The 72,089-nt window shown below is 38.9% G+C and overlaps 4 protein-coding genes, 2 long non-coding RNA genes and 3 other non-coding genes across 9 annotated transcripts in view; 3 read left to right on the top strand and 6 right to left on the bottom strand.

Moving 5' to 3' along the window:
* LOC141631149 (uncharacterized) overlaps positions 1-1,084 on the bottom strand; it is a 2,556-nt gene extending 1,472 nt beyond the window's left edge. The window contains exons 1-2 of the long non-coding RNA XR_012537597.1: positions 812-1,084; positions 627-699 (exon numbers count right to left, since the gene is read on the bottom strand). This is a non-coding gene — a long non-coding RNA (uncharacterized LOC141631149). The remainder of the gene's footprint in view (positions 1-626; positions 700-811) is intronic.
* Positions 1,085-4,437: 3,353 nt separating this feature from the next.
* Positions 4,438-7,193, bottom strand: LOC141631145 (uncharacterized). The gene is made up of 3 exons (XR_012537596.1): positions 6,964-7,193; positions 6,779-6,851; positions 4,438-4,918 (listed from the first exon to the last, which is right to left on the bottom strand). It is a non-coding gene; the product is annotated as an uncharacterized LOC141631145 (long non-coding RNA).
* Positions 7,194-23,496: 16,303 nt separating this feature from the next.
* On the bottom strand, positions 23,497-23,603 carry LOC141644623 (small nucleolar RNA R71). The gene has a single exon (XR_012544235.1). It is a non-coding gene; the product is annotated as a small nucleolar RNA R71 (small nucleolar RNA).
* A 7,233-nt stretch (positions 23,604-30,836) lies between these two features.
* LOC141641627 (uncharacterized) lies at positions 30,837-31,748 on the bottom strand. Its single transcript, XM_074450282.1, has 2 exons — positions 31,739-31,748; positions 30,837-31,267 (listed from the first exon to the last, which is right to left on the bottom strand). Exons 1-2 carry the CDS (start codon positions 31,746-31,748, stop codon positions 30,837-30,839), a joined length of 441 nt encoding a protein of 146 aa, XP_074306383.1.
* Positions 31,749-39,724: 7,976 nt separating this feature from the next.
* TRNAE-CUC (transfer RNA glutamic acid (anticodon CUC)) lies at positions 39,725-39,797 on the bottom strand. Its single transcript has one exon. It is a non-coding gene; the product is annotated as a tRNA-Glu (tRNA).
* Positions 39,798-47,678: 7,881 nt separating this feature from the next.
* Positions 47,679-49,719, top strand: LOC141643366 (uncharacterized). The gene has a single exon (XM_074452502.1). It carries the CDS (start codon positions 47,838-47,840, stop codon positions 49,620-49,622), a length of 1,785 nt encoding a protein of 594 aa, XP_074308603.1. The 5' UTR covers positions 47,679-47,837; the 3' UTR covers positions 49,623-49,719.
* A 438-nt stretch (positions 49,720-50,157) lies between these two features.
* TRNAE-CUC (transfer RNA glutamic acid (anticodon CUC)) lies at positions 50,158-50,230 on the bottom strand. Its single transcript has one exon. It is a non-coding gene; the product is annotated as a tRNA-Glu (tRNA).
* Positions 50,231-54,610: 4,380 nt separating this feature from the next.
* On the top strand, positions 54,611-58,432 carry LOC141643365 (uncharacterized). Its single transcript, XM_074452501.1, has one exon. The coding sequence runs from the start codon at positions 54,853-54,855 to the stop codon at positions 58,258-58,260; it is 3,408 nt and encodes a 1,135-aa protein (XP_074308602.1). The 5' UTR covers positions 54,611-54,852; the 3' UTR covers positions 58,261-58,432.
* A 4,483-nt stretch (positions 58,433-62,915) lies between these two features.
* Positions 62,916-63,539, top strand: LOC141641626 (uncharacterized). The gene has a single exon (XM_074450280.1). The coding sequence runs from the start codon at positions 62,916-62,918 to the stop codon at positions 63,537-63,539; it is 624 nt and encodes a 207-aa protein (XP_074306381.1).
* Positions 63,540-72,089: the final 8,550 nt, after the last annotated feature.

Here is a 72,089-nt window from a genome sequence, read left to right as displayed (position 1 = left end):
AACTTGAGTTCTATACATGATAATGAGGTGAAACCAGTTGGAGGTGATAGCTTATCCTCTTACGGTTCTAACGGTAGGTCATAAGCCTCAAACAAACAAGTAACGAAGAAGTTATGGCCATTTTAAGAAAACTGGTCCAGGCTGAGTGCGCAGCCTGCGCCGAGGTGCGCAGCCTGCGCCTAGATGCGGATTTGCACGACACAACAACTTCACCTTCATCCCCAAATCATTTTTTTATCATGCCAATACAATCCTAATTCCACCATATATTACCCAAGCAACTTTATACAAGTATTAAGGGTGAAATCAAAGCATAAAAGAGGGATTAAAACACAAGGTTCGATTCAAATTCAAACAATTCCAAACTAACAAATTCGTGACATAATTTAACACAATTATTAAGCATGAATAAGACGGTTTCTTTACTAATTCATCCATATAAAAATTCATGTAACCCAAAGGATTGGAAATTCCTTCAACTAACCATGAGATGGTTTCTCATACAAACTCATTCAACAACAAACATGTGAAACAAGAAAAGATTCAAACTTTAACATACATATGAACAAACTACAACATATAAACACACAAATTTGACATAATGTCGAGTAACCCATCACCGTTACCTTTTTGCACTTAAATCCACAATATACTCATCTACCTTTCAAGAATCCACTTCCGGGTTAACTAATCTTTCTCCTAGACATGAGAAAACACAAATTAAGACTAAGAATCGAAACTAGAAAAAGGGTACCATGTGTAATATGGGTCGACAGCCCTAAATAAGGAGGAAAGTCGGATCTTTTCTTACCTAGAAAGATGGAGGGCGATGAGAGGAAGAGATAGACGCGAAAATCACTTGAATCGGATAAGAATTGAGCAAGTTATGGTGTTTTGAAGATTTGTAAGGGAAAAAAAAATGTGTAACAATGGTGGTGTTTGGTGAAAGTGGTGCTGAAATTGTGAGGAAGGAGGAGGGGTTAGGGTTTCCTTCATGATTTATATGAGGAGGAAGGAATAATATGTGAGCCCAATAGTCATACTAGGCCCAACATGCAAAATTGAGTCGATATACACTAGAAATTACGTCTCAAGCCCACTACAACTCAAGACGAGAAATATTATTATTATTATCATTATTATCCGACCAAAATATTTATTTTGTATAACTTAAGCTTTAAAAATATAATATTTATAAAAATCATGTTTAATAATGAAATTAAATAATTTAAAATATAAATAAGACAATAGAATGGTTAATTAAATTATAAATGTCAAAATGGAAAATTCGCGGGTGTTACAATCACCCCATCTTTTAAAAAGTTTCGTCCTCGAAACTTGAAGGTAGAAAAGAAAGGTTATAAAAAGTAAAACTGAACTTTTAAAATTGGTAACCAAAACAATAAAAGGTTACTTATCGTAAGAATCAAAATCCTTTCAGAAGTCTCAAATAAAATTTTCCAACAGAACCAGGTTCTCATCAAAGGAACGAAAATGCTCTCGTTGCGCATTCAAGAACATCACATTCCAAATCGAAGATATGGTCAAAAGCAAATCATTTGTATAAATCGAAAATTAAAATACTTTCAAAACATTAATGAAGAGTTTTCAAAGGTATAAGTCTCATTCATGGAACGAAATTGCTCTTGTCGTGCACACAAGAACGCTAACTTTCCAAGTCAAAGACAAATTTAAAACAGAAATCACTCGCCGACAAGCGTAGAACAAGTTATTAAACGTTTCAAATAACGAGTTCTAACATCCGATCAACGTCAAAATCGAAAGAAAAAGGTAATTCACTCAAATTTTCTTTTGCCAAAGTCAAATTAGAGATAAAGGTTTCACTTTTAAACTCAAAAGGAAGTCAAATTTCCGAAAATATAGTATTAAACTCTGACAAAGGAATCATAAGTAGGTCAAAGTTAGTTAGAAATTGAGCAAGATTAAAAGTAACTCGGGTTTAGCAACTAAAATCAATAAAAAAGAAGTTGTACTCATAGAACAAAAGGAGAACTAAATCAAATTCCCATTTTCAAACCTTTAAAATAGGTAGGGTTTTATAAAAGTAACATAAACTTTTAACAATGGATCAAAAGTGGTAGCTTGAAATGTTTAGAAATAGCACGAAATGAAGAGAACTTAGATATCATGAACACAAGGTACGCTAAGAGGGTTCAAACTTTACCAACAAAAGAGCTATGATGAACTTCCTAGGAGAAGTGTTGAAATCGAGTCTACGAGGATATCAAAGATTGAATTTCACAAGTTACGAGTATCAAATTTAAAGGAGGAGCATGATGAAGCGAAGAAGAGAGGTATGAACGGAAATGCTTATGCTTAAGGAAGGAAGGAATTTAAACAACAAGGAAACGCCAGAAAGACAAATCTCAAACAACAAAGTCATCCTGAACGGTAACTCATAACCACATAACTCCCAAGAATTTCCTCAAAATACCTGCACACTTTACTCCTATGCTATCCCGTGGGTCAAGTCACTCCACCACAATTGTGATTCCATAACCCTCAAATATAAGTCATCTATAAACGATTTCCACGAAAGATCAAAACTACTAACAGAGTTACACACATAACCAACTATCGACTACTAGGAGTTCTCACTATGGTAAAATCCTTAATCAAAGGTCAAAATCTCAAGGTCTTCATACTTTCTAACACTCCAAACCAAAATCTTATTCACACCCGAATTCACAAGCATAGATGATCACATCCCCCAAATCATAAAGACCACCAACCAAAAGTAAATAGGTTTGTCATACAATTTTTCCTACCCAACTCAACTCGAGTTCCACTAATCCAATTTTGACGAAATCAAGGTTCACAAAGAATCCTCAAAGAGCATCTCACTCACTCTACAACGTAGCCAACAATGCCATCACTCCACTAAAGAAACAAGAGCAATAACTAGGTCAAGAAAAGATAGGAAATTTCAATGGGATACATAAACATGACGAGGTGTGTGATTAAAGGAGTCAATAGTAAAGGTAACTAGTTAACACCAAAGAAGAGACATTAGAATTAGAGAGGTATTCAAGGCAAGGAAATGACAAGTAAACTTTTATACATAAGGAATAAATCTAATCAAGGTATGAACGAAGGGAAGGAAGATGATTAAAGGTACGAAGGGGGATTTTAAGGCTTAAACCATACGCTTTCTAAGACTTAAGGTTCTCTCTAACAAGGCCACGCCTATTAGGATATCGTACCGTCATAACAAAACGACCAAATTTCAAAACGAGGGTCAAGGCAATTCATCTCATTCCTTATATGCAAGTCTCTCTTAAAGGATTACACCTCTATGACCGATCAAGGTAAAAATAAACGCTCGCTTAAGGGTTGATAAATTGGTTAGATTCGTTGTTCACCTATCCTATCACATATTAGGATTTCTCTAAAGCAAATCTACCACTCAAGTATAAAAGCACCCATTTACCTCAAGTACTTGACACAACCTCAATGTTCCTAAAACCATAGGGTTAACAAAGACTTCTCAATACTAAGTCTCTCTCAACTCAAGAACCCTCAAGGGTCAGCTAATATCAAATCACATCACCAATCCATTATGGTCATCAACATACCATTATCCTTTCTAGTTACTAAAACAAATGCTAAAACTTTCCAATGATGTACCTTAGTCTCACTCTCATACCATACCTCAGGTGGTAATCAATATCACTCACTAAAACCAACTAATAATCCCACAATTAGCATTTCTCTTATGGTCACATGTACATTATCAAACTCTCATATCTAAAGTGATTACAAAAGCCATTCACAAACTCGACTTACTTAATAAATCCTACATCCTCAAATCCACCATTCAGTTTCATCCATTTTAAGTCAAGTACTAAGCATTAGTATCCCAAGGCACGTCTCACTACACTTCCCAAGGTTTTCAAATCTCAACCATAAACAACAAGCCAAGTTCTATAACCTTAGTAACAAATGCAACTCACACTTGACAACTTAAATAATGCCACCAATCAAGAATACTCACTTTACCAAGGATTTAGGTCTAGGAATCATTAAGTATGTCTCATCTCACCACCTAAGTCTTTCCAACATCAAATCCTCTCCAAACCAGGATTAAGAGTCAACCACAAACAATCTCCTCAAAGGTCAAATTTCCAACCAAGGTCAACATTCCTCAAAAGAAAGAGTATTATCAAAAGGCGTTAAGGGAGGATAAGCAAGGAACAAGGAACAAGTTATGGGGTATAGGAGTAGCTTCCAAGCAAAACAAAAGAGAGTTTAGAAGAAGGATAAGCACCAAGAGATAAAGAATAACGCAAGATACACAAAGAAATGAGAAACATCTTTGAGGAAGTAGAAGCATTCTTCAAATGTTGAACAAATCTTCAATCCTCAGCAATAGGCACCAAATCTTGATCACCACACTGGTAAGTTTACGGTTATTGATCCAAGGGCACACAAATTATTAAAGGACAATCAACAAACATGTTAGAACCTAACAAAGAGCAAACACACTACAGACTACCACCTTAGGTCCTTAAGTCTACCCATCTCTCATTCATTATTCAAGGTCAAGTTCACATTTAAATTTGGGGTACACGTGTGTGCGTCGGGAGCAACATATGCTCTGATACCAACTGTGACACCCCTCGATGAGGCATCAAAAGAACTATTAAATCTAAGCGGAAAATAAGGGATTTTTAAAACCTTTAAAGTTTAAAGTGTGAAATCCACCATAAGTGATCAAACGAAAATGAAAAGTAAGATGAATAAGTTTTACAATTAAAAACGAAGTGCATTGGGGAAAAGATATCCCACGAATAAACACAAGTCTAACGATAGGTGAGTCTAAGCAAACTATAACTAAGGTCCAAGGTTCAACGTTCTCGCTAGCTCACACGTCTTCCCCATAATCTGCATCACAAACCTGTCATTCATGTAAACATGAACGCCACAGTCGATGGGGTGTAACTCGTGGTTCTCCCAGCCACAATATGTCAAAATGCACATAAGCAAGAACTTAATTAAACATATTGATCATGCATCATACTTGAATAATATGAACAAGGGAATATAAACGATAATCATAATGAGATAGGCACATTGCATTCTTAATGAGATAGGCACATTGCATTATAAATGAGATAGGCATGGTACATTATATTAAACATGCATTCAAGGTAACCAAAACATGGATATGAGATTAGACATCGAATCATATGAAGAAGGTAAACAACGGATCAATTGAATAGAAAATACATGGATGGAAACCAATAGCCATTACTTGAAAACCTCTTAACAACCATAGCACGGGACGTGGCTACTAATGTCACATTCATACTTATGGCTTGCATCTCACCATAAGAACGGATGGGAACATCAATCCCGGCGATCATATCGCAACTAGGGGCTTGCATCTCACCACTAGTATCCGATAGGACTAAGACTCTCACAAACAATCATAGAAGACGTGCACTCTCGTATATAAGAACACGCCAATGACCGTAATCAGCAAGACATTTACAAAGGCTTTGACTCAAACAAGACAGACCCCTAGACTCCAACCTCTTGGTAGGACGACGATCATAATACGATCCTAGTCTAAACCTGGATCCAGACTCTCGGGATGGGCGACACCCGATTCGACAAACGATACCAAATCGTATCCAAGACTCGAAACATGGCACGCACTCGTATCCAAAGGTCGAGTAACCTCTAATCGGAAACATGGCACGCACTCGTATCCAAAGGTCCGAAGAAAGGCGGAAGGATATCCTAATTCGGAAACATGGCACGCACTCGTACCAAAGGTCCAAAGAAGGAAGGATAACCCAATCCGGAAACATGGCTCACACTCGTGACCAAAGGTCCGAAAGGGGTAAATAGGGAAAGTCAAGTCGTCACACAATGTAAGTCATCACACTTGGGTCACAAATACGAGTGGAAAAGATTGCACAAACATAACGTAAACAATTCATGTGAAGCATGCATAAGTATAAAGGTATAAGAAACGTCAAGTACTCCCATGATAAAAGAGTCTCAACACATCATACACAAGCATTAGAACCAAAGTTAAGATGCATACCCAACAAGAAACTCAAAACCCAATCTATAACAAGTTTAGTACTCGACTACAACAAGGGTCAACTTCAAACGGTCATAACTTGAGTTCTATACATGATAATGAGGTGAAACCAGTTGGAGGTGATAGCTTATCCTCTTACGGTTCTAACGGTAGGTCATAAGTCCCAAACAAACAAGTAACGAAGAAGTTATGGCCATTTTAAGAAAACTGGTCCAGGCTGAGTGCGCAGCCTGCGCCGAGGTGCGCAGCCTGCGCCTAGATGCGGATTTGCACGACACAACAACTTCACCTTCATCTCCAAATCATTTTTTTATCATGCCAATACAATCCTAATTCCACCATATATTACCCAAGCAACTTTATACAAGTATTAAGGGTGAAATCAAAGCATAAAAGAGGGATTAAAACACAAGGTTCGATTCAAATTCAAACAATTCCAAACTAACAAATTCGTGACATAATTTAACACAATTATTAAGCATGAATAAGACGGTTTCTTTACTAATTCATCCATATAAAAATTCATGTAACCCAAAGGATTGGAAATTCCTTCAACTAACCATGAGATGGTTTCTCATACAAACTCATTCAACAACAAACATGTGAAACAAGAAAAGATTCAAACTTTAACATACATATGAACAAACTACAACATATAAACACACAAATTTGACATAATGTCGAGTAACCCATCACCGTTACCTTTTTGCACTTAAATCCACAATATACTCATCTACCTTTCAAGAATCCACTTCCGGGTTAACTAATCTTTCTCCTAGACATGAGAAAACACAAATTAAGACTAAGAATCGAAACTAGAAAAAGGGTACCATGTGTAATATGGGTCGACAGCCCTAAATAAGGAGGAAAGTCGGATCTTTTCTTACCTAGAAAGATGGAGGGCGATGAGAGGAAGAGATAGACGCGAAAATCACTTGAATCGGATAAGAATTGAGCAAGTTATGGTGTTTTGAAGATTTGTAAGGGAAAAAAAATGTGTAACAATGGTGGTGTTTGGTGAAAGTGGTGCTGAAATTGTGAGGAAGGAGGAGGGGTTAGGGTTTCCTTCATGATTTATATGAGGAGGAAGGAATAATATGTGAGCCCAATAGTCATACTAGGCCCAACATGCAAAATTGAGTCTATATACACTAGAAATTACGTCTCAAGCCCACTACAACTCAAGACGAGAAATATTATTATTATTATCATTATTATCCGACCAAAATATTTATTTTGTATAACTTAAGCTTTAAAAATATAATATTTATAAAAATCATGTTTAATAATGAAATTAAATAATTTAAAATATAAATAAGACAATAGAATGGTTAATTAAATTATAAATGTCAAAATGGAAAATTCGCGGGTGTTACACATGTCTGAAAGAGGAATATATTGCTACAACGTCATCCCATTCGGACTAAAGAACGCAGGCTCCACTTTTCAAAGGCTGGTTAACCACATGTTCAAAAAGCAGATAGGAAGAACTATGGAGGTATATATTGATGACATGGTGGTAAAATCATAAAAAGCCAAAGATCACATGCGGCACCGCGAAAATATTCAAAGACACCCGAGGGAATACAAAATGAAGCTAAATCCATCTAAATGTACCTTCGGGTATCCTCCGGCAAATTCTTAGGCTACATTGTAACTCAAAGAGGGATAGAAGCTAGCATCGAAGCGGATCAAGGCCGTCTTACAACTAGAGTCACCCGAAAAGCCTAATGATGTTCAAAGACTAGTCGGAAAGGTAGCGACCTTAAGCGAGTTCATCTCAAGATCCTCAGATAAGTGCAGGCTGTTTTACGACATACTGAGAAAGAGTCAGAAGTTTGAGTGGACCGCGGATCACAAGCAAGCTTTCAGAGAGTTGAAGCACTACCTCAGCAGCCCACCACTACTGTCGAAGCCGGAACCAGAAGAACCACTATTCCTATACCTGATCGTCACAGAGGTGGCAAGAGCGCTGTTCGTCGGAGAGCGAAAAGGAGCGGCCGATGTATTCTACGTAAGCAAGTCCCTGCTGCCAGCAGAGACCAGGTACACATCTCTTGAAAAATTAGTACTAGCACTGGTAGTAGCATCTCGCAAGCTGCGCCCCTATTTTGAGTCCCACACCATACATGTTGTGACCAACTACCCGCTGAAATCTATCATGAGGAAGCCTGAACTGTCAGGCAGAATGTCGAAGTGGTATGTACACCTCAGTGGGTACGATATCCAGTATGACCCCAGAACAACAATTAAATCGCAAGAATTGGCCAACTTTGTGTCAGACTTCAGCCCAGCCATCCAAAATCTGGCAGATGAGGAAATCCCCACCCTAGGGGGGAACAAGGAGGCAGAGGTCTGGCAGATGCATATTGACGGAGCCTCCAACCAAAGGGGGGCATGAGTAGGGTTAATCCTGCGGTCACCACAGAGAGACCTGATAGCACAAGCGGTAAGATGTGAATTCAAGGCAACCAACAATGAAACAGAGTACGAGGCCTTGATACTAGGAATGAAGCTAGCTCTGGAGTTTGGAGTCAGGCATATGCGCATATCCAGTGACTCTCTACTGATAGTTAACCACGTAAATGATGAGTTTATATCCAGAGATTTGAAGATGATTGCATACTTAAAAATAGCGAAGGAGTTAAAACAGAAATTCGGAACTTGCAAGCTTAAGTAGATCCCCAGAGATCAGAACGTGGAAGGAGATGCCTTAACAACTCTGGTGGGAACATTCAAACCGACAGAACTATCCAGCATCCCCATAGCACACATGCTAGAACCTTCTATCCAGAAGGCAGATGAAATAGATAAAGGAGAACTGGAGGATCCACAGAACGGAGAAGGAGTCCAGGAAGCTACAGAGGTAGGTGAAGACTCTCAGCCAGCTGACCGACCAAACGACCAAACAAGCAGATGACTGGGATTGGCGCACACCCTACCTAAACTGGCTGCGTCATAGCAAGCTACCGGATGACAAGAAGGAAGTAAGGGCTTTCAAAGTGAAGGCCTCCAGGATCATACTTATTAACGATATACTATTCAGGAAATCACTGGCAGACCCCTACTTATGGTGCCTGGACAAGGAAGAGGCGCAGACTGTGTTACATGCTCTCCACAGTGGCGAATGTGGATACCATGCATGGGGCAGGAGTCTGGCAAATAAAGCTCTCAGGCAGGGATACTTCTGGCCCACGATGAAGGCAGATGCAGCAGAATATGCACGCAAATGTGACGTCTGCCAGCGCTCAGTACCAATGATCCATCAGCCAGCAGAACCCTTGCACCCTATCATTTCTCCTTGGCCATTCATGGCATGGGGCATGGATATAGTATGACCTCTACCAAGAGCCACAGGAAACAGGACATGGATGCTGGCGATGACAGATTACTTCTCCAAGTGGATAGAGGCAGAAGCATTCACAGAAGTAAAGGACAAACAAGTCATTTTGTTTATAAAACGAAACATCATTTGCAGGTTTGGTATCCCATCAGAAATCATATGTGAAAATGGCTCACAATTCATCTCCAACGATACTGAGGGATACTGTGCCAGGTGGAACATCACCCTAAAAAAGTCAGCACCCAGGACTCCAAAGTCCAACGGGCAAGCTGAGTCCAGCAAAAAATGTAGGTTAATATCCGTATACTACCCTTTAAATGCAGGACTATAACGTAAATTTAACATGCAATTTATAGTCATAAAACGATAAAAACAATATGGAAACGATAAGGAATTAGAATCAACCTCGGGTCCTTATAGTGCGGCGTAAAGAACAGAAATCAAATGAGATTCCCTCCTAATTGTTGCACCCAAGACCTTGTCCGAGATGTGCCCTTGTGCTAGAACAGTGTTCTCCGATTGCCTTGCAATATAGGGAGAACTGATGTGAGTTTTGCTTGAGATGTGAGATCTCGGTTTCTACAGAGAAGAATGCTCTTCGAAACCCTAATTATCTTTCACTAATGATGATTCGGTTAGACAAGAGGAGAAGCTCTCCTTATGTCCTTGGATGGCTCGGCCAAACCGTGAGGAGGGAGCCTCATGGGCTTTTTAATTTCCTCTTCACTTAAGCTTGCGGTCCGGTCCAAAACTCGCTAAGTGTATATGACGCGGTCTGATTATAAACTGTTATCGGTTATCGGAAATTAAGGCATCAGCTAATAATACGGGTTAGCTGAATTATTAATTCGTGTCCGACAAAACAGTATTGTATAATTACATTCAATATACATTTAATTAAATATAAATCACGTATATTTAATTTTACGAATTAACTGGTTAATTCGCCTTAGCCCATGATATTTAATCCGTATTAAATATAATATCTCAACATCACATATTTGACTAATTACTAGTCAAATAACTTGACTAACTCAAGGTTAGTCAATTTTGGCATCTACATGACAAGTATTTTCATCACTTGTCACATCTCTCGAACGTATCCTATAGGTGTGACTTTTAGGGACCAGTTGATCACCGCCATCTGTATGACAATAACGTCAAACTTATCTAGCAAGCCAACCGTTATTGATAAACGTGGATCAACTGATAAAAATACCAAAGTATGCCCTTTGATCCTTTTAGAGGTTTATAAGTCCTTGCACTAATCAAGTAAGGACACCAGCCCCAACAAGCTCCCACTTGTCCGTACAAGTGTATGTGCAATGACGTTATCCGCACTAACCGGAGGACACAAGCTCCAACAAACTCCCACTTGTCCGAACAAGTGTAGGTGCGATAACCGATTCTCATATTCATTTAAAATTTCTCCCACTCAATGTAAAACAATTTGCGGATCTGGATCCACAAAGGTCGTATTTTACAATCGATCCGTATCTAGAGTGGTTTCCCCGACTAGAGAGTAACTTAACCGATAAAACGAATCCGTATCCGAGCATGGCCATGCATTTCGATTCTGACTCCTCGAGTGGCCCTGAGAAATATCGAGTACCCGATAAAGGCTGAATATTTCCTTCAACTCGACTCCTTCCGATCTAAGCACAGCATGAAATGACCCAGAAAAAAATCTACTTGGCCCCCTGTTACGGATGACCGTGAGAAAGAAACCAAAGTCACCCAAAATCTGCCGTAGTCTCAAGAGACAATCGATAGTCAAAAGAATCGACTCTTAGGATCACCATGGAAGTCCTATCCACGACCGGGTAACGAATGTTATAAAACATTTAGGACTCCACGTCGATGTCACAATTGTGTCCTACGAAATATCCGTATAAATCGCCTCGTGATTGGTTGGTCAACCAACCTGTTGACTTATGGCTCGTTGAACCCACCATCAACCAACGTCACGAATAATTGCCGAGTTATCACCTCATGTGGGCAATTAAGGACTAACAAGATATGATGTTTGTTCAATTCACTTTGTGGTGTTCAAAATTGTCGTACAATTCCACATTAAAAACAAAATATATATATAAAATATCAAAACGATGATGTCGTATAGAGTACAAAGGAGAATGAATCTGATCCATAAAAGAGTACTACAACTCAGGAACACGTTTGATTCCCATGGAATTTACGTGCCCTTCATGCTTATCTTGTCGTAATGCTTTAGTGAGAGGATCTGCTATGTTATCATCAGTAGCAATCTTTTCTATCACTACTGTCTTTTGCTCCACGTAATCCCGGATTAGATGAGCTTTCCGTTGTACATGTCTAGACTTGTTGCTAGACTTTGGCTCCTTAGCTTGGAAGATGGCACCACTATTGTCGCAATAGATGGTGATCGGGTCATTCGAACTAGGCACTACAGAGAGCCCATGTAAGAATTGACGCATCCATATCGCTTCCTTTGTTGCTTCGACGCGCGCATAGTACTCGGACTCGATCGTAGAATCTGCTTTAATGTTTGTTTCGAACTCTTCCACCGATCTGCAGCGCCATTAAGAGTAAAAACGAATCCTGACCGAGATTTCGAGTCATCACGATCCGTTTGGAAGCTAGCATCTGCAGAACGGGTTGCGCATAGCTTTTGTTCGCCTCCATAAGTCAAAGCCCAATCTTTAGTCCTCCGTAGGTACTTAAGAATGTTCTTGACACCAACCAATGTGGTTCACCTGGTTCTTTGTTGGAATCGACTTGTCATACTCAATGCATATGCCACGTCCGGACGTGTGCATATCATGGCATACATGATTGATCCTATAGCCGAAGCATAAGGAATCCGTGTCATGCGCTCTTTCTCTTCCGGTGTCTCTGGTGCACGAGACTTGCTCAAATGCACCCCAGGGACATGGGAAGGAACCCCTTCTTGGAGTTAGTCATACTTGAATCTCTCAAGGACTTTGTCTATGTAAGACTCTGATCGAGAGATAACATCCGTCGTGATCTATCTCGATAGATACGGATGCCAAGAATTCTTTGTGCCTCTCCCCGGATCTTTCATCCGGAAATGGTTTTTCAACCATACTTTCACCGAAGTTAAGAGAGGTATGTCATTCCCAATCAGGAGTATGTCGTCAACATACAATATTAGGAAGACAATCTTGCTCCCACTCGACTTGATATATAGAAATGGTTCCTCGACCGATCGAGTAAATCCATTTTCTTTTATCACTTGGTCGAAGCGATGATTCCAACTCCTTGATGCTTGCTTAAGTCCATAAATGGAACGCTTAAGCTTGCACACTTTCTTAGGATGTTCAGGATCGATGAAACCTTCGGGTTGTACCATGTACAACTCTTCCTCCAAAAAACCGTTTAAGAAGGCGGTTTTCACATCCATTTGCCAAATTTCATAGTCATGAAAAGCGGCGATCGCTAAGATAATCCGAATGGAACGCAGCATAACTACGGGTGCAAAAATCTCATCGTAGTGCAAACCTGGCACTTGGGTGAAACCTTTAGCAACTAGTCGTGCTTTGTAGATATCTTGTTGACCTTCCACAGAATGCTTTATCTTGTAAAGCCATTTGCATTGAAGGGGACGAACCTTAGCAGGTAAGTCAACAAGATCCCACACGTTGTTCTCATACATGGAGTCCATCTCGGATTGCATGGCCTCAAGCCATAGCTTTGAGTCAGAACTGGTCATGGCACCTTTATAGGTTGCGGGTTCACTACTCGTTAAGAGTAGAACGTCATCTATGTCATGTTCCTCGACCATACCGATGTATCTGTCCGGAGGAATAGAGACTCTACCCGACCTCCTAGGTTCCTCAGGAATATTCACCGCAGCCGGGATTGAAGGAATTTGTTCCTCCAATGGTTGCTCGGTGTTTGGTTCTGGAATCTCCGACAGGTCGAAGGTTCTATCACTCTTTGCATTCTCGAGAAATTTCTTCTCTAAGAATGTCGCACTAGCCGCAACAAAAACGCGTTGTTCGGTTGGCGAATAGAAGTAATGACCACGTGATCCTTTAGGATAACCTATAAAGTATGTCTTGACCGATCGCGGGCCGAGCTTATCTTCAGGTCTCCACTTGACATAAGCCTCGCAGCCCCAAACCCGTATAAAGGACAAGTTAGGGACCGTTCCCTTCCATAGTTCATATGGAGTCTTGTCAACAGCTTTAGACGGACTTCGGTTAAGTATTAGAGCGGCTGACAAAAGAGCATAACCCCATAATGAATCAGGTAAAACCGTGTGACTCATCATGGATCGAACCATATCAAGTAGTGTTCGATTTCTCCGTTCGGACACACCATTCAACCGAGGTGTTCCAGTGGAGTTAATCGTAGGGCAATCCCACGGTCCTTCGGTGTTGATCAAACTCGTGAGAAAGATACTCGCCACCACGATCCGAACGCAGTGTTATTATCTTTCTACCCAACAGGTTCTGTACCCTATTTTGGTATTCCTTGAATTTCTCAAAGGATTCACTTTTGTGCTTCATTAAGTAGACATAGCCATATCTACTCAAATCGTCCGTGAAAGTGATGAAATACCTATAGCCTTCTCGTGCGGTGATTGACATAGGACCACATACATCCGTGTGTATGAGTCCTAATAGGTCAGCAGCGCGCATTCCAACACCTTTGAAGGAAATCCGAGTCATCTTACCGATGAGACATGATTCACACGTGCCAAATGATTGAAAATCAAAGGCCGAGATAGCTCCATGTTTGATGAGCCGTTTTTTTACGCGTTTCTCATTAATGTGTCCCATGCGGCGATGCCATAGATATGTTTGATCTTTGTCACCAACCTTTAACCTTTTATTCATTACGTGTAATATTTCCGAGTCGATCTAAAACATAAATTCCGTTCATGGAAACTGCCTTGCCATAAATCATATTGTGTAATGAGAAAATGCAAGAATTATTCTCTATTACAAATGAAAAACCAAGTTTATCAAGCGCAAAAACAGAAATAATGTTTTTAGAAAGACTGGGTACATAATAGCAATCATATAATGATAACTCAAATCCGCTAGGAAGCTGGATCACATATGTCCCCTTGGAGATGGCGGCTACTCTTGCTCCATTCCCGACACGCAGTCCACCTCACCCTTTACGAGGGGTTCGATGTTTCGGAGCCCCCGCACATGATTACACAGATGAGAACCACAACCCGTATCAAGTACCCAAGTTCCGTAACTTGCGTGGTTAATCTCAATCATATGAATAAAAGTAGAAGAGAGAGAAGACATACCAACCGGTTTAACACGACCTGCCTTTAAGTCCTCATGATAAACAGGACATGTGCGTCTCCAATGCCCAGTCTTGTGGCAATGATGGCATTCCATGTTCTCACTCTTGCTCTTTGTCATGCCGATGAGTTACTCGCCTCACCAGGACCACTCTTCCCCGAACCCGACTTCTTGAACTTCGCCTTACCTCTTTGTTAGGTTTGCCGGAGCTTTGCCCTTACCTTTCCCTTTGTTTGACACAACGAGAATATCCTGTTTGAGCTCTCACCGCACTTCATGTCCTTCTCGGTGCGTACGAGGAGGGAGTGCCATTCATGGGGAGTTTTCTTCAAATCATTCATATAGTAATTCGCTCTGAATTGCGAATAACCATCGTGGAGTGAGTGAAGAATACGGTCGATAACAATATTCTCGCGATGTTACGATTAAAGGTCTCCGGTTTCTCGACATTCTCAATCATGCTGAGAATGTGTGGGCTAACCGGTTGGCCCTTCTCGAGTCTCGCATCAAAGAAGCGAGTGGTATGCTCATAGGTCACGATTCTCGGTGCTTTCGAGAATTCCTTAGTGAGCGTGGTGAAAATCTTGTTTGCACCTTGGGCTATGAAGCGTTTATGCAAATTGGGTTCCATTGCAAAAATAAGTACGTTCTTTACCGCACTTTTGACTTCTAAAGCGAAATCGTTATACTTGTTGATTTCGTTAATTCCACCGTGGGACCTGGGTTTAACGGCATGGGCTCAAGCGATATCCGAGCTTTCCGTCGGCGGCGGCGCATTCCGTAATCTTTGCCTCCCGATCCGCGAAGTTGGATCCGTCATTCTTGATCCGAGTGGACTGATTCATCTGACTCATGAAGATCCTAAGCCAGGACTCACGGTCCAATGTGGCACTTGGCATTGGGTTATCACTTGAACCACCATTTGATGTTTAGCGATTTAAAACGTGATCTACACCGAAAAAGAAAGAAAAACAAAACGAAATAAGCAACTCATCGAGGTGATTTAAGTCTATTTTAAAATTCATTTTAAACATGTAGACTCTCGCACTTGCATAATTGATCTCCCTCAAGAAAGATACAAGTGATCCCAAGACTCAATTTCGATGAACGATAAGCCAACTTTTAGCTAATTCTTCCGGAAGAACTCTTGGTCGATAGATTTACGTAAATCCTATCTATAGTCCACCATGATCACGGGATCGTACGAGTGACCATAGTGTTGAGATAAAATAGGTCAATCGGTTCCAACTTACCCGACGTAGAAGGGGTCATAGTATGCCTACCGACGAAGAAGGGACTCATTGGAGTTTGACCTATAAAGACCGTTCTCAATTTTGGTTTATACGAGGAAGATCCCATCAACAAAATTATAATTCATTTTAAGTGAACGAATAACTAGCGTCTGTCGTGAATGAATTTATTTGGATGATGGCTTAAAACGTGTGACATGAGAATGTCAATGAAAACTAACTCGTGACCTCTATATGTGTCAGTTTTCATGCAATAATTAGGTGGTTTGGTTTTTAGGCGGAATATGATGCAAATTATCGTTGCGAAAAATAAATAAAGGAATGCAAAAACGTAAATAAAATTTTCCTAGTGTGGCCTATCCTAGTATAAGAACATAATACAACTTTGGAATCCACCGTTGGACCCGAAAAGCTTGTCTTGATGTTCCATCTTGATCCAAGTAGCGGGAGTGAGCATCCGGTCTCCATCTTTGGTCTTCTCAAAAATTACAATTTAAAATTACAAATATAAACCTATTTACATTCTAATTAAAACTGTAATTACAAGTGAGAAATCCAAAACGGAGATACAAGATCTCAAAATACAACCAAGACCGTGTTCCATCATTACGGTAACACGTTCTACTAAGGCCACACTAAGTTACAATCGCTTGTAAAATTAAATACGTAATTAAAAGGCATTCACGGCATTCATAAATTAACGATTAAATAAAAATGCATCAACTAAAAACAAAACAAATTTATTCATGACATAATTCCGTAATTATGTTAAATTTATCCAAACCACCTTTTAATGATTAAAATTCGTGTGATAAAACCGCTTCTATCATTTAATTTTAATCTATTATAATCCGTTACTTTAAATATAATTTAAAATAACTTAATGGTACGTGTGTGAACCGTTTCACAATCATAGCGAGTGTACTATATCCGGATAAAGTACATATTGAAGCCAAAAGAAAATTTAAATCAAAAGAAACAAATTTTCAAAGTCATTAAAGATTTAAATCCCTCGATCCAGGGACACGAGTGCTCGATCGAGGGACAGAGGGCTCGATCGACCGAACGCAAGTCGATCGAGAGGTATACTAATCGGAGGTGCTCGATCGACTAAACGGAGGTCGATCGAGTACCTATATCGGCAAAACTACTTTCGATCGAGTACGAGGACAACTCGATCGAGCAGAGGGGTTTTGAAAGCAGGTCGATCGAGTACAGCAAGGACTCGATCGAGAAAAAGGTTTTTGAGACAGGGTCGATCGAGTACAACAGGGACTCGATCGATCAAAAACAAGACAGAAACAGCACTCGATCGAGTAGAAATACGCTCGATCGAATGCTAAAAAATGTGGAAACTACAAAACCCTCGTGAAAACATATTTCGAGACAAAATCAATTGCAAATATGATCAAAAACGCATTAAAACAAATTTGACAATTGACAAAAACTTGACATGTTGCTATAATCTCAGTATAAAATAACAACATGTAAAAACAACATGAAATTTGTAGCAAAACAGCCGTGTATAACATGGCACGGTTTGGTTTTCGAGACAAAACAACAACAAGAGCAACCGTGTAAACAAGACACGGTTCCCAAAGCAACCAAAAACGCAGCAAATTAAAAAAAAATTCTGCCGAGTAAAAAAAAATTGGCTGCCGAGACAAAAATTTAACCAAAATCATCGTTTCAACAACGTTTTATGAAAAACACATGAAAAATTCACGTGGCCTCGCTCTGATACCACTTGTAGGTTAATATCCGTATACTACCCTTTAAATGCAGGACTATAACGTAAATTTAACATGCAATTTATAGTCATAAAACGATAAAAACAATATGGAAACGATAAGGAATTAGAATCAACCTCGGGTCCTTATAGTGCGGCGTAAAGAACAGAAATCAAATGAGATTCCCTCCTAATTGTTGCACCCAAGACCTTGTCCGAGATGTGCCCTTGTGCTAGAACAGTGTTCTCCGATTGCCTTGCAATATAGGGAGAACTGATGTGAGTTTTGCTTGAGATGTGAGATCTCGGTTTCTACAGAGAAGAATGCTCTTCGAAACCCTAATTATCTTTCACTAATGATGATTCGGTTAGACAAGAGGAGAAGCTCTCCTTATGTCCTTGGATGGCTCGGCCAAACCGTGAGGAGGGAGCCTCATGGGCTTTTTAATTTCCTCTTCACTTAAGCTTGCGGTCCGGTCCAAAACTCGCTAAGTGTATATGACGCGGTCTGATTATAAACTGTTATCGGTTATCGGAAATTAAGGCATCAGCTAATAATACGGGTTAGCTGAATTATTAATTCGTGTCCGACAAAACAGTATTGTATAATTACATTCAATATACATTTAATTAAATATAAATCACGTATATTTAATTTTACGAATTAACTGGTTAATTCGCCTTAGCCCATGATATTTAATCCGTATTAAATATAATATCTCAACATCACATATTTGACTAATTACTAGTCAAATAACTTGGACTAACTGGTTAGTCAATTTTGGCATCTACATGACAGTATTTTCATACTGTCACATCTCTCGAACGTATCCTATAGGTGTGACTTTTAGGGACCAGTTGATCACCGCCATCTGTATGACAATAACGTCAAACTTATCTAGCAAGCCAACCGTTATTGATAAACGTGGATCAACTGATAAAAATACCAAAGTATGCCCTTTGATCCTTTTAGAGGTTTATAAGTCCTTGCACTAACTGTTAAGGACACCAACCCCAACAAAAAAATCATCATGGACAATCTGAGAAGGAGGTTACAGGAGTTAGGAAGAAAGTGGGCAGATGAATTGCCACTGGTATTATGGTCAGATAGAACGACACCAAAGATAGCAACAGGTCAAACATCCTTCAGCCTGGTGTTTGGCGCGGAAGCTGTCATTACATCAGAAGTTCTAGTTCCCACCCACAGGTATGTATGTATGACAGGGGAACTTAACAATGCAGAGATGGTCAGAAGCCTGGACACAGTTGACGAGCTGCGAGCAAGCGCAAAAATACGTCTGGCTGCCTAAAAGCAGTCAGTGGCCAGGATTTACAACAAGAATGTGAAAGTCAGGTTCCTGGAGGTAGGAGACCTTGTTCTCTGAGAGGTGTTTCAAAACACTAATAATCGAAAGGCAGGCAAATTCGCCTACAAATGGGAAGGACCATACCAGGTAGAAGGAGTTGTTGGCCATGGTGCATACAGATTGATGACTATGGACGGTCAAATCATACAACGCCCATGGAACATACTTCACCTGAAGAGATATTACTTTTAATAATAAGTAGATTTTAGCCTTCAGGATGATGTACTATGAAAAGCCAAATCATTTTGAAATTAAAATAAAAATCCGGTAGTAGGCATACTGCCAGTTTCACTCCTATTTCTGGTTTCTCTAACTATTTCAAGATTTTAAACTGCTATTAGATGGTATGGTCTGGCAGCGTCCTGGGACCACAATTGCTCTGGTACCCCATGAGATGGCGTCAGGTACTTCACATCATTTTAATATATTTTCCTATTTTCAGGCTTCTCTAGGTACATCACTCTGAATCCTAGTGTCTATGGTACGTTAAAAGGGATTTAGCAGAACTGCCAACTGCCAACGTGGGGTGACAAGGCACATGACACTCCAACATGCCTAACCTATTTTCTCCACAAGGAGTACCCTTACCAGGCGGACTGTGGAACATACGAAAAGGAGCCTGGTTGACAGCTAAACACGCTTATCCAGCTACCCCTGATACCACCCCTGGTCGTAACTCACACTAATCGCAATTAATTAGGGCCCTAGCATGCATGCACATACATGAAACGTAGGAATCTCTGCGCTACTAGAATCCTGCAGCGTCCCATTGGTCCTAGAATGACGATAAACTTGCCTAAATTACGCCCCGGTTGGCTTTAAACGTGATGAACACACCTTGCGTCATGAATAAGGTTAAGTAGTCCAAAACTGCGGCATACGCCTAAATCAGCCATCAGGCTGACACGGCAGCTAGCTTAGTCTGGATCATCCTCTTCAGGCTGACAAGACTGGTCTAAATCAGCCTCTTGGGTGGACAGGGCCACTCCTCCTTACATTGCGGCATATGCCTAAATCAGCCATCAGGCTGAAACAGCAGCTAGCTGAGTCAAAAAGTCAGCCTCTTCAGGATGACAGGACTCGCCTAAATCAGCCAGCAGGCTGACACGGCAACTTCCTAAACTAAGGAGACCTAAGAAATAAGCACAAAGGATATAAACTAAAACCTTGCCAAACTACGGCAAGGAATATTCCCAAAATATGGCCAAAGTACGGCCCCTGAGTTTAACCGCTACCTTGGCGGAGCAACCAAAAAGAATTTTAAAACTTACAAGTCTGCCACCTCTGGGCCAGACTACCAAAAAAGTTCATTAACATAAAAAAAAATACTTAATTATCGATCACATTAATGAGCTCCACCTCCGGCACTTCCTCTCCGACCCTCTGTTTCAGGTACTGCACCAGTTTGCACATCCTCAGCTTCCTGAGCTCCGTCAGCAGCATCCTGGGACATTCCAGCATCTCCACCAGCAGCTTCAGCAAGTGCAGGAGAATTCACCTCCCCAACTTCAGGCATCAGCGCACTCAGATCAAGTTGGGTGGGGTAGAGCATCTCCAGCTGTCTCTCCTCCTCCTCTATAGCTTGCTGGGTGGGAGCCTCCTCAAGAGCAGTACGCATCCCGCTGATTTTTCCCTGCCAGGTAGCATAGGCGACAACATTGGTGGCCAGGGAGATCAGTTCACTGATCCACTCATCAGAATGCTTGAGGGAGTCAGAGAAGGTGCTGAACACCTCCTGAGTGCGGGCCAGCTGATCAGCTCCTTCCTTCAGCTTCTTCCTGGCGACAACAAGCTCAGCCTTCAATTCCACCACGCGTTCCTTCAGATCAGATCGTTGCTGCGCCAAGTCGGCAACTATCCCCTTCAGCTCTTGGTTTTTGGCGTTGGTGGCGCGACTTGTGGTCTGCACTATGTTGATCATCTTCCTATTCTAAAGTGCAGACCGGAGGGTCTGGGGCAAGTGATGTGACCATAATTAGAGCATATTTAGTCCCCGAATTAGCCTTGTTCCCATGCTTTTTAGTGCATATTTGGGTCATTTATTGTCTTTAGTCCTTTGTTTTGCATATTCTTTGAGGTTTTGTGTCCTTGGTAGGAAAGAAGTGCAAACCTTGCATTTTCATGGCAAAATGAAGCTAAATTGATTGAATTCAATGACCAAGCATCAAAGAGAAGACAAGATTAGAAGGCCTTTGTACATACTATAGTAGATGGGCAATGATGAGAAAAGATCCTTGCATCCCCGAGGAAATCCTCAAGGATTTTATGAAGAAAAGGGAAGAAAAGAAGAAGGAAAGAAGATGTAAAACAATCCGGGTGGATTGTCCACAAGACGCCCGTCCAGCACCCACAATCCGAGCGTCTTCCTCCACAAGACGCCCGTCCAAAACGCTCAGAATCCGCCCGTCTTCCCCTTCTGGACGCCCATCCAGAATCAGCAAAATCCGCCCGTCCCATGCCTTAGACGCCCGGATTCCCTAACAGCCTTTTCGTCTTCTACAAGCTTCAAGGAAGGATGCGCATATTTTTCTGAGACCGGCGAAAAGGAGACCGGAGTCTCCCTAGAGACCGGAGATTCCTCAAGGACTTAATCGTCATTTAAGCCCTTAGTAAATCCTAATTTATGTAACTAATCCCCACTATAAATACCCCATTAGTCTAATTAGAAGAGCGTGTTCTTCTTAGCAATCTTTAGTGTAGTTAATATCAATCAAATCTCTCTTTAATCTTGTAATTAACATTTAATCAAGTTTTAATACAAGTTTTATTTCCTTAATCTCTCTCTTGTTCATCCTTTATTTTGGGTAATTGAAGATTATTTGGGTTATTATTGGGAGATTGACAACCTTCCAATCTATCATCAAATACTTCTATTATTCTTTGCTTTATTATTGGAATCATTAGTAGGTATAACTCTCTTAATCCCTTTTTAATTATTGTTAATTATCTTCATTTATTCATCATGTTTTACTTTGTTGGTATGATTGACAACCTTGCTAGCATGTTCAACATGATAATGAGTGAGTAGTTTCCTTAGCTAAGGTTAATGGGTAATTAGGGGAAACCAACATGGGGAATGATTCATGCTTAATTTAATATGTTTTCATAGTTTATTTGCTTGCTTGTTGTGATCTCAACTTATGCACATGTTATGTTTGATGAAATGCGAGCCTATGAATCCTTGCATTTTTTACCCATCACATATCTTTTCAATGAGACTTGTAAGACATAAACCAACTCGAGTCTCATTAGACCATGCATATAGTTGAGTAGGGAAGATTAAGTCGACTTGTAGGTGTTTTACAATCTAATCGATTCGGCTCCGGGACCCAAACTTTCCTAGGATTGTAAGTTATAAACCAACTCGATCCATCACAATAATAATTGCTTGCTTATAATTTGAGAATATGTTTGTATGATCAATTCCCATGAATCCCCTATGACCCCATGACACCCTAGTGCCTTTTATCAATTGTTTACATCCCTTTTTAATCATCTTGCTTGTTTACTTTCATTGTTATTTAGTTTAGTGATCTTCTACTTCAAACCCCAAATTATGACACCCTTAGACACCACTAGTTGCAATAGAAAATCTCATCTCAATTCCCGTCCCTTGGGATCCGAACTTTACTTGCCTCTTTACTAATTGTAGAGTTGTTTGTGAAGTTATAAATTGTGTTTTGGTCTAGGTGCTCCTAACGACAAGTACTGAAAACTAAACCTTCAAAAGGGGACACGACCAAAAATGACGCCGTTGCCGGGGACGGTGTTAACTTGATTTAGATTTTCTTATATTGTTATTAGTTGTGTCTTTATTTGCCTTGAGGAAGTAAAACTCCTCAAGGTTTGTTTTAATTATTTTCGAGTTGTTTGATATTTTGCATGTCTAGAAGATCACAAGGTAACTTGTTACCCTTTGATCACGAAATTGAAAAGACTTTGACAAACAATAGAAGACTTGCTAGGAGAACTTTGAGAGGTATTGGTGAGGTTGTAGTTATTCAACCAAATACTATTGAGTTCATCAACCCTTTTGCAAGAGAAGGTGAGGAGAACCCAACACAAAATCCAACACAAAATCAACCCACAATGCCTAAATTTTCAACACATTCCGTACCCACCGAGGAGAACCTACCCAATGGTACTCCCACACCACAACAGTTAACCGGAAATTTTATTGCCAAATCCGCATTTATCCAATTAGTCGAAAGAAGCCAATTTGGGGGGATGCCTAGTGAAGACCCTCATTCTCATATAGAAACTTTTTGCGACTATTGTGATGCAATTTTTCAAACCGGTGTAACTCAAGACCAAATTCGATGGGTCTTATTTCCATTTTCTCTAATTGGCACCGCGAAACAATGGTTGAAAGGCCTTGATAAGGCTACTCTCGGAATTGATTCTTGGAAGAAGTTGGCTCTAGCTTTCTACAAAAAGCTCTATCCACCGGAAAAGACTAACATGCTAAGAGCTCAAATTACGGGCTTTAAGCAAAGAGATGAAGAATCTTTGTATGAAGCTTGAGAACGATTCAAAGGAATTTGCCGCTCATGTCCTCATCATGGACTCAGCGAGTGGTTCTTGGTACAACAATTTTGGAATGGTCTTTATGAAGACTCAAGAAATATTCTCAACATGGGATCAAATGGAATGTTCACCGAAGTTGATGACAATCAAACTTGGAACAAAATTGAGGAAATGGCGGTCCATAACTCACAATATAGAAGGCCTTGCAAGGCTACTAGAGGAGGAAAGCATGAAGTGGACTCCATTACTCAATTGGGTGCTCAACTTAGTGCTCACATTGATACCATCAATTTGAAGTTTGAAGCTATGGCTAGACTTGAAGAAGCCTCAAAATCACCAAAACATCATGTCAATGCCATGACGGCATCTTCATCAATCCCAAGTGGGATATGTGAGAACTGTGGAACTTTGGGACATGACCAAAGTGAATGTAGGGGAACAAATGAACAAGTGAATGCTTTTCAAGAATACAAGAGTGGTACCCCTTATTCAAATTATTACAATGAAAACACCAAATTCCATCCAAATCTCTCATACAAAAGCCAAAATGTTCAAAACCCTCAACCAACATACACCCCACCTCCCATGAGAAACCAAAATCAAAGACCCTTTTACAACCAAAACCAAGGTTACCAAAATCAAACTCCATACAATCAACAAAATGACCAAGGTTTTGATGTTCAAAAACGGTCCTCCAAATGCAAAAGAATCAACAAGAGTTTTTCACTCAAATTCAAAAGGGTAGTCAAGCAAAGGAAATCACCATCAACAACATCCTAGCCCACACCAAAATGTTGGAAACCCAATTGACTCAACTAGCATCTTCAAGCTCACAAAGACAAAAGGGGCAATTACCACCTCAAAGTAATCCCCCAAGACATGAAACGGTTAGTGCCATTCACTTGAGTAGTGGTACAAGGTATGAAGCACCAAAGAAGCAAGTTGAGGATGAAGTTGTGGAAGCTAGTGACAAAGAAGAAATTGTGCAAAACTCTAAGGATGGAGAACCATCAAAAGAAGAAATTTCAAAGAAAAATAAAGACAAGGCCAAGGAGAAGGAGCCCATTGTGATTAGACTTCCTTTTCCGAGTCGTCAAGCCAAGCCCAAATTTGATATATTCTCCATCTCTCTCAGCCAACTATCAAGAAGGTTAGGCTCCCCAACTCCCTTGTACTCTTCCGGGTTAAACCTCGCGATATAGAGGCTGATTTTAGAATGATCAACCTCCTTCTCCTTATCCTTATCCTTATCTTTCCCCACAGTCTTTAAAGCCTCAGTGAGAGCATCCTGGTGCTCCAACATCTTAACGATGTCATCTATGTTCATAAGCTCAGCTCTCGCATACAAAGCAGTCTTCTTGGGCGGCATCTTGAAACTATATATAAGAAAGGGTAGACATAAACACACGTACTAAACCTCAAAACATGAAAACACGCTGCCCAGAACCTACTCGATCGAGTTCCCAAACACACTCGATCGAGTAACGGGCTACTCGATCGAGTGCCCAACATACTCGATCGAGTACCCAAACATCAGACCCCAAATAGACCTTCTGACCCCTAGTTACTCGATCGAGTACCCAAAAACACGATTCTGGACTCAAAATCGTCAAAACCCACCCGATCGAGTCAGTCCCACTCGATCGAGTCACGCCAATTCAGAAACGCTACCCGCATGCTATATCATATGCTAACATGCTAAACTTTATAAAACCACATTATATCATAACTAAACATGCTACGCATCTTTTCATACGATCTACGAGATCACTTCATCATGTTATTAAATGCCACATTGTAAAACATTCAACATGATATCATTCCATCAACAGTTTCCACATATCTTCAACTTTTCTTTCACATTCTTAACTTTCTACTTCAACATCCAACAATCACACATTTCATCACATTCTTACACAAGTTAACCAAACACACATACGACTCGACAAACACTCCCCCCATGTGACCGGTTCAAAATTGTAGGGCGACTTCGCGACTTTAGGACGTCTCCCAAGCCTTTGCATTAGCTCCTACAACTTTTACCCCGAGTTCATTTTAGTTGACTCCCTATGTTCATTAGGTTCATTGGTTACAGGTTTCAGGATCGTCGCTCTGATACCATTTGTAACACCCCCATACTCCAAGTGCCTTACCAGGACCACTCAGGTATGAGGACATTACCATCTCGGTTACCCGAGGCAATGATAATCAAATAAACAATGAAGAAACAACGTTTAAATATAAATACTTAGTGAAGAGTTACAATTCTCAAAACCAAACCAAAATGCAATACATGTTCTCAATCGACTTCTAATCGAAATGTAAATAACTAATAAGCTACGAATGAAGACTCCTATCATCATGTCGTGGCCATCCCAAATATCCCAAGATTTTCATCTCAATACCGCTCAATATCTGCTCACCATCCCCGAATGGATCACCGCAGTTTACAAAACAACACCGGGTCGATACTAATCACACAATTCAAGATATATACCAACTATAAGATAAACAGATGACTTAATCATCACACACACACACAATCACGCCAAATCCAATCATCTCAATCACTCGATCGTCCACCGGACCAGCCACCGCCATGGGGGACCGCATCGTACCCACCAAATCCCCGCTTCACATAGTGAGCGATAACCCTGTCCATTAATGTGCACATCCCTTCGTGGCGGGTTCCACGATAAGGCGAAACTAGGCGTGAAGCCACTCCCGCAAGTGACCCCACTCAGTCGAGGCCACGCCTCGCGAACCATCAACAACGATCACAACCACAATCACAATACAATTACTATATCAAACAACCAAACACAATACATCAACCAATATCCCATTATGGGACTAATACGAGTAGAAATCCTACCTGTAAGCACACAATCGACGGTCTCTCTTCTTTGAATCAAAAGCTTCCTCTATGAACCCTCCTCCTATCATACAACACATAAAGGCTACCAAATCACATACTACACATAAACCCCCAAATCTCTAAATTAGGGTTTAACCAAATCAAAGGAAAGATAATAAAAAGGGTACATAGATCTTACCCTCGACGCAAGGAACTCAACGGTATAATCAACGCTAAGAACTGACCTTCCAAACTCCGGGTATTGCTAATAATGCGATTAGGATGAAGAACTTGCTTGCTTTCTCTCTTAAACAGTAATTTAGGTTTTGCAAAAGTGATTTAGAATAATGACGACAAAGCTTATATACCTTAATCGCATAATTAACAAAACCCGAGAAAACTCCCCGTAAAACCGGCTACTCGATCGAGTACCCGAGGTACTCGATCGAGTACCCCCTTACTAGATCGAGTGCCCCAGCTACTCGATCGAGTACCCAACAGGTCAGAAACTTTTCTAAACGCAACTTACCCTTACTCGACAGAGTAAAGCCTACCCGATAGAGTACCCCAAGACTTATAAATACGGAGTATTACAGCTATGACCTGTTCCGACTCAAAGCTATGGCTCGAACCCATGCAATCCGAGATGGACTCCATGTATGGGAATGACGTATGGGATCTAGTTGATTTACCTAATAAGGTAAAACCTCTACAGTGCAAATAGCTTTACAAAATAAAGCGTTCTGTAGACGCGCAACTATATACCTATAAGGCACGACTTGTGGCAAAAGGTTTCACTCAAGTGCACGGATTGCATTATGATGAGATTTTTGCACCTGTAGTCATGCTACGTTGCATTCGGATAATCTTAGCGATAGCCGCATTTCATGATTATGAAATTAGGCAAATGGATGTGAAAACCGCCTTCTTAAACGGTTATTTGGAGGAAGAGTTGTACATGGTGCAACCCGAAGGTTTCATAGATCTTGAACATCCTAAGAAAGTATGCAAGCTTAAGCGTTCCATTTATGGACTTAAGCAAGCTTCTCGGAGTTGGAATCATCGTTTCGACCAGGTGATAAAAGAGTATGGTTTCACTCGATCGGTCGAAGAACCATGCCTATATATCAAGTCGAGTGGGAGCAAGATTGTATTCTTGATATTGTATGTCGATGACATACTCTTTATTGGGAATGACATTCCTCTCCTATCTTCGGTTAAAGAATGGTTGAAGAACCATTTCCAGATGAAAGATCTGGGTGAGGCATAGCGCATTTTGGGAATCCGTATCTACCGAGATAGATCACGACGGACGTTATCACTTAGTCAGGAGTCTTATTTTGATAAGATTCTTGAGAAGTTCAGCATGACCAACTCCAAGAAGGGGAACCTTCCAATGACGTGTGGGATGCAGTTGAGCAAGTCTCAAGTCACCCACGACGCCTGAAGGGGTTGAACGCATGAATCGTGTTCCTTATGCATCAGCTATAGGATCAATCATGTATGCCATGATATGCACACGTCCAGACGTGGCACATGCATTGAGTATGACGAGTCGGTACCAAAAGAATCCAGGTACCTACGGAGGACTAAGGATTGGGTATTGACTTATGGAGGAGATACTAAGCTATGCGCAACCGGTTACGCAGATGCTAGCTTCCAAACGGATCTCAGTCCGGTTCGTCTTCACTCTTAGTGTGTTGTAGCAGATTCTACTACTGAATCATTGAATTATGATAAGCATGTAGGGCACGTCATTTCCATGGGAATTAAACGTGTTCCTGAGTTGTATTACTTGATTATGGATTTGATACATTATCTTTTTCATACACTATTTATAAATTCATCGTTTTATTATAATGTTTTGTTTTTCATGTGGATTATACTGACAACATTGAACGTCACAAAGTGAACTGAATTACATTATATTTGTTTTGGTCCGTAATCGCCAATGTGAGCTGATAACTCCGGCTATTATATTGTGCAGTCGATTGATGGTGGGTTCAACGAGCCATAAGTCAAACGGTTGACTGATCGATCACAGATGCGAGATTATAACGATAACTCGTAGGACAACTTTTTGTGACAACATAATGGAGTCCTAAATGTTTAAAAACATTCGGTGCCAAGTCATGGATAGGACATCCATTGTGTTCCTAGAGTCGATTCTTTTGACTATCGACTGTCTCTTGAGATTAAGGCAGTTTTTGGGTGACTTTGGTTTCTTTCTCACGGTCTCACCGTGAATCGGAGGCTAAGTAAATTTTTTCTGGGTCATTTCATACTGTGCTTACATCTGCAGGATTCGAGTTGAGGAAAATATCCAACCCTTATCAGGTATAGTTATTTCTCAGGGCCACTCGAGGAGTAGTAACTGAAATGCATGGCCATGCTCGAATGATGATTCGTTTATTAGTTAAGTTACTCTCTAGTCGGGGAAACCACTCTTGAAAATGATCGCTTGTAAAATACGACCTTTGTGAATACGGATTTGCAAATTGTTTTACATTGAGTGGGAGAAATTTTAGGATATGAGAATCGGTTATCGCACATACACTTGTGAGGACAAGTGGGAGTTTGTTGGAGCTTGTGTCCTCCACAAATTAGTGTGATAACATTTGTAAATCTCTTACAGGTTCACAAGGGTATACTTCGTATATTTAATCAGTTGATTAACGTTTACCTAATAACGGTTGGCTTGCTAGAAAGTTTGACGTTATTATCATACAGATGGCGGTGATCAACTGGTCCCTAAAGGTCACACCTATAGGATGTGTTTGAGAGATGTGGTTATAGAAATATGATCACATTGATGCCTAATATGACTAAACAGTTAGTCAATGTGTTGATGAGACAATTATTTAATGAAGATTAAATAATATTAGTTGAGACGAATTAACTATGAATTCGTAAATTAAATATAATAAGTTATATTTAATTAAATGTATGTAATGTTAGCTTGGACGAATTAATCTGTTAATTCGTAATTAAATGTAATCGGTTATATTTAATCTCAACAAGTTGAATGTGTCATAGTGGTAATAGTGAGGGTACACAAACCAAGAGGTCATGGGTTCGATCCTCACTATATGACAATTTAACACATTTTATACATTTTTGGATTAACCGAAAATAAGGAAATATACTCCTTATTTCGGTCAAATGGGCCGAAAATTAAAAGAAGATAATCTACCCTAATTAACTCCTTATACACGGTTTATAGGGAGAGAGGGATGATTATCATTCTGACCTAATTTTTCCTAAGCAATTTTTGTGCCTCCTCTCATCAGTAAAAACACAAAACCCTAAATTTTACAGAAAATTTTGGATCGATTCTAGCAAAATCAAGGGCATTTCTCGGAGCATCTTGGGTGCAACTGATAGGCGAATATCTATTTTGATATTGTTCTTAGCCAGTATTTGCTAGGACCGAAGGTTATTTCTGAATCCTTTACTTTTGTTTATGTATTTTTATTTTATGACTAGTATCATCTTCATAAAATTCGTTATAATCCTTGAACATAAAGGAAGTATACAGATTATTTCTCACAGCCATAACATAGAGGACTCCTCATTCATAATACTTCTTTTTAAACCAGTATTAACATGCATAGTGTTTTGAGTGGTATCATTTTGTAAATAAAGACGATATAAATTATTAGACATAATACCATAACCAATAACTTTAGAATTTTTGCAAATACTGAAACCAGAATTCGAAAAATTAAAGGTAAATCCAAACGGTACAAGCCTTGAAATTGAAATTAAATTCCGAGCAAAATTCAGAACACAAAATGTCTTTTCCAAAACCAAAATAAAACCACTACTCAAAACTAAACTGCATGTCCCTACGGCCTCCACGTTCGAGCCTATCTGGTTTCCTGAATAGATAGAGCTTTCACTTGCCACTGGTTTCCGCAGGTTTGTCATACCCTGCAAGGTATTCGAAACATGGATTGTAGTACCAGAGTCAATCCACCAAGTATTATGAATAACATTAACCATATTAGATTCATAACAAACAAACGCATGAAAATTACCTTTCTTTTTAAGCCAAGCTTTGAACTTTATGCAGTCTTTCTTCATATGTCCCTTCTTTTTACAGAAGAAACATGAAGACTTCTTCTTAATGGTCGGCTCAACAGATATCTTACCCTTTCCCTTATCCTTATGGTGACCCTTCTTAGTACTAGATCATTCTTTATTAGTACTAGTAGTTAGGTTCACCTTTATTTTCGTCCTCCTCCAACAACAACCTACCCTCCTCTTGAACACACATGGTCAATAATTCATTCAGAGACCATCTATCCTTATGTGTATTGTAAGAGATCTTAAAGGGGGCATATTGTACTGGGAGAGAACACAAAATGAAATGTACCAGGAAAGAGTCAGACATAGTAACTTCCAATACCTTAAGTTAGGCTGCAATATCCCTCATGCGCATGATGAAATCACGTACTCCTTTAGTGGCATTGAGCTTCAAAGAAGTAAATTTCATAATTAAGGTGCTCGCCAAAGCCTTATCAGAAGTTTCAAACTGTTCATCTATTGCTTTAAGAAGGTCTCGAACTTTAGTATGATGCTCGACGGAACCTCGGATACTAGCACACAGTTTTGTCTTTATGAACATCGTGCAAATATAGTTTGATTTCTCCCACTTTTCACGATGGTTTACTTCATCTGGTGTGCTAGTTTCTTTTACCTCAGCCGGTTCATTGTGTTGTATAGCATAATCGAAACGCGTGAATCCTAAATGCAATAGAACTCTTTCCTTCCACACCTTAAAATTATCACCAGTTAATTCAGGAACGTCTATTTTGATATCAAAGGAACTTCCAGGTAAACTTGCTGCAAATTTTAAATATATATGCTTAGTAACAAAAATTGAGACCTAACTTTATCACAACTTACCAATGTAAATTATGCTCATATGAATCTAGTGACATAAACTTGTATGTGGGCTAAAGTCTACTCAAATTAGATGCATAAAAAAAAACTTAAACTTTATGATGAAACTAGCAAATTATATTCATTTCTCAACTCCTGTGGGATATTAAGAAACATAATTCAATATAACATCCTAATTAATCACACAAATATAATAAGATTCCTGTGGGTAAGTCTCATCACATTACATATAATTAATTACAATAAAATGTCAAGTGTTCACATGTGATTTCGAATAAAATTTAATCAATTAGAGATGCTGTAGCTACTCCCTAACTAATAAATTTAAAATCATTGGACATTTACTTTATGTATATACTAACTCGATGTATATAACGATAGTGAAATTGGATACTTAACAACAGCACAAACCAAACACCATTATACCAATGATACCGTCGAAAGCCAAAAAAGATGCCGTCACTTCAAGCAAATAAAGTAGAATCAATTTCCAATATGCAGCATACTAAATTAGCCAAAGTAAAGGACAAAAATGTATGAAGTCACACATTATACTCCAGCCAAACACATAAATCGTCCATTATCACCGGAGTATTATATAAAATAACAAAAACATAAAGGTGACAGCTAATAGTGGGACAGTGGGTCACTACTAACAAAAACCATACTAGCAAAACCATATGAACATATGCAGTACACATAAAACTAGAAGTTTCATAAAGTAGCCTAGGAAAAAGTGTATTCATTTTATATGATAAAAGCATCATACAACCATATGAATACCAGCAAACAAAATCAAATAAACAAAGAAAAGTATGAAAGACAACTTGTAACAAGGACAATAAAGCCAAGGACTTTCCATAAATCAAAACAGAAGCAAACTTTAATCTACTTCAAATCAGACGAGACAAAAATTGGAAAAAACTTCATCCCTAACCTTTGTCTTTCTCCATTAAACCCAGAAAAACCCAACACAAAAATTTCCAGATTTTAATGGCAAAAAATGGAACAGATTTTAGTCAAGCCAGACAACCGAGTATCAATATAAATCCCAGAATCCGACAGAAAACGAGAACATCAAATCATCTCATATCAATCGACGGAAAAACCAAAGTTAGAAATACAACAAGAAAGACAGAGGCGATATACTCGCTCTGATACCAAATGTAAGTTTAATTCAATTCTTAATCATGTATATTCTAATTACTAAATGAATATACGATATATAAATTGCGGAAGCGATAAATAAAGATCGAGAATTAAAACCTCCAGCCATTGCATTTCGGAATTCCTAAACAGCTTTAAAAATCCGAATGAAGAAATAAACCCGTTTCCGATATAAACCTTGTTGCTGTAAAACCCGTCTGCTAAGTGTGCCTTTTCTGATTTCGGTTCCGAACTCTCACACTCACAATATAGATGGTGTATTTCTTAATGGAGAGTGAATTCAGTGACCTTATTAATCAGAAATTATGTTGTATTTATACTGATTTTTCCATCAAAAATCAGTTGCAAAACATGGAGAGTGGAGTGGTGGTCAACTGAAATAAGGGAGACAAAATAGGACAGTTTTACTTCATAATTTGACTGTCAGTTTAATGGGCCAAAACTTTAAGATTTTCATAAACTAAATAATTAACTTATGAAAAATCTAACAGTTCAATCCCACAAGAGTTAGGCAAATTGTCACATTTGACACATCTTTTCCTTAATGGAAATAAGCTAAATGGCTTCATACCCGAGTCATTTAGCCGCCTCCAAAAGCTACAAATCCTTAACCTTAATGAGAATGAACACTCTGGCACCATACCCGGCTCTCTCTTTCAATCACTGAAGTCGCTCTCTCAACTCTATCTAAGCCAAAATAAAATTAGCGTACACTTTCCTGAATTCATAGGTAAACTCTACCGATTAGAATTTTTATCCATCTCTAACAATAAACTCACCGGTCTCATTCCTTCTTCCATAGGCCAGGTAGCTTATCTAATATTTATTGATTTGGGTCGGAATAAACTCGAGGGCAAATTACCCGAATCCATAGGCAATCTTACCCAAATAGAAATCATATACTTAAATGACAATAAATTCACTGGGAAACTACCATCAACTTTAGGGTATCTTCCCAAATTACATGATCTAGTCTTGTCTAACAACCACTTTGTAGGCCAAATCCCAACTAGTTTTGGCAGCCTCAAGAATATAAAAACCTTAGATATAACTAGAAATCGAGTTGTCGGCCCTCTTCCACGTCAACTTGCGAAAATACAGAGTATTAGGTATAGCTTAGGAACGTTAGTTATAAGCAACTAACCGACTATTATAACTAACCATAGTTATCTAAGCTATGGTTATTAAGATTGGTTAAGTGAGATAGCTCTCCCTATATAAACCAAGAGAGCTCATTGTAACAAACGGAATTTCTGGAACAATAACAGAATTATTCATTCAATATTATACAATCAACAAGATACATTCATATTCATACAATAACAAGATTTTACATGGTATCAGTGGTAACGATTTTTCTGGTGTCTTCAATTGGGGATATTCATCTTTGCTTATGATCTTGGGTGTTTCTATTCCATAATTCTTCCTAAGATTTGTAGGTATCTTCGAGTATTCATCATCTCCTTTGTGTGTTCTATTTTTTGTTCTTTTTTACGCTTCCGCTACAATAGTCATTTGTTTACATTTACAACGATTTATACAACATGCCTACTTCTGAAATTCCCAGTTCTACTCCTTCTTCTTCTGAATATTATGATGATCCGTTGTTTTTAGCACAATATGAACAACCTACCTCTAGCTTGGTTTCTTCTGTTTTTGATGGACATGATTTCTTGGGTTGGAGGAGGGATGCTTTTATGGCTTTGGTGTCTAAAAACAAGGATTGTTTTGTTGATGGATCTTTTCCCAAACCTGCTAAAACAGATAAGAAACACAATCAGTGGGTTAGATATGATTTTATGGTTAAAAGTTGGATTTTAAGTTCTTTGTCTAAACCCATTGAGGATAATATGAAATATGTGAATTCTGCACAAGAACTTTGGTCAGAATTATTGGAAAGATATGGGCAGGCTAGTGCTTTAGAGATTTACCAGCTAAAGAAGGAATTAGATGCTGTTGTTCAGGATAATTCATCTTTAGTGGATTACTATGGGAAGATGAAAAATTTGTGGGAAACTTTGGATGGTTTGGATCCTCTTCCTTCATGTTCGTGTGGGAAGATTGATCAATGTTCTTGTTTATTGGTCAAGAAGTTTATTGAACGGGAGAATACAGCTAAGTTGATACAGTTCTTAATGGGATTGAATGGAGGGTATGCTACAATCAGGTCACAGATACTTTCCATGGAACCTTTGCCTACAATCAACAAGGCTTTGGGTTTGCTACAAAAGATAGAGCGTTAGAAACAAATAACAGATGTCATTAGCAGTTTAACTGAAGTTAATGCTTGTGCCACTTACAAATATTCTGATAACAAGAATCAAAGTTCGCAACAAAATAAGTCAGATGCTCCTGTGAAGTACTGTGATCACTGTGAAAAGAAAGGGTATACCAGGGAAACGTTTTTTGGATTGAACAAGTGCCTCCATTGCAATAAGTATGGGCATAATCCAGATCATTGTTTTCTTGTCAAAGGTTTTCCTGGTGATAAGAATAAAGGAAAGAATAAGGGTGCAGTGCAGAAGACTGGTACTGCTACTGGTGCTCCACATCAGAGATCTGCTAATGTTGCTGATGCTGGGACTTCTGCTTCTCCACTTGATAATTCTGTACTTGCTGCTGCTGCTGTGCATACCCAGCTTCCTGAATCCTCATCTTCTGTTTCTCCTGATGTTCTGGATGGGATAATTTCCTCTGTGATTGATCAGGTAATGCAAAGAATTTTTGGTCAACAGCAGACTGGTATTTCTTCATCTCAGTTTGCAGGTATCATTTCTTCTTCTTCTTCTGTTAATGCTCCACATAAATCAATGTTTTCCAATGATTGGATTGTTGATACCGGTGCCTCTGATCACATGACACATAACTTGATTATTTTAACTAACATTCATGATTTTGCTGTTCCTGTCAAAGTAGGGATACCAGACGGGTCATTCAAGTTAGTATATAAATCTGGCACTGTGAAATTAAATGACATATTGAGCCTGTATAATGTGTTCTACTTGCCTGATTTTAAACAAAATCTGATGTCTGTTAGCAAGCTCATTGATCATAATTCTTTATCTGTTGTTTTCAATGGCCATGATTGTCTTTTTCAGGACCATTCAAATAAAAATATCATTGCAAAAGGAAGAAGAGTTGGTGATCTGTATAGAATTCGTGCTAAGAACAGTTCATATCTTCATAACATAATTGTTAATCTTGTTAAACAAGTTTTTGATTCTAAATTTCCATCTGTAATGAATAGTTCAGCTTTGGCAACATCTTCTGTAAAGGATAAAACATTCAATTTGTTCCATAGCAGGATGGGTCATATGTCTGTCAAAAGATTTCAGTATATACCTGATGTAAAGGTTGCAATAAACTCTGAATTTTCTTGTGAGACATGTGTTTTAGCCAAGCATCATAAGTTGCCTTTTCAATTGTGTAATAAACGTGTTGTTTCTTGCTTTGCTCTTATACATATTGATGTTTGGGGACCTTACAAAGTCCCATCTTTAACTGGTGCAAAGTATTTTCTCACTATTCTAGATGATTACTCATGTAATACATGGACAATTTTATTTCAAAATAAGGATCAGGTCCCTGGTCTACTTAGGGATTTCTTTGCTTATGTTCAGACACACTTCAATAAAGTCATTAGGACTGTAAGATCAGATAATGGGACTGAGTTTTTGCAAAAATATTGTTCTACTATGTTCAAGACCAAGGGTGTTGTGCATCAAACCAGTATTGTTGGTACCCCTCAACAAAATGGTCGGGTAGAAAGGAAACATAGGCACCTTCTTGAAACTGCTAGAGCATTGAAAATCCAAGCTAATTTACCTATTAAGTTTTGGGGGGATTGTTTGTTAACAGCTACTTATCTCATTAATCTTATGCCTTCTTCAGTCATAAATAATCAGACACCTTATGAGCTTTTGTTTGGTCAGAAACCAGCATATGATCATCTTAGAGTTTTTGGTTGTGTTTGTTATGCCACTATGCTCCTACCTTTTCTGATAAATTTGGAAATAGGGCTAGGAAATGCTTGTTTATAGGTTATCCTCATAATCAAAAATGTTACAGACTATATGATGTCCATTTACATAAAACATTTGTTAGTAGAGATGTTCTCTTTAGAGAGCAGGATTTCTTCTATAAGGATTCAACAGCTGCAGTTTTGCATAACACACCATGTGAACTGGTTAACCCAGTCACTTCCTCTTTTATTATATCACCTGGTGTTTCTGATGAGGGCCATTCTCATAACAACAATGAGGAAGATAGTCCCATTGGAAATGAGGAAAATGGAGGTACTGAAGGTCCTCCTCCTCAAATTGATATTCAATTAAACACTGGATCTACTGCTGCTATTTCTGAAGATGTTGGTTCAGCACAAGAGGAGTTAGTAAGAAGATCAGTTCGTCCAAGACAGCTGAGCTCCAAGCTCAAGGGGTTTGTCTGTGGCAAAAAGATACCTGGTCAATCAGCTGCTTTGCATGCAGCTGTTCTTGATCAATTTTTTTAGTTTGATCCTGCATATGTTGCTTCATTAGCAACTGCTTTCAAGGAACAGGAACCTTATAAGTATTCTGAGGCACAAAAGGATCCTAGATGGGTTACAACCATGAATGCTGAGTTACAAGCCTTAGAGAATAACTAGACCTGGGATTTGGTTGAATTACCCAAAGATAAGAAGCCAATAGGTTCAAAGTGGGTATATAAAATTAAATACAAGCAAGATGGTTCTGTTGAGAGATTTAAGGCCAGATTGGTTTCCAAGGGGTTTAACCAAGTTAAGGACAAAGATTTCAAACATACATTTTCTCCTGTGGCCAAACTAACAACAGTTAGAACACTATTAGCTGTTGCTGCTATGAAGGATTGGCCCTTGTATCAGTTGGACGTTAACAATGCCTTTTTACATGGGCATTTGGATGAGGAGGTTTACATGAAGGTTCCTGAAGGTTATGCTGCTGGTGAAGGTCTGGTTTGCAGATTAAAAAAATCACTTTATGGTTTGAAGCAAGCTTCCCGTCAGTGGAATAAGGAACTGACAAAGTATCTGGTGCAAATGGGTTATCAACAATCTATGCAAGATTATTCCTTATTTACCAAGTACAGTCCTGCTACTCAGGCTTTTACAGTTTTACTTGTCTATGTCGATGATATCCTTCTAACTAGTACATCAATACATGAGATTAACAATATCAAGAAAGGGCTAGATACAGCTTTTTCAATTAAGGATTTGGGTTTAATGAGGTATTTCTTGGGGCTTGAAATCTCAAGGAATCACACTGGTATTATGATCAACCAAAGGAAATACATTTTGGATATCTTGAAGGATCTTCAAATGGAAGACTGCAACTCAGTAGCATTCCAATTACAGAGGGGTCTCAAATTAAATTGTCCACAGATGATGGTGCTCTCTTAGATAACCCTGAGAAGTACAGACGATTGATTGGTAGATTACTCTACTTGAACCTGTCTAGGCCTGATTTGTCTTACACAGTTCAGCACCTTAGTCAGTTTGTAAGTAAGCCACGAGTGTCACACTTTCAAGCAGCACTGCATGTGGTGAAATACTTAAAAGGTACTGTTAATGCAGGCCTGTTTTACAAGTCACAGTCTATTGCAGACCCTGCAGCAGTGACAGCCTACAGTGACGCTGACTGGGGTCAGTGCCAGTTTACTAGCAGATCACTTAGTGGATACTGTGTATTTCTAGGTGACTCGTTGATATCTTGGAAAACTAAGAAACAGCCGACTATTAGCAAGAGTTCAGCTGAATCAGAGTATAGAAGCCTTTCATTCACCACTTCTGAGCTTGTTTGGCTTGATAGGCTACTGCTTGATCTCAGAGTGACAATACCCAAGCCAATTCCTTTATATTGTGACAACAAAGCAGCCCTACATATTTCTGAAAACCCAGTATTCCATGAGCGAACCAAGCATCTGAGCATTGATTGCCATTATGTGAGGGAGCAGCAGGATGCGGGTTTTCTTTCTACCAAGCATGTTAGAACTGGAGTTCAAGTGGCTGACATAATGACCAAGGCACTTGGTGCAGACCAGCATACTTATTTCCTTCACAGGCTAGGCTTATCCCTGAACAATGCCTAGCTTGAGGGGGGTATACTAGGTATAGCTTAGGAAAGTTAGTTATAAGCAACTAACCGACTATTATAACTAACCATAGTTATCTAAGCTATGATTGTTAAGATTGGTTAAGTGAGATAACTCTCCCTATATAAACCAAGAGAGCTCATTGTAACAAACAGAATTTCTGGAACAATAACAAAATTATTCATTCAATATTATACAATCAATAAGATACATCCATATTCATACAATAACAAGATTTTACACACAGCTTGCTAAATCTAGAAGTATCACATAATCCACTAGCACTAGTCACAATCCCGCGTTGGATATTCACAAAGTATTCTCTTATTATTCAATTAGCATTGGCCGGAACTGGGCTTAAAGGACGGTTGCCACGCCAGTTATTGTCCTTGCGGGTTAGTTACCTTGATTTGTCAAGTAATGAGCTCAGTGGCAAACTACCTTCATGGATGGCAAGCATGGGCCTGAAATCTGAATACCCTAAACTTATCCAATAACAATTTTTACTCTTCTATTCCAGTCGAGTTCAAAAAGCTTGTTAATCTTGCATACCTTGATCTTCACAACAACTTCTTTTATGGCCCACTGAACAACATTTTCGACAAAGAAGGCGAGGCCTATAGAGTCATCGACGTGTCTAGCAACATGTTTTCAGGGTCGCTTGATCGCAACATTGGTAACAAGCCAACCATGGGAGTGATGGGACCATTGTTAATGTCTTTGACCTTATCAAATAACCCATTAAGAGGATCCATACCAAAGTCGATAGGCAAATTGACGGGATTGGAAGTGCTAGCAATGAAAGGCAACCGACTTTCAGGGAAAATACCCGAAGAACTTGGAAATGCTAAGGAAATAAGTACACTAGTGATATCAGGGAACGAGTTGAGTGGAAGTATTCCGAATAAAGTGTTGAATTTGGAGAAGCTGAAAGTGTTTGATGTGTCAAGCAGTCAAGGAATAGATTAAGTGGGAAGATTCCTGATCATAGATCAAATATTCCTGCTTTTGCATTTTTTGGTAATCCAGGACTTTGTGGTCTTCCCCTCCCTCTCTGTAATCATTCATAGTAGCCCAAGACTCCAAGCTCGTGACATGCATGTTGAATAAAAAGAAAAAATATTCCGTTGCCGGGACTTGAACCCGGGTCTCTCGGGTGAGAGCCGAGTATCCTAACCAACTAGACTACAACGGATTGTTGATACACTACTGAAGCATAATTAAAAATTAGCATCTTCACAATGTTCGCTTATTGTTCCATCTTAGCGACAATTGTCGTCCGTCCGTTTTGTACTAGCGTGTAACTAAAGATATTCACGTTACAAAATGCGCATCGATAAGCGTAATAATGTTAAATGTAATCTTTGGTTTGGATGAGAGGGGGTATAACATAAAAGATAGTTATGTGAGATCTTGTTTAAATTATCTTGCCTAATACATTGTGAATATCAAATTTTTATAATTTTTATTAATATGTAATTAAAGATATAAAAAAAAAAATGAATATTATATAATGTATAAAGCAAATGTATAAAATTGAATAAAATGAAAGAAATATAAAACTTGATCCGTCGTAAACTTACAATAAATTATAAAAAAAGTTCTGGAAAAATTGTGAAACATGGTCACGTGACAACTTTATAGAGGTACGTTAACCACAGAAAATCCTGCACATTTTTCCTAACGAGTGAGAGTATTGTGAAGTTTTGGTGAGAAGATTCGCAGTGTCTTCGATTAAGATCCAATAGAAGATGCACATGCACACGTGACATTGTTTGATTTTTTGGTGAGAAGATGCACAGGGACACATGGTCACGTGACATCGTTTGAGCTTAAACCTTCACAAATTCTCATTCAATACGAAGATTATCTGTTACAAACTGAAGATGGATATTTTTCCCCTTATAAAATACAAATGGATAGTGCAAGTGGGATATGGATACCCCACGGCCCCACTTGCCTACCCACTTGCATTTTGTGAGAGTATCACTATCTGTCTTTAACTTGTGGCGAATAGTGGTCGTCTTCAATGAGACGGGCTATTGAACCTTTTGGCGAATTTTCATTCAGACTCGTAGTATTCGTTAGAAATTAAAACGAATAAAATGTTATATCATTTTATGATAAAATGTAAATATCATTAAATTTTTTGAGTATTTTTATATTATAAAATGGTGATGATTTTCTCGTTTTAGTTAAAACCAATTTAAGAAAAAATTGCTCGAATTTTTTAAAGTTGCATCAGCCAATAACACTCTATTACTTATTTGGGAAAAGTTCCATCTCAACCAAATTTAAATCGACGTCCAATTAATGATATTTATATCTTAATATGCTCTCTGAATCTCTTTTAGGTTTGAGAAAGGGATAATGCACGACTTTCCCATGCCATCAGCTAAAACACAAAATCTCATTTGTGACGGCACGTATCCGTCACTTTGGAGTGACGGATACCATTTTTCCTCATAAATGACCCAAATAGAGGTGAGAAGAAAGCACATAGGGTGCCCCCACCTTGTCCCCCTATCCGTTTTGTAAGTGACATTATCCGTCACTTGCTCCAACCGTCTTCAGCAAGACTAATTGATGCTAAAAATGTGAGATTTTAAATAAAGGCTCCCAAGATCTAATAGAGGTTAAGGCTCATTTAATAATTCTATTCATTTTGGCCATGTGTTATATCTCGTAAGTCGTAAGACAATTACTAAACAAATAAAATAATTATATACTCTGTCTATAAATGAGGTAGTCTACATTACAGTTTACACTAAGACCATCTCCAAGCAGAAAGTCACCTTAATCGGGTCACCAAACATTTTCCTCTTAATCGCACCTTATTAATCTTAACCAACTTTCACCCTCTCAGGCAGAAGGTCACGACCTAGATCTCCAACTCAATCATTTTTCCACTTTCCAAAATTTTCAATCATTTACCACATTCACTAACCCACCAAAACATCTCTCTTATTTTTACAATTATTATTAATAACATACTACAACTAAGTTATTCTATTCATTTTTAAAATAAATTCTACTCAAATATGTTAAGTAAATTAATTTTATAGTGTACATTAAAAAAAATTATTAGCAATAAATAAACTTTATCGAAAGACGTTGGCTATATCTCTAATCTAATGGCTATAATTAAACCAATGGCTATTATTAGTTCTATTGACGATATATCGATTATATTGGTGATCGTATTTAAAATATTAGTTGACGATTTACGTAAAAAAACAGAAAGCAATATTTACATAAATATTTAGAAAATATTTCAACCAACCCAACTCGTCAACCACTCAATTCTTTCATAAAAATACAATTTTTTATTAAAAAATAAATAGAAAACGATGAAAAATACAACAAAATATTAGCATTCATCTCTATCCACACATTCATATCATCATTCATCTCACCAACCATCTATCCATACACATTCATCCCAACCGACACTCTAAACCCAAAAAAACCCCAAAAATCCCATTCATATAATCATTCATTGCTATATCATTCATAAATTGCTATATCATTCATAAATTTGGGTTTTATTTCGATTGGTTTTCTGATTGGGGATTTCATCAATTTCATTCATCCCGATTTCATTCATGCAGGTAAATTCTTGTTAAATCGTTTTCATTCATCCCGCTTTCTGATTTATTTTCTGATTATTAATCGAAATCTTGTTAAATCGTTTACTTGTTACATTTACATTGTTGGAATTGATGCGAGATTTACATAGTTGTTGCGATGAATGAAAATTAATAATCCAAATCTTGTTACATTTACATAGTTGTTGCGAGATTGATGATTAATAATTAATAATCAGACTTATATTGTTGCGAGATTGATGCAAGATCAATAAATCGACTTACATTGTTGCGAGATTGATCAGATTTATTTAACTCACAATCAAAATCAGTCATTTATTTGTGTTTTTTCGCTAAAAAAAAGGTTCCAAAATCAGTCATAACTGAGTTTGTTCAATAGGTAATTTTAAAAGTGACTCAAAAAAAAATATGCTTGTATTTTATTTTTTCTTGCTATGGTATGTAATCCTAATTTTCATATTAAAATTATCTCTTTTTTTTTTGCAGGAGAAAGGAGGAGTGTTGATGTGCAAAATTAGGGATTTGCATACGTCCTTTTTTTTTCCTCGTTCATCTGTGTCCAGCAACTAACCAGATGATGCCACATACAAGGTCACCAACAATGTCACCAATTCTTCCTCAAGGTCACCTGGTGACCCTGAGTTATTCAAGGTCACCAAATTACCACCTTAACACTCCTTAATTACCGTCATTAGCATGACCCAACAAGGTCACGACCCAGTTGGTGACCTTGTGTAACACCCCCATATCCAGAGGAGCCTTAACTAGGCCTTCCTTAGCATATAAGAGCGTTACCATCTCGGTTACCCGAGGAAAGTAGTTATCAAACGTCAATAAAAGAACTATTAAGCTTTATTACAAGTGATTCAAACCAAAATACAATACATGGTACAACTCAAAGACTACCCGTTATGACCATCATATCTCGTGAGGACTCATCCCTGCCCGGACTCCAGCTATCCACAACGTCAACACCTGCTAAGACCGACTGCTCACCATAAGGGATCACGGCAGACACATAACAAACAAACAACCAAACAAGGTCAAGATCGAGATAAGACAAGACAATGGCAACTACAATTAACAAAGACGAACAATGACAACAAATCCCAACCATAATCACAATAATCCAACCCGGACACATCGATCGTCCCACCGGACCCGACCACCGCCAGGGGGGGACCGCAGCCGTTCCCACCTAAGCCCCGCTCATCATACGAGCGATAACCCTGTCCCATTAATGTGCACATCCCCTTTCGTGGCGGGTTCCACGAAGGGCGAAACTAGGGCGTGAAGCCACTCCCGCAAGTGACCCCACTCAGCCGAGAACGCATCTCGAGAACATCAACAACAACCACAACCATCACAATACCACAATTATAGCAGACAACCAAACACAACACAACCACAATATTCGACACACTAGACCATCTACGAGAAACCGAGTGCGAACCTACCTTTACGCATCCGCAACCAATCCATGCCGACAAACAAAGTATCCAGCGCACAAGCCAAGCCTATTACCATCATGCAAATATCTATTACTACAAGCAAAACCCTAACTATAGAAACAAAGGCACGGATGATGAATATGACATACCTATTAGGGGAAACTCAAAGAAAAGACCGCTACCCGACTCAAGAGACGCTCTCCTAAGGCTCAAGAATCTTCAAAAGGCATCCATGGAGGTTTTTAAGGTGAAGGGAAGGGAAAGGGGCGACTGAAGGGTGAGAAGAAAGTGGCGGAAGTGATTTGCGGATTTAACAAAACGCGATATAAAACCCTCGCTGAAAACTGGGCACTCGATCGAGTACCCAACATACTCGATCGAGTAACCCCCTACTCGATCGAGTAACCTAGCTACTCGATCGAGTAGCCTCTACTCTATCGAGTACCACTCTTTCAACTCAACTCCAGATGACCTCGGCACTTAACTCTAAGGCTATTCCCGCTCCCCAGGTCAGTCAACGATGGTCAAAGGGTCCCTAAAAGGGCGGGTATTACACCTTGCTTGGGCATGGTCTAAGTAAATCATTGATAAAGTGACCGATACTTTCCTAATTTCATTTGTCAATACAAAACACGCATACGTTGTAGAGAAGTCAAGCAAGAATAATTAGGTCTCTAATTATTCTCCTCTAATTTAGCTAACAAGTTATTGTTTATATTCTAGCTTAATATTTAGTGACCTATGGTCATCACCAATTCACTCGGTTAATAACTACAAATATTACGTTATTTTCGTTGATCATTTTACTAAATTCACATGGTTATTTTCATTAATGAAAAAATCTGACACCCATCCTACCTTTCTCGCATTTAAATCCCTAGTCGAGAAACAATTTTCTCGCCCCATACTCACCTTTTACTCCGACAATGGTGGAGAATTTGAGAAATTAAAACCCGACCTTGCCAAGTTCGGGATACAGCACCTCACGTCTCCCCCTCACACACCGGAACACAATGGTTTTGCGGAACGACGACACCGGCACATAGTAGACACCGGCCTAGCTCTTCTCGCACATGCCTTCATGCCTTTACAATATTGGTCGTATGCTCTCCAAATCGCCACATATCTCATCAACCGCATGCCTACACCCACTCTCAAAAACGAATCTCCATATTTCCTACTTTTTCACCAACACCCCAAATACAAAAACTTTCATAATTTTGGAAGTCTTTGTTTCCCTTGGCTCCGTCCATACACCCACCATAAACTCGAGGCCCGGTCCATCGCTTGTTTTTTCATTGGTTACAAGCCCTCCCAACACTCCTACCTGTGCCTCGACCCATCTATAAACCGGGTATACAGCTCCCGTCATGTCCGCTTTGTAGACTCGACCTATCCCTTTGCTGCTACCACGAAACCAATTGATCCCCTCCCCACGTCGGCTGAATGGTGCGACATTTCCGTTCCCATCCCTTCACCTGCTGCCACGACCCCCTCTCCCGACCAACCACCACCTGCTACCCCTGATCCTCCCACCCCTGACTATCCCACAACCGAACCCACCTCCCCTACTACCTCTGTCCACTCCACTCCCACGTCCACCCCTCCTGACACTACCACGACACCACCTCCCTCTCCACCTCCCTCACATCCCCTCCTGACACTACCATCTATCGTCAATCTCCACTTAGCCTTTATGCTTACTCCGATTCTGATTGGGGTGGTAATCCCAATGATCTCACCTCAACAGCCGCCTATGTTGTCTATTTGGGTCGAAATATTATCTCCCGGAGTTCGAAAAAGCAACGAATAGTGGCCCGCTCCTCAACAGAAGCCGAGTACCGCTCAGTCGCCAATGCTATTGCTGAGCTTATTTGGCTCAACAATCTGCTCACTGAATTACGCCTCAAGGTCGTTGCTCCGCCTGTCGTGTATTGCGACAATATTGGTGCTATAAATCTAAGTGTTAATCCCGTCTTCCATTCACGCATGAAGCATCTCGCACTTGACTACCACTTTATCCGTGAAAGGTCCAAGCTGGCTCCCTACGTGTTGTACCTATAGCTAATGATGACCAACTTGCGGATGCTCTCACGAAGCCCTTGCATCGTCCACGGTTCCAAATGCTTATGTCCAAGATCGGACTTTCCCCAAGGCCGTCCATCTTAGGGCTGTTCACTCAGTGGTCCGGACCAGACCATTTGGTCCGGACCAGACCGGACTGAATTTTGTTTGGTCCGGTCCACGGTCCATCTAGGACCAGACCATGGACCGAAGTTATGTAATAAAAGAATTTTTAAATTTGTAATATTATTGATTTTATTTTCTACTTTGTTTACACGTATTAAAAGATGTGTATTTATGTAGTTAAATCTCGTAAGAAAATAATGTTGTTTATTTTGATCATTACGAATTTCTCGAGTTCTAGTTTTATATGCTAAAACATGTCAATGACAATAATATTTGGTCCACTTTGGTCCATTTGGTCCGGTCCGGTCACGTGTTTTTATGGTCCAGACCGGACCGGACCAATATTAATATGGCCCGGTCCTCGGTCCACCTCTTAACCCTTATTTGGTCTTCGGTCCAGGGAGTTTGGTCTGGTCCGGTCTGGTCCACGTGTATTTATGGTCCAGACCGGACCGGACCAATATTAATATGGTCCGGTCCTCGGTCCAACTCTTAACCCTTATTTGGTCTTCGGTCCAGAGAGTTTGGTCCGGTCCCGGATCAATAAACACCCTTAGTCCATCATGCGGGGGATGTAGAGAAGTCAACCAAGAATAATTAGGTCTCTAATTATTCTCCTCTAATTTAGCTAACAAATTATTGTTTATATTCTAGCTTAATCTTCTCCTTATTTGTAGTGATATGTTACCCTATTCACACACTAGCTTATATTATAAATAGCCTTGTAATCTTCCTATTGTAATCATCACTTTCATATATACAATTCATATCTTCTTCATACGTAATATAATGATATTTCTAACTTATGGTTAACTCAATATTGGTAAATTGATATTTTACTTTTCTAATAAGGTTTTTAACCATACAAAAGCAATGTCGTGGTATTGAATTCAGGGTGTTCATCCAAAAGATATAGTATAAACGATGGCGTAGCCATGCATAAGTCAAGACCCCCACAACTTTTCGACTATTGACGTTTTTATAGTTAAATTTGTCTAAACTTGAAAACTTTGTGTTTAAGACTATAATAAAAAAAAATCGAATAACAATTACATTAAAATTAACCCCATACTTATTACATTTATCAAAATAAGGGTTTGAGTAATTTTTCTCATCCTTCTCTCTAAAAAAACCCTAACCTCCATCAATCAAATCTGGGGCTTCCATCGATCATTGATTGATGGTAAGCCCCTCAAATAGTTTTGTTTATCAATTACTAATATGAAATATTATGAATTAATCAATAAAAGTCCCCTTTTGGTGAGATCTGTTTTTCCGTCTCTATTTTCAGAGTTTTTTCAGTCCTTGTCTTTCTAGGGTTTAGTATTATTTTTGGAATTATAGATAAGAGCGATTTGTTGATGATTCATCATACGACTCTACAATGGATATGCGTTATTCGTCAGCGATCTATGGTGCCAGCAGCAGGTAAATTTTCTCCATCAATGAATCAAACGAAAGATCCCCTTAAAAGCTACATGAAGAGAGCGATACAAGGACGAGCCGAATTGTCATATCATGTTTTGAGATCCGGAGTTTTACAGGAGAAATTTGTCCTTCGGTTTCTATTAATTATACCTATCTTTTGTAAGTGCCGTTTGGCGTTTTATTAATGAATTGATTTTTTCCTTCAAAAAAATTAACCCCATACTTGAACAATCCTAACTACACAACTGCTTATAGAAAGTAATAGAAGAAATGTGGGATCACAAAATCCTAAGAACCACAGAATAAGAGGGACTATGGAGCAATATACAATACTATCCCCGGTACTGGCGTACACGTATTCTATGAAGACTTTCTTCTAATTAATGGTCACTTGCTACACACGCATTTACACACTACTTTGTAGTAGTTCATACCCACTAGGCCACTAGTAAAGAGCGTACATAAATAGATGAATCATGAACAGGCTCCTTAGTTTTTCAATAGTCCACTACTACATGTAATACACTAATCCATCCTTAACTATATCAATCGATTATCATGAAAATATTTAGGAACTTCCTACTTCTATTTTCCCTCTACATATCAACTACCACATTCTTCTATTCCGGCACCATATTGGTAGAATCTTGCAATGCCATAGACAAAGAGGCATTGCTTGATTTCAAGCATAGAGTCACGACGACCCCATCCAATCTACTTCGGACATGGGTATCCAACACAAACTGTTGCACGCGTTGGGAGGGTGTGGGTTGTGACTCAGCCACCGGAAGAGTTATTAACATCACAGGTTCCTACCAGGAGTCTGGAGACCCAGTGTGGAAAACCGCGTCTATGAGTGGTACACTCTCCCCTTTCCTAGGTAACCTAACTTATCTCCGACTTATTGACCTTAGCGACCTTAAAAACCTACATGGTTCAATCCCGCAAGAGCTAGGCAAATTGTCACTTTTGACCCATCTTTTCCTTAATGGAAATAAACTAAGTGGCTCCATACCCGAGTCATTTAGCCGCCTCCAAAAGCTACAAGTCCTTAGCCTTAATGCGAATGAACTCTCTGGCATCATACCCGACTCTCTTTTTCAATCAATGAAGTCGCTCTCTCAACTATTTCTAAGTCAAAATAAAATTAGTGGACGCGTACCTGAATCCATAGGTAAACTTTCTCGATTAGAATATCTATCCCTTTCTGGCAACAAACTCACCGGACACGTTCCTTCTACCATTGGCGAACTTATATCTCTACAACATATTGATTTGGGTTATAATAAACTGACAGGCAGTTTACCAAATTCCATAGGCAATCTTACCAAAATAGAAACCATGTACTTTAATGACAATAAACTCACTGGGAAACTACCTTCAACTTTAGGGTATCTTCCCAAATTACTTGATCTAGTCTTGTCTAACAACCACTTCATAGGCCAAATCCCAACTAGTTTTGGCAATTTCAAGAGCCTACAAACCTTGGATATAACACGAAACCAGGTTGTCGGTCCTTTGCCTACTCAACTAGCGAAAATAGATACATTAATAAATCTAGAAGTATCATATAATCCACTAGCACTAGTCACAATCCCGCGTTGGATCTTGACAAAATATTCCCTCAATCAAATAGCATTAGCCGGAACCGGACTTAAAGGCGAGTTGCCACGTCAGTTATCGTCATCACGGGTTAGTTACCTTGATTTGTCAAGTAATGAGCTCAGTGGTAAACTGCCTTCATGGATGGCAAGCATGGGCTTAAATACCCTAAACTTGTCGAATAACAATTTCTACTCCACCATTCCAGTCGAGTTCAAGAAATTTGTTAATCTTGCATACCTTGATCTTCACAACAACAACTTCTATGGCCCATTGAACAATGTTTTCGACAAAGAAGGCGAGGCCTATAGAGTCATCGACGTGTCTAGCAACATGTTTTCAGGGCCGCTTGATCGTAACATTGGTAACAAGACAACCGTGGGACCATTGTTAATGTCCTTGATCTTATCAAATAATCCGTTAGGAGGATCGATACCAAAGTCGATAGGGAAGTTGACGGGATTGGAAGTGCTAGCAATGGCAGGCAACCGGCTTACAGGGAAAATACCCGAAGAACTTGGAAATGCCAAGGAATTAAGTACACTTGTGATATCGAGTAACGAGTTGAGTGGAAGTATTCCGAAGAAAGTGTTGAATTTGGAGAAGTTGAAAGTGTTTGATGTGTCAAGGAATAGATTAAGTGGGAAAATTCCTGATCATAGATTAAATATTCCTGCTTCTGCATTTTTTGGTAATCCTGGACTTTGTGGTCTTCCCCTTCCTCTTTGTAAACATTCGTAGTAGTCCAAGGTCTCAAAACATGTATTGCTAAAAGCTTAATGTAGTCCAACTTCCCTCAAAGTAGCTCTATTATTAATGAAGAGGTTTAAGTTGTATTCCTCCAATCCCTCTGTATCAGTCATTTTTTTACCTTTGTTTATGACACAAAGATCAAGAAAAGAGTAGGTGATAAGCGGACAATAGTCTCATTGAGGGATCAAATTACTTGTAGAACCTTCCTGATATAGAAAAGTAAACAAATAAACGAGACACACTAAAATGAAATACGTTAACAAATGATCAGGATGGAGGGAGTAGTTCTTGTAGTTGATAAGTAATGGACCTCCATTTCTTTACTCGTTCACTTGCACACTTGCAGTTGTAACGAATTATGTTCAAATAAATGAGTTAAAATGGAAATTTTATGTTATCAAGGCGTTATTTAAAATAAAATAAAAAATCAAGTGAAAATATCAGGAAGAGTGTAAATTTTCTATTTACGATGCTAAATTGCTAATCACGTGTAAAATCCGGGAAATATAGTCTAAAAAAGAAATTCCGTTGCCGGGACTTGAACCCGGGTCTCTCGGGTGAGAGCCGAGTATCCTAACCAACTAGACTACAACGGATTGTTGACTCTATTAAAGCTCAAAGCGTAATATACTAATATTACTTGAAGTGACGTGGTTTTCTTACTTTCTATGCGACGCATACGTGCGCGGTTGCAGAATCAATTGAGCGGACCAAAACCACAGGAAAAATTCGTAATTTGAGGTTATTTCTCCTTTGTGTTATTGTTGAGGAATGATAAGGTGAAAGTGTAAATTGTTTGTGTCCCTCGTTTTGATAGAGTATGAATTAATTGGTTTATCGAACTCAAGCATAATTTCCGATCGATGTCATGATCTTTGAGTTATGAACAACCTTATTTGTTTCGTACTTGTATATAAACCCCTTCAATTAGCCATTTAGCCGTTATTATTTGTTTTTAGTGGGTAAATCTCGATTTTTTCGGAAGTGACTGCTGGATAAAGGTTGTTTTTTAGTTGACCGTCACTTGTTCGACCAAATGTTGCAGTGAAGATTTACTCATGCTATGTAAATACAGTACATGATATAAGTTTGGTTACAGTTCAGGACTGAATTCTGGAAAATAATTTATGATAAATGGTGATGTATCACTGTATCAGGTTTCGTATTAGGGTAATACAAAAGACTTGGTATTAACAGTGAAGCCTCAGAGGAAGAAATTCAAGCTACAAGGAACTTTCTGTTACAAAAATACATTTGTCACCAACCAAGTGTTGATGCCATTGAAGCAGCTCATAATGAAATAATTATGCAGCAGTTTCATGAAAAGAGGCGGCCAAAATTTCAAATTAAAAAGAAAGTATGAGGTTTGACGCAGTCCCGTTATGTGCAGGCAGTCATTAGCAGATTCCGGACTCCTGCAGACACCAAATTCATTGTGAAAACATCTACTCATATTTCTTAGTGCTTGGTGTCTTAACTGCCCTTTTCCTTCATTGGCTTCAGTATATTTCCTTCATAGAAATCTGCGGAGCAAACTACGTGTTCTCCTCTATGGGTAATGGGTATGTGCTATATGATATGATTACTCTTATACTTCTTTTTACTTGTTTTGCTATGGCCAACATGCATGTGATCAGCTTCTTTTTTCATTCTTTGAACTTGAATAAAACCAAATTTCTATCAGCATGTGAGAACTTAATGCTCTTATTTCATCCAGTGTCTAATTTACTGAGTTTAAATCAGCGCTGTCTCGTTGAAAAGCTTCTATACATTTGACCTCTCCTTGTCTGTTATTCAGTTTGTAGACCGCACACATCCTTCAACCATAAAAGAATTGATGATGAACTGAACTTGGAACATCATAGTCATATTCCCTCACTTCAAAAGTTCAAATCCTAGTGCTCCAAATAATCAAAATCTCCGTCACAAAAAAGTTAGACCATGACAGTTGGATCCGAAGGGGCGATTAGCCTTTAGTCCTTTATACTTACAATCCATAATTCCACTTCAATGGAAGCCCAAGACTCATCATTCATTGATTTAAATTTGATGGAATAAAGCTAAATTTCTCGCTAATGGCTTCCTTTCCTTTTATAATGTAATATCAGTCATTCCATGTCATCCATAAACATCATCTCTTAGTTAACACATTGTTAAGGCTATGTACAGTGGATCACCCTCTTAGTCCGCTGTTTGGGGGAGCCCTTGAGACAGTTGTAATGTCGTTATTATATACCAACTCTTGAAACTTGTTTCTCATGCTGGACCCTATATTTTCTCATGGCTCTTAGGTACCTTTCTGGTGGTATCTATTATTCCTGCAATACCTCTGCTAAAAGGGTTCAGAAGTTTCGAAGTTATGACCTCATTGATAACCTATATGCTTCTCTGGATGGCTTCTACATATCTGAACTAGCTCCTCTGCTCTTTCTAACTGAATACGCCGTTCTGCTTCTCGCTTCCCTAGATTGTGCAACATTGAAGGTATTTGTCAAACAGGTAAATATTATTCGTTTCTCTGTTTACATGTTTGATGCAATTATTAGTATTTTCTTGTGACCCTCAGTTACACACAAAATGCATTGATATCCAGACATGGGTTTGGGTTATTGTCAAATAGGGTGGATTGGAGCAAAAGTTCGATAACGAAACAAATTGTATGACTAAAAATATGACAATTGATGCAAAACCTTAACAATATACACACTCACTTTAATTCTTTACTAAAAGTGTGACAAATTGATACAAAACTTTAAACAAAACATGTCAAATAGAGTGTTTTGGAAGAGAGCAACTTTAATTTAGAATATGAGAAATACTACCTACCAAGCAACCATAAATTGGTTGCATCCCAAAAGGGTCAGTCCATTGGTGTGAAATTGTTAGATGTTAATAAAGTCTATCTACTACATATAGTGGACTGATATGGATCATAGTGGACCCAACTTTTCTAATTAGATAACATCTATTGAAATTCTGTTAATTTTGTGTTTGAATTTTGACATAAATTCAAAGAGGATGAATGCATTATACATTCTAACAAAAATATAAAGTATTAAAGGTTAAAGAGTGAAGTGATTGCAGAATCAGTATCAATCAATTTTGTAGCCCTTTACTTTTCAAAATTAACCCTATTAATCAACAGTAGATCTCACTTCAGACGGCTTATTCCGTCCGAAGGCTTCAAAGAGGCCGTATATGACCATAAAAATGATCACATCGAGTCCGTCTGAAGCTTATGTGATCACATAATGCAATTTCATTCAAAACCCTCTTTGATTAAGTGTGTTTTTACTTTTTTTACATTACCAAAGAACTCTTACAAAACTCACGGCAAGTAAAAATCATCCTCATCCAAAGAGTTAAGTTAACTAGGTCACCAACCTATTAACTCTTAAATCTATTTTTATTATTTTGGCATTTTTTTACTTGTCCAACATTTTTTACTTTCCCAATCATTTCATTCAAGTATTTTTCACTTCCTAAGACTCATTTTCCACTAGATCATGAAGAAGGGCCGATTTGGTGAGAAGAGGTTATCACATGACCTTCTTTTTTCATTGGGTTATCACTTGACCCACCCCTTTCATGACTCCCTCGTAACCTTGGATGGCGATGATCATAAATTTGTGAAAATTTGTGAAATAGAAGAAATAAACTTTATACATTAGTTTAATTAATATCTTAAATATTTGAAAAAGACAATCGTTAAGAATTTTTATTGGGAGAAAGTGAGTATACGTTCGACAAAAAAGGAGGTCAAATGTATGAAATGAGTTTTACCCACTTTGCAATAGTTTCTTTTTTTTAGTAAAAGGAAATTATTTGAGTTTTGAGAAAAGGAGACGTCAAATTAGCAGTAAGAATTTGACTTGTTCCGACTTTATTGTCAAAGTGTAAAGGTAAGAATTCGAACAAGGAAAAGGCAATGGAGAATAAAACAGTGAAACAAATGTTTGAAAGAGAAAGACAAAGAAGAGTGAGTAATATACAGCCATACATCCACGTAATTTCTGCACTAATTTAAGAAACAAACCTCTATAAATTATTTAGGTTATTAGATTAGATCACTGATTTACAAATATGACTTCAAATTTTGGTGGACCCTCACCTCAGACATTGCTCAACCAAGTGTGTGGGATTTGTTACCTGGATCCTCCATGAGGGATGACCAATTATGTGATAAGAGAGCTACTAAGACTCCATAAGTCTTAAGATGAGTCAAGTATAATTAACATGTTTTAAAAATATATAGGGAAAAGTAATATGTTTGTTTTATATATATATATGAGTGATATGATAATTAACATATTTTAAGTTTAAGACGGATAGTTTCGCCTTAAATGAGACTTTGCGTTAGGAAACAGCGAAATTGAATTTCAAAGTTCTAGTAATGGCCTATTTACGTCCAACTTTTGGTACCGACTTACTGTCAATTATTATGAAAATGAATTAATCGGCATTAACAAGGTATTTTAAAGTTAAAGTGAAAAATCATTTCAAATAGCAAGAAATAGGGAATACAAATATAGGAAATTTGAATAACTTTTTGATTAGGTTAAAGTTTAATTCATTGTTAAGAGACATGGTGAGTTAAAGTGCAGCCTAAACTGATCCGCCAACATTCCCGTAGGATTGACGGTTGATTCAGAGTTAATCAGTTAATCGTAGTAATTAATTTAGTAACCGTGCTCACCATCCTAGTAAGTAATTGATTCTTGGCCAATGAATTAATTAATAACATTCATTTAAGAAAAACGTTATTTCATTTAAAAGGGTGTTGTGTAAATTGGGAAGAATCCTCTTGTAGGAACTAGGAAGCTTCACTCCTCTTCGATACCTCCACTTGGGAGTTGCTACTCTACAAATGGTGGCATTTTGATATTCCACACATTCTAGAATAAGACGGACAATCTTACACGGTATTTTTTACATAATTGGACTATTGCACTGTTCATATTCATATTGATATTCATATTCTAACAAGTCACATCCCCTGAAATTCGAAACTCTTAAACAAATAGAAACCTTTCCGTCACTCCTACCAGCAGGCAAGCAGCTGCTAAATAAAGCAAAGATTCCCCTTGTTAAAACACTTCCGTTTCGCTCATCAGTTTCCAAACACACACACACACACACTTGACTCACTACTCTCTTCCCACAAAACCAAACTCAACTTTCTCAAACATGTCTGCTCCCTAAACACCTCCTCCACACCATGACATTCCCACACCACCACCACCACCTCCACCTGCTCCTCTTCCTCCTCCTCATTCCGCTCATCGTTTCCATCTCGAATCCCGAAATAACCGCCCTCCTATCAATTAAATCCGCTCTCCACGACCCCCTCTCCTCCCTCTCTTCCTGGGACCCAACCCTCACCCCTTCCTCCTCCCCCTGCACGTGGCATGGCATCACCTGCACTTCCACTCACGTCACCTCCATCCACCTCCCTTCCCTCCACCTTTCCGGTCCTCTTTCCCCCCTCATCTCCTCCCTCACACACCTCACCACACTCTCCCTTCATTCCAACTCCCTCAACGGCTCTCTCCCTTCCTCCCTCGCTTCCCTCACCCGCCTCTCCTCCTTATTCCTCCACTCCAACTCTTTCTCTGGTCCCCTCCCGCCTTCATTTTCAAATCTCTCCTCTCTTGCCGTCCTTGACCTGTCACACAACTCCCTCTCCGGTCCCCTCCCGGATTTACTACCTCCCTCGCTACGGTTCCTTGACTTTTCTTATAACTCGTTTTCTGGACGCGTCGCTGCTGTCCAGTGGACAGCAGCTATGCGTCTTCAGGTCGTGAATTTGTCCGGTAATAATTTTACCGGACAAATTCCCGCCTCTTTCTCTCTTTTACAAGAGTTGAAGTACTTGTATTTAGACAGTAATGATTTATCTGGGCCGATACCGGCTGCATTGTCTAATTGTACGCAGCTTGTGCATTTTAGTGCTGATAGGAATTCGCTCGCTGGGGTTCTTCCAGCGGGTATTCCTGCGTTGCCGGAGATTCAGGCTATTTCTTTAGCGAATAACCGACTCTCCGGCAATGTTCCCAGCAGTGTTTTCTGTAAGGTTTCGGGTTTGGGTTCAAATTCGAGTTTGAGGGTTATTGATTTGGGATTTAATGGGTTTGATGAACTGGGGAATTTGGATAATGGGTGTGTCAGTAATTTACGGGTTTTGGTTCTTCAAGGGAATCAAATCAAGGGTGATTTACCCACTTGGTTGGGGAAGTTGAATACATTGGTTAATTTGGATTTATCTAGTAATTTATTGTCTGGGTTAATTCCTAGAGAAATTGGTAAGCTTGTGAATTTGGAGGAGTTGAGATTGGGAAATAATTCTTTAACTGGAAATATGCCTGTTGAGATCAAGAACTTGACTTCTTTACAAGTTCTTGATCTTGGTGGGAATCATTTTTCGGGCTTGTTGCCGGAGTTTTTGGGCGGTATGAGAGGGTTGAAGACGCTCTCCTTTAGTAGGAATCATTTTTCGGGGCCGGTTCCTGTGAGGTTGGGTGGTTTATCAGGGCTTGAAGGTCTTGACTTGAGTGAGAACAGTTTGAATGGTAGCATACCAGTGGAGTTGATGAGGTTGAGCAACTTGACCACATTAAACCTTGGTGGGAACCGGTTTTCGGGTGAGATTCCGGCTACTATTGGGGATCTTGATCAGCTTGCCGTGTTGAACTTGAGTGGAAATGGGTTCTCTGGGAAGTTCCCTGATAGCTTAGGAAATCTGTACAAGCTTAGTACTTTGGATTTGAGTAAGCAGAATCTAACTGGGGAGTTGCCTTCGGAAATTTCGGGTTTGCCTAATTTACAGGTTGTTGCATTGCAAGAGAACAAATTGAGTGGTGATGTTCCTGAGGGTTTTAGCAGTTTGTTGGGTTTGACTTATGTGAATCTAAGCTCTAATAACTTCAGTGGTCATATACCATCCACATTGGGTTACCTTAATTCTTTGGTGGTCCTTTCAATGTCCAATAATCATATTTCGGGTTCTATACCGCCTGAGATTGGGAATTGCTCTAGTTTACAGGTTCTTGAACTTGGATCAAATTCTCTGACTGGTGAAATCCCATCAGATGTTTCTCATCTCTCGGGTTTGAGCCGGCTAGATTTAAGGAGGAATGGCTTGTCTGGTCAAATCCCTGAAGAACTCTCCAATTGCTCTGCTCTCAACTCATTGATTCTTGAGAGAAATAACCTCTCTGGAATCATACCGGTTTCATTTTCAAATTTGGCCAATTTGACAATACTTGATCTATCAGAAAACGATTTGACCGGTGTGATTCCTGATAATCTCACAGCCATCCCGACATTGACCTACTTCAATGTCTCGGGAAATAACCTTCAGGGAGAGATACCAAGTGGGCTCGGTTCTAGGTTCACTGACCCGTCATTATATGCTGGTAACCAGCACTTGTGTGGGAAGCCTTTAGCTAAGAGTTGCCCATTAAATAAAGCTGCTAAGAGGCGTCTCACATGGCTGCTAGTCATAGTCCTTGGGGGAACATGCTTATTAGCATTTTGCTGTTGCTTTTACGTGTTTAGCCTGGTCAGATGGCGGAAAACCCTAAGAGAAAACGGGACAAAAGAGAAGAAACGTAGCCCAGCTAGAGCTAGTTCTGGAACCACAAGTACTGGCCGAGGTAGTAGTGATAGTGGCGGTCCAAAGCTTGTTATGTTCAATAACAAGATCACATTAGCTGAGACCATTGAAGCCACGAGAAATTTCGATGAAGAAAATGTCCTTAGCAGGACCAAGTATGGTCTGCTCTTTAAGGCTAGCTACAATGATGGAATGGTTCTCTCAATTAGACGACTCCCTGACGGGTCACTCGATGAGACCATGTTCAAGAAAGAAGCGGAAGCTCTAGGGAAAGTGAAGCACCGTAACCTCACAGTCCTTCGTGGGTACTATGCTGGTCCACCTGACCTAAGACTGTTGGTGTACGACTACATGCCTAACGGGAACCTTGCTACTCTCCTACAAGAAGCGAGTCACCAAGACGGTCATGTCCTTAATTGGCCTATGAGGCACCTAATTGCATTGGGGATTGCTCGTGGCCTAGCGTTTTTGCATACGTCTCAACTGGTACATGGTGACGTAAAACCTCAAAACGTGTTATTTGATGCTGATTTCGAGGCACATTTATCAGATTTTGGGCTAGACAAGCTCATGGTCACAACCCCAGCCGAGCCCTCCACGTCATCAACCTCAGTCGGAACATTAGGCTACGTCTCACCCGAGGGAGGTGGGACCGGAGTTGTGACAAAGGAATCAGATGTCTATAGCTTTGGCATTGTCCTGCTTGAGCTTCTAACAGGAAAAAGACCTGTAATGTTTACTCAAGACGAGGATATAGTCAAATGGGTCAAAAGACAGCTTCAACGCGGTCAAGTTACAGAACTCCTAGAACCCGGATTACTCGAACTAGACCCGGAATCCTCAGAATGGGAAGAATTCTTATTAGGCATTAAAGTAGGCTTGCTATGTACTGCACCAGACCCTCAGGACAGACCCAATATGTCCGACATCGTGTTTATGCTAGAGGGTTGTCGAGTTGGACCCGATATCCCCTCATCGACTGACCCAACCTCGCACCATTCACCCGTTTAAACACGCCCGTTAACCCAAGGTCGAAACCCAATTGTTGCGTTAATTTTTAATTTTTAATTTTGTTTTTTAAAATTAGTGTAGTTGTTGATGAATTTAATGATTGTAGACTGTAGTATGAATATTTTTCAACTTTTTTCCCGTGAGTTATGGATTATGGTTGGTGTGTTCTCTATTTTTGAACGTAGTTTAATTTCGTGGGGCATTATAATCCGGCTCAAAGTTTGGGTCCACATGTGTAAAGTAAGGATCAAATAAATGCAAGTTTTTCAAGCTTCACAGTCAACGATAGAGACCCATAGAATAGGTAAGTTAAATTGTGGGACCAACAACTCTGTTTCCCGCCAAATGACAAAAATAATTCTGATTTGGTCATGTGGCAAGAAATATAGCCGTTGTGTTTTAACTTTTGAGAGTGTCGGATTTTGGTCAGGGAAACATATTGGTAAGATGATAGTAGGCTAAATTACAATTTTGGGTGTCCTATAGAATCAGCAAAACGCTGTGTTTCGAGACAGTTGTGTTGTGGTAGAGGCAAGGGAGGGCTATTAGGACTTAGGAGCGTTTGTCCTTATCGGGTAGAGAAAAAAGTTAAAGTTTTGAACTGTTTACTATTTTTTCTTATAAAACATTCGTTCACCTTTGCTGAAATATTTTTGCATACGTTAAGTTTAAATCCTGACCATACTACAAAGATATTGCCTAGGTGAATTATGGATGTTTACAAGTTACGAGAAAAGGGGAGGTTAGATGTATACGGCAACCACTGGGGGAGTGAAGAGGGAAGCTAGTAGGGGCACTCGCCCCCACTGAAATTGGAAAAATTCAAAATTTTTAGTTAAATTTTTGAAGTTTTTTCAAATTGAACTTATGAAATTATACGTTCGTCCCCGCTAAATTTTTTTGTCCCCGTTCTTGGCTCCGCCGCTGCTTGCAACACGGCGTTATCCTTGTGTTAATCTGTGAAGAAAACCACCCATATATTCTCACATGAGTGTCTTACGTTGATAAAAGAGGAGAGAAGTTACCACTTTATAAGATAATGGGCTACTTCCTCTAATGCCAATTGGTTTTAGAGTGGCACCTCCTTAACCGTATGAAGCGGATTCTCTCTCTCTCTTTTATTGGGATGCGGCCAAGACCCGTTACATGATTTAACATAATCATCCCTCATAAACGATTAAACGATCTATTATTATAATCTACTCCGTATTTCATTTATTGGTAGAGATTGATAAAATCATAAAATGTACTACTCCGTATAAGGATTTGAAGGCAGTATAATAAAAATGGAAAAAAAAGAGTACTCCGTAATTAGGAAGCGAGAAATGAGGAAGCAAGTGATAAAAAAGCATGGAAGTGCGAGAAAGCATTAAATGGGAAAGACATAGGGAAATGGACAACTTGAAGGTAAAGCTGACAGTGTTACCGTTAATGTCTAGGTCTTAATAATAGGGAGTCTACTTAATTAGCAAAGAGGATACTCCATTACTAGTAATTAAGCGTGGTTTAGATGTTGCTGTACGTTGTATCAACATCTAACAATCTAACATGTAGTGTACGACGTAATTCCAAGTTAGAATAATACTTCCTCCATTCAACTCCAAACTACCATATTGGTTTTTGCATACTATTCACAAATGAATCTTCAATTGCAATTTTCTCTCAATATATAAGTGAAAATATATTCTTGTGGGATCTTATTTGATTCGTCTTTACGAGTATATTAAAAATATGTAACTTTTATAATTTTTGCATATACGTAGCTAATGATATTTACCGCGCAAAACATGCGTTGGCAAACGTGAAAAGTGTACTATGGTAGTTTGGAGTTGAATGGAGGAAGTACTTGTCAAATTTCACTGCTTTCAAGGTTTTGGACTTCTTAATTAAGTAGTAACTCTAGTAAGCCTTCTTCCGATGTTTTCATGCACGCATAATTTGTGTGTTACCTACCTAATGTTACTTGTCTGTAAGTAGACCCGATAATACGATAAGTAAGTAGAATCGATAATAACTCAGCCCGGTACATCAATTGACCCGAAAAGACCTGATCCAATAACGATACGACTCGACTCGAGATGGTAGCTAGGTTGACCTAATATGATCACTTGACTCGATTTACTAAAATGCAACACATACAATATTATCGTTTGATTCGCTTGTATGATTCTTAATCAAATGGTTGATTAGACCGTTTAAACGAGCGATTCGTTTATTAGACCGTGTTGATTGTAAGATTGTATTGTATTTATGAAATAATAACTGCCGAAAAAATAGGTTATTTCAACCTATCTCGAACATTACGTTATAAATGTACGTGGGCATGACAATTGCAAAAAGATTTTATAGATATAAGTAGATTTCTGAAAAAGTATAGTCACAATACATTAATTTAATAGCATCATCCAAAGGCACAAATAGGACTATACATCCAGTTGTACCATAAGCATGGTACAACCAAGGTATAAGAATCCGAGCTTATATGTATTCTTTCTGAGCTAATTTAAAGTTCATGTTTTTAATGTGTAAATGGATAAGTTCAATACTTTCTAATAAAACTCATATTCTTTAACATAAAGCTCAGATACTTTATCACAAAGCTCAGATTCTACACCGTACAACATATACAACTGGTTAATGAGACTCATGAAAAAGCCTTGGACCATTGATTAAAAATTGGAGTTTTTAAGGTACCTGCCCTCTATAACTGTTGATAGGAATTTAATGGTATTTATGCGTTTAAATGGAATATCTAAAACTTCAATTTTGGAGTTTCGGCTTTTCAATTTTGAGTAAAACTTTTTAAAAAATTTACAGGCTTTAAATTTCATTAATTACTGCTCTGGGTTTTGTGTTGTGGGTTTCAGGTTGCTAGAAATAATCTCACTGCAACTGCACACATGCTTTACTGCCACATTGTCAGTAACTGACTTGATAGTAACACAATTTACTCGTCATCTTTATTGGTTTCAGTCCCCACACCATTTTTACTCGAATTTTTTCAAATTACAGTTATAATGCATGTAACGTCCCCATCGATTGTAAGTTGTATTGATTATTGACAGAGTGCATTTTATTTGATACGGAGTACGATTATTAATATAGGAGTTTTTTGTCAAAAACTACCTAACATTTACCTTATTTTCATAAAGACTACCTAAAGTTTTTAATTTTGCGAGAAATTACCTAATATTTTTTTTACTTTTGTCGAAAACTACCAAATTGAAATTAATGAGCAAATTCGACAATTTTTTTTCCAAATTAACTAAAATTCCGACAAATAAGTCAAAATGCCAATCGAATTAATCATAATTTTGTCCAAATTAGTCACAATCTCGGCCAAACTAATCAAAATTGTAGTAAAAAAAATTGAAATAAATGTGTTAGTAGAACTAATCAAAACAGTTGGCGGTGGTTAAGTATTGTAAATAATGTATGTTCAATGCCAAAAACAATGTTTTCGAGTTAGAATTTTGTCTAATTTGATCGGATTTTTCAATTTGGTAGTGTCTGAAAAAAGTCAAGAAAATTTAGGTAGTTTCTCGCAAAATAAAAAATTTTAGGTAGTATTTATGAAAATGAGCTAAATATTAGGTAGTTTTTGACAAAAAAACTCTTAATATAGCTATAAACAAGGGCGTTCAAGTCGAAATCTTACTTTGGATCGCAGGTGGAGTGGGAGAATTGGATAGTTGAATCGAAGAATCTAATCGAGGATAAGTTACAAATATCTTGGGTAAACAATCTTACGTGAAAATATTAATTCGTAAAATATTTTATGAAGTTTAGTGAAAAAAGTGTTGTTAATGAAGCGGAAATCTTCAGTGTTATAAAATTAGAGCATAAATGAGCCTTTAACGATCTTAACATCGATCCTAAACGATCTTGTATTGTTTTATGTGATCCTACTTGAGTCTAAACAATCATGCCATGGTTTGAACCATTTTTTACATTTTGGATCATAGAGCGTACAACCCGGATCGCGATTTTAATAACGATACATTGTATGCGATAATGAAAATGATACTTTATGTTGTTTAAGAAATCTCGATTTGAAATAATTGAACATTTTGCAGTCCCACCGTATTAAGAATATTATATATTTAGTTCTAACTTTTAAGACCCTGTTCTTTTTGGTTTTAGAGTTAAACTGAACTGAACGGAGCTGAACTAAACTAAACTGAATAAAGCTAAGTTACTGAAGTGAGCTGAAAATAAACCGAAAAGAACCGGACCTAAATAGTATAAAAAAAAAGTACATATCAAAATATTAGTCCAAGTAGCAAGAGAAACACCGTTAGACCATTGAGACTGCTGATGCCATGGGCCTTGGTAAATAAGCCCACAGAATGGTAAACAGGCATAAAGACATCCTTGATGAAAATCAACTGATATTAAACCACTTAAACTATGGCCCGATTCGAAAAATTGATCGAAATGACCTAGAAATAATTCTAAAATAACCAACTTTTCTTCAACTTGAACCAGAAAATAATCCGACCGAGGAGCCACTTCCAATAGCCTAAACTATAAATAGATAAATTTATTGAAAATTTGCTCTTAAAAGCTTAAACTCAGAAAAACATTGCAAGTTAAATTAAAGTCGCGATTGGTGTTGGAGGGAGAGCCCAAACATTGTCTTCGTTATGGAGACAATGATTAGTGCGAGTAGATTGGAAAAAATTAGGAATAAATGTGGTTTTTTGTCTGGAATTTGTATTAGTAGTAATGGAAGGTCTGGTGGTTTAGGTTTCTGGTGGAAGGACATTGATGCCCAACTCCTCTCTTATGACAGGCATCATATTGCTATGAAGGTGGTGGGGAGCGATGGTGGAACTTTGTGGAAAGCGATAGGTGTGTACAGGTGGCCTGAAGTGGCGAATAGACATAAAACTTGGAGTATGTTGAATGCGTTGTGTAGAAATAATGCAGACCCCATGGTTCTCTTCGGTGATTTCAATGAGATCCTTTGTGACAGTGAGAAGGAGGGTGGCGTGGTTAGGAGCGAGCGACAAATGGATGCTTTTCGATCAGCTCTTGATGAGTGTGCTCTGGAGGATTTGGGTTTCTATGGCAATATCTTCACCTGGCAGAGAGGGAGAGGGGATGGTACTGTTATAAGAGAAAGGCTTGATCGTGCCGTTGCAAATTTCGAGTGGTGCCAACGTTTTCCTAAGGCGGTGGTTCGTAATTTTCCTCTATATTCCTCTGACCATAGTGCAATCCTAATACATGAACAGGTAGAGGGAGAACAGCACAGGCAAGGGCAACGTTTTTGATTCGAACCGTATTGGATGGCGGACCCGGAGTGCGAGGGGGTGATCCAGGCGGCTTGGAATCACGTGGGGGGTGGTAGTGTGATGGAGAAGGTGGAATACAGCTCTAGGAAACTCCAAGGTTGGGCGCGTACTAAGTTTGGAAACCTGAAAAAGGAGATTAGGGCAAAGGAGGAGGAACTGGTGACATGGCAAAAGAAAGCACCTTCGGCTGACATGCTTGCACATTACAAAAAAGTTGTGGAGGAGCTGGAGAGCCTTAGGCAGCAGGAGGAAACTTATTGGTACATTAGGGCTCGAAAATGTGAGTTACGGGACGGAGACAAGAATACCAAATACTTTCACCACAAAGCTCAACAGAGGAAGAAACGAAATACTATAAAGGGAATTGAAGATGAGGATGGTGTGTGGCAGACAGAGGAGGAAAAAGTCGCGAACATTTTTGGAGAGTATTTTGGTCAGCTGTTTTTGTCAAGTAACCCCGTGGCTTGTGAGGAAACATTGAGATGTGTCAAGCCCGTCATAGAACCTTTTATGAATGAATGCTTGGATGCACCGGTTACTGACGAAGAAGTCCAACATGCGCTCTTTAATATGCACCCCAACAAAGCACCGGGGCCGGATGGAATGCACGCCCTCTTCTACCAAAAATATTGGCATGTGGTGGGCAGGGACATATGTAGCTTTGTGAGGGAATGGTGGAATGGGGGAGGAGATATGGAGCATATTAATCACACGCATGTGGTCTTGATTCCGAAATGCAACGATCCAAAGAAGGTAACTGAGTTCCGCCCTATTAGTCTATGCAATGTGCTATATAAAATCATTTCGAAGACCCTTGCTAATAGACTTAAAGGTTTCCTCAATGATGTTATAACGGAGAACCAAAGCGCTTTCACACCCGGGAGATTCATTACGGATAATGCTCTTGTCGCTTTTGAAATATTTCATGCTATGAAGAGGGGGGGGGGAGAGGGGAGGAAAGGCAATATTGCCCTTAAATTGGATATGAGTAAGGCTTACGATAGGGTTGAGTGGTCTTTTTTGGGGGAGGTGATGAGGAGAATGGGGTTTTCGGATACTTGGCGAGGGCGGATACGGAGATGCATTTCAACGGTGTCACAGTCTTTCTTGATAAATGGCCGGCCAGTTGGAGGTGTTAGACCGAGTAGAGGGCTTAGACAAGGGGACCCAATTTCCCCTTATCTCTTCCTTTTGTGTGCAGATGCCTTCTCTCATATGTTTCGGGATGCGGCGGAGCGAGGGGCTATCCATGGGATGCGGGTATGTCGTGATGCACCTAGGGTATCCCACCTAATTTTTGCCGATGATAGCTAGTATCCTGTTTATCAAAGCAACTACTGAGGAATGCTCGACTATAGCTAACATTATTAGCAAATACGAAAGAGCATCGGGGCAGAAGATTAATCTTGATAAATCGGAGATGGTATTTAGCAAAAAAGTGGGGTCTCAAATGAGGGATACGGTGAAGGAATTGCTAGGGATTCGGGAAGTTGACAAACATGAAAAGTATCTGGGGTTACCTACGATTATCGGGAAATCCAAAAAAGTCATTTTTGCAAGCCTCAAGGAAAGAATATGGAAGAAGATGAGAGGGTGGAAAGAGAAGCTCTTATCCAAACCGGGAAAGGAAGTCCTTATTAAGGCTGTGGCCCAAGCGATACCGACATATATGATGAGTATTTTTAGCATCCCTGAGAGTCTTATCGATGATATTCATGCAATGCTCGCGCGCTTTTGGTGGGGCTCAACGGAGGCTCAGCGTAAATTGCACTGGATAAGTTGGGACCGCCTTTGTGAACCAAAATCAGTAGGGGGAATGGGGTTCCGAAACCTGAGAGTGTTCAACCAAGCTTTGTTGGCCAAGCAAATTTGGAGATTGATGACTCAGCCAGACTCTTTGGTGGGGAGGGTTTTGAAAGCTCGATATTTTAAGCATAGCTCTATAGTGGAGGCCAGACGAGGCTATGACCCGAGTTTTACGTGGCGAAGCTTATTGGGTTCGAAAGAGCTTGTTTTGGAAGGATTGAAATGGAGGGTTGGAAATGGGCGAAGTATTGGCGTCTGGGACGAGGCCTGGTTACCGGGATGCTATGCGGGAAAGGTACCTACACCAAACATAGAAGCTGACCCAAATGTGAAGGTTTCGGATCTTATCGATGAGGAGCATGTGTGCTGGAATATGGAGGTTTTAAGGGACCTGATGACGGAGGAGGACATCCAGCTGGTTCTCAAATTACCGCTAAGTAAGAGTTTACCGGATGATGAAGTGTTTTGGTGGCCGACAAAGGACGGGAAGTACTCAGTAAAATTAGGGTATTGGCTAGGACGAAGTAACCGAACAGCTCTGGGGATTGATGGGGTCGAACATTGGAGATGGAAGAAGATTTGGAATTTAAAGATACCACCTAAACCGACCCATTTTGTTTGGAGGGTGTTTGCGGATATTCTACCTGTTCGACAATCCCTGTTTCGCAGACATAGCTCCCCAAGCCCACAGTGTAGCTTCTGTGAGGAGGAGGAATGTAGCGACCACGCTATCTTTCGATGCGAGTGGGCGAAAAAACACTGGGAAGCGAGTGGTTTTTGGGAGGTTATGGCGGGAGTACAGAGCAATTCTTGTCGGGATCGTATTTGGGAGATGTTGCAGAATTTGGAAGAACAAGAGCATGGCCGGTTTTTAGCGATGGCATGGGCGATATGGACAATCCGTAACCAAAGACTCTTCGAGGAGGCCCCACCACCCGAGCTTGTGGTTATTTCAGGTCTAATCAAGATGGTGGTCGACTACCAAAATTATGCGGACCACGTCATAACAAGACCGAGGTGTGTTGAGGAAGTGGGTGGAAATGGCTGGTCTCCCCCAATGATGGGCACGATTAAAATTAATACCGATGCATATATGGCCGGAGATGGTTCAGTAGGGCTGGGGGCGGTGGCTCGGGATGGCAATGGTACTTTACTGTGGCTTGGGTGTAAGAGAGTGAGGGCAGAATGGGATGTGGAAATAGCGGAGGCTCAGGCGGCTATCTTTGGTCTCGGTTTGGCTAAGGAAAGGGAATTGTCAAATATTGCCTTCGAAAGTGATGCGCTGAAGTTGATTATGGCTGTGAAACGCAGAGATCGGGTGAGAACTCCGTTTGGCTTGTGCGTGGATGATGTAAGAAACCTCTTAAATTCTTTCGAGATGAATGTGTGTTCTCATGTAAAACGTGGGGGGAATACCGTTGCACATTGTGTAGCGAGAATGTGTGAAACTGTAGGGGAGGAAAGAGTTTTTGTATCGGATTTCCCGCAAGGGGTTATCTCCCTTGCGGAGATTGATTTAATATAAAATACCCCAACCCCAAAAAATAAGTTCATAATTACTACATATGAAGCATCTTCTTCATCCATAATCGTCTAAACATGCCCTCCTCACCATTGAATGCTTTTATTATTTTCATTAAACTCACCTCCTCAAGTCCCTCTTCAAACTTAAATTTGCCGAGTAACAGACGTACTTGGTCTTTTAAATCAACCTTTTTCCACCCTAATTGTTCTATCATTGACAAGTGAACCTCCCATGTAATTGTTTTTCTCATAATAATATCATCTTATTTCCGAAATTTTGATGTCCAAAATAAGATATAGCTGTTCAAACTAACAATCTTTGAGAATATATCAACTCCTATTCAATTGTTTATCTATCAACTTAATGTTAGTTTCTTTCTCAGTCTTTCTGTTTGCAGGGTCGAGAAGCCTCTTAATTGAGAAAATATTAGAGATGGATCTATGTGAAGACATTTCCTAAACACAAAGATTTTTCACAAATAAGGATTTTATGACATGATAATTATTGCTCCAACAATTTCTTTTGATATGAAATTTCTCCTCTCTGCCTTTCTTTTGTTTCTCATCTAATAATAATGTTATCTATGCATGTTGATGGTTGAACTAGTTTAGATCCCGCGCAATAAATGCGCGGTATTTATAGAGCTTTTATTTTTGTATTATTTATTCATGCTAAATTAACACCGCATTAGTTTTTCATATTTCACGTCATTATATTTTGATGAGAAAGTAATTGAACTGTGAAACTAATAAAGAAAATTGAGTAATGTCATGATTTTAATTGTGTAATGAATTTTTTTTCAAAAAACTAATAATTTAATTTTATAAACTTCTCAACTTATTTTAATGATTTTTTCTATCCAATGGCTTTCTATAGAATTTTGCTTTTCAATGTATTATTTATGAGATTTAAATTGACAATTCATTTATTTTTCATGTTTTTCCTCATTGTATTTTTATTTGAGAAATAAAAATTTAAATCGTAAGAAGATATTAAATGAGTATTTTTATGAAAGCTTTTGTTTTTTGTTTTTTTACCGAAATATTAATGATGTTATTTTACAAATATTTACTAATACCATATTTTTAGGCGCAACTTCTTATCATAAAAAGTTAATGAACTTTTATCATAAGATTCTTTAAAAAAAAGAATTTCTTTATAATAAAAAGACCGGAGATAAATTTGTGTAGAATGTGAAATATTGAATGTCATAAATATTTAAATACAAAAGATTATGTCTATTTATAACCTATTATATACTAAAAATACCAAACATTATTCTAGGAAATATGTTTTAGGCGGGAAAATTTGGAGTTTCGCCTATTCTTTTAGTAAATAGGAGATGGTCTTATGAGTAATGGTAATTTGATGATATTTTTTGAAGATATATTATTTGACGTAAATATTTGGATGATTGACGGTATATTCTTTTTGGCAATGATTTTATATATTTCGATTAGTGAAAGATATATTTCGAGATTTGTAATATATGAACCCAAATTTTTTGCAATGATCGAGGATTTTTTTACCTGTAGCAATATAGCAATGATTGGACTGAGGATTTTATCTACGTTTTTTGGCAATCAAATTTTACATTATTTTTGGGCAAGATCATTGATATGATCTACATTTTTTGATATCTTATAATGATTTCAGCAACTATAATTTGCAGAATAATATATGCAATCAAATAATAATCCTTGGGCAAGATAATAAGTTATATTTTGCTGAAATCATTATCTGGGTAGTCAAATAATATAATATATATGATCTACATTTTATGATATCTTATAATGATTTCAGCAACTAAAATTTGCAGAATAATATATGCAATCAAATAATAATCCTTGGGCAAGATAATAAGTTACATTTTGCTGAAATCATTATCTGGGTAGTCAAATAATATAATATATATGATCTACATTTTCTAGCAATCAAATAATATAATATGTGATCTACATTTTCTGGCAATCAAATAATATATGAAGCAATCAAATTTTACCTTATTTAGTACTTAGTAGAATAGAACATTATACATAATGATTTTTGGGAATCATTTTTACATTAGACTTAGCCCATAGTAGAATGCAAACATTAAAGGCTCAATTAGAAGATAAAATTTTAGGCGGAAAAAAACGTAGATTGACCTATTCATTTAGTAAATAGGGGATGAGAAGTATAAAATTGTCACATGTTGAAGTTTGATAAGAATTTTTATACTGTTATTAATAGATTTATATAAATTATACCCGATCAATTTTACCCTCTCAATTTTGTAGGAGTACATTTAAAAGACATGAATCATATTCCTCGGTTTCAATTATTATTACTTCCTTCGTTCGGTCTGATTTTATACGTTTGTTTAATATATATGAGGTGTATTCCATATTATACAACACATAGAAAATTCTTTTCATGAAAAATCAAATTTTGGACTCATTATTACTTTTTTTTTTTTTTTTATGAGATCAAAAAGCGGTAATTTACTTTTTTCAAGCCAAATAGTATTTGTATTTGTGTAACATTCATTAGTTTGAATGTACGTCAGGGTGATGAATGTTAAGAAAGAATTTATCTTAATAATTCATTTTATTCTGACCATCTATATAATCTAATTAAAAGACCGGGTAAAAGCAATTAATTTTCTTACACATGTCGCTAGCAATTGATTTAATTCCACAAAGGATTAGCAATCAATTTACTTTTTATACACTTTAATTAATTATTTAATCTATATAATCTAATTAAAAGGTCAGGCAAAAGCAATTAATTTTATTACACATGTCATTAGCAAATAATTTAATTCCACAAAGGATTAGCAATCAATTTACTTTCTATACACTTTCATTAATTATTTAATTTATTTATTAATTACCAAGACAAAAAAGAATAGCAGAAAAAGGAGTAGCAAAGAAATGGAAATGCAAAAAAATGACAAAAAAAAAAAAGAGTAGTTTATTATTCACATTTCACCCAACCTCATCCAATTTCACTTCCAATTCCACCGATACCAAAATACCAACTTCACTCCCCTACTATTATCTATCTATGATCTATCTATCTATACAGTTTACTTAAAAGACTACATAAACCGTTTAGTTTTATTTCACATGACATTTCTAACATTTAATTTTAATTCACATGACATTTTTTAAATCCATTCATCCATAAAATATTATATTATTATTAATTATAATTAAAAGGGTAAAGTTAAACAAAGACTGTCTAAACCATTTAATTTTATTTCAAATGACATTTTATAATCCATTACTTCGTACGATATTATTATTATATATACAATCAAAAGGCTACCTAATCATTTAATTTTATTTCACATGACATTTTTATAATCTATTAATTCATAAATTATTATTGATGGGGTATATTCTGCACCCGCTGACCGAGTCAACATATTGAGGAAGGTCAAAGCTAATAGACAGCAAGTCAACATATTAACAGCCTAACCGACCAAGCCTGTCGGCCTGTCACTTGGGTCTCGGTCTCGGCAACTAGCCGGCCGAGAAGCATATCCGCGTACTCACATCCATCCCCTCGGCATGGAGTCAACCAGGCCTGCCGGCCCGGCATGGGTCCCTCGGCCGAGAGTAAGATAGTCTTTCCACTTGCTATGCCACTTGGCCACTTGGCCACTACGTGACAAAAGGTGAAAGTCTATAAATACTCCACTTCTCTCATTGAGAAAAGGATCCGAAAACTATCCCAAAAACCAACTGAATAATCTGGTATAAAACTCCCTTATCTCTCTACAATATACTTTGCCAAGTTAACACACAACTTATCTCTTTAAGTTTACTGACTTGAGCGTCGGAGTGAGTACGTTCGGCCCCAAGCCGAGCCCTCAGTTTGTTCATCTTAAACAGGAAAGAGTGAAAGGAAGAGTCAAGCAACGACATCATTCAACAAGCTTAAGTGCTCATAATCCTGCTCCGAAATTACACCCGGAACAATTGGCGCCGTCTGTGGGGAATAGATACTAAAAGCTAGTCACCTACCTTAAAAAAAAAAAAAAAAAAAAAAAAAAAAAAAAAAAAAAAAAACAACCAAAAACCATTCAAAGAGCTAAGAGGATGTCAAAACAACAAGAAATCATGAGTGAAGAAACTGTATTCTACCAGGATGACACGTTCCCTGATTCTGAGATCGGGCAGTCCCCCACCGGCCGAGTCATTGAGCCGGTGAAGTACGGGATGCCGAGAGAGCCAGAAACACCGATGCCGACCGGCCAAGTCACTGTCATGGGACATGTGGTCGATGCGGCCAAATTGAAGCTATTCCTGGACCTAATGGGTGGTACGCCGGTTACCCCTGTCACGGCGACAGGGGCGACATCGCCTCCACAGGTGACCAGGGCCCATAAAGTGACTCCGAACAACTTGACCGGAGTAATACAAGGAGCTGGGCATGCAAGGACGCCGGCGGAGCCCGTGGTGCCAGTGGCAGACCTAAGTCAGTCCCCCACTCGCGGGAGGACAGCGTCGCCGCGGCAACAACGAGGCCTGCCCTGAAGAAATGAAAGAAGCCCGACACACCAAAGTCGGACAAGAAGCCCTTCCCGCCTCATGGAGAGAAGCCGGACTAAGGTTGCGAGGAGCTGATCGCCGCGTGTCATTCGACACGTGGTCAGACAACCCCTCGGTGCCTATGTCCTCGAGGTCCCTGTGCCGACTAAGCTAAAGCTGCCGCCCATATCATACAAAGGGGATAGTGACCCAATCGACCATGTCGAGGCTTTCGAGTCGTACATGTCGGTGTGGGAGCAGCCTGATGAGGTGTGGTGCCGAGTCTTCCCAACAACCCTCCATGGGATGGCTCAAAGTTGGTACAAGGGGCTACCTAATGGCTCGGTATACTGTTATGACGACCTGAGAGACAATTTCATAGCCCAGTACGCTTGCAACAAGAGAAGGGTCGTGGAAACCTCGGATCTCCTAACTATCCGACAGGGGGAGGACGAGTCCCTCCGAAGCTATGTGAAGAGGTTCGACGCTAAGGTTCAGCAGATCCGTGAGCTGAACACCGAACTGGCGGCCTTCGCACTGATTAAAGGCCTCCCGAAAGGCGAGTTCAAAAACGAGCTCATCAAGTGCGAGAACCTCAACCTAGACTCCGCCAGAAAGATGGCCGACCGAGCCGTAAAGGTGGAGGACTATCACAAAATCTGGGTAGGCCACAGTGAA

Source organism: Silene latifolia, chromosome 2, assembly GCF_048544455.1.
Source record: "Silene latifolia isolate original U9 population chromosome 2, ASM4854445v1, whole genome shotgun sequence".
NCBI classification, from domain to species: Eukaryota; Viridiplantae; Streptophyta; class Magnoliopsida; order Caryophyllales; family Caryophyllaceae; genus Silene; species Silene latifolia.
This window is presented reverse-complemented; position numbering and strand designations above follow the sequence as displayed.

Excerpts from the sequence above, each read along its gene's own strand:
- LOC141643365 (XM_074452501.1), top strand. The coding sequence starts at position 54,853 with ATGACATTCCCACACCACCACCACCACCTCCACCTGCTCCTCTTCCTC.
- LOC141643366 (XM_074452502.1), top strand. The coding sequence starts at position 47,838 with ATGAAAATATTTAGGAACTTCCTACTTCTATTTTCCCTCTACATATCA.
- LOC141641626 (XM_074450280.1), top strand. The coding sequence starts at position 62,916 with ATGATTAGTGCGAGTAGATTGGAAAAAATTAGGAATAAATGTGGTTTT.